Source organism: Notolabrus celidotus, chromosome 2 (genome assembly GCF_009762535.1).
Source record: "Notolabrus celidotus isolate fNotCel1 chromosome 2, fNotCel1.pri, whole genome shotgun sequence".
Taxonomy (NCBI): Eukaryota; Metazoa; Chordata; class Actinopteri; order Labriformes; family Labridae; genus Notolabrus; species Notolabrus celidotus.
Window position 1 is genome coordinate 37332159 of NC_048273.1, and position 72089 is coordinate 37404247.

General features: G+C 40.4%; 2 protein-coding genes across 2 annotated transcripts in view; one reads left to right on the forward strand and one right to left on the reverse strand.

Annotated features, from left to right (window-relative positions):
* Positions 1-563: 563 nt before the first annotated feature.
* On the reverse strand, positions 564-59130 carry tmem131 (transmembrane protein 131). Its single transcript, XM_034702651.1, has 41 exons — positions 58558-59130; positions 50840-50901; positions 50637-50677; positions 45770-45838; positions 42099-42219; positions 37188-37304; positions 36982-37104; positions 33819-33899; positions 33188-33338; positions 33033-33089; positions 32880-32941; positions 32683-32791; positions 32016-32124; positions 31760-31913; positions 31506-31676; positions 29496-29606; positions 29188-29322; positions 25629-25733; positions 25439-25525; positions 25139-25291; positions 24972-25047; positions 24774-24888; positions 21642-21780; positions 21434-21543; positions 21278-21350; positions 21001-21152; positions 20765-20907; positions 17985-18171; positions 14044-14229; positions 13784-13939; positions 11424-11848; positions 11150-11334; positions 10839-10969; positions 9989-10107; positions 9754-9906; positions 6001-6151; positions 5235-5353; positions 5062-5143; positions 4485-4588; positions 4231-4382; positions 564-1487 (listed from the first exon to the last, which is right to left on the reverse strand). The coding sequence occupies exons 1-41, from the start codon at positions 58709-58711 to the stop codon at positions 1221-1223; spliced, it is 5397 nt and encodes a 1798-aa protein (XP_034558542.1). The 5' UTR covers positions 58712-59130; the 3' UTR covers positions 564-1220.
* Positions 59131-70752: 11622 nt separating this feature from the next.
* Positions 70753-72089, forward strand: part of cnga3a (cyclic nucleotide gated channel subunit alpha 3a) — a 9409-nt gene continuing 8072 nt past the window's right edge. Inside the window, exon 1 of the mRNA XM_034701684.1 lies at positions 70753-71095. The gene's annotated coding sequence lies outside the window, so the exon portion shown is untranslated. The remainder of the gene's footprint in view (positions 71096-72089) is intronic.

The following is a 72089-nucleotide window of genomic DNA, read 5'->3' on the forward strand; positions in this document are numbered from 1 at the left end:
ATTGAAATCTCTAAAAACTATACCATGGAATAAAAACAGAAGCTAAGTTACTCCAAGCACAGACACCTTAGTTTGAAATGTTCATCTGGTATGAAACAAACGTTACGTAGCTCAGCACGCTCTCTCAGGTTGGACAGTGAATGTTTGCATGTTTGGGCAGAGTGGGAAACAGGGAGAACATTTCAAACATTTTACTGTCTTAGGGATCAGATTTCAGAAAGAGAAGGAAATTCATGAGCTGACTTCAAAGCTAAAGTAGAGAGTAACTAGAGCACTGATAGAAATGTAGTGGAGTCAAAAGTACAATAATTGTCTTCTGAATGTAGTGGAGTAAAAGTAATAAGTTCCCCCAAAAACAATGCTCAAGTAAAGTACAGAAAAGTACAGTACTCAAGTAAATTTACTCTGTTACTGTCCACCTCTGGTTGTAGCTTCCAAATTCACTCCTGAATGGGTACCTGTTGGTTTTGTGTTCACAACTTGTTTCTGCTGACACCAAGAGGCCAAAATGTGTAGTTGCAGGTAAGAATGTCATAAAATAAGGGGAAAGAAAACATACAATGTAATGCTGAAGTCCTTTATTTAAATTTGCTGACAAATAGAGGCCATGTACAGTACAAACCTCAAACTTAAAGAGTTCTTTGATTACTGACCAATTTATTCTCACAGAAGGCTTCGATAGTTTTGGGCAGAGTCCAGTTTAAAATGGGAAAATGAAAGTTCAACTTTGTGGACCGTTTTGGTTCTGAAGAATCGTAAGGTTTTTAAAAGATCCCTGCTGCATCATAAAAACTTAGTGCAATAATTTAAAAGCAAATGTGTTTCAAACCAACTTTTATAACAAACCAATAAAACTGATCCTGATGACACCTGGCTTAAATTAAGATCCAGCACTAACACTGAACTTCAGAGCCGCTGTGTATCAAAACTTCAAGAAGAAATGCAGCATTTCCAGCCTTTCTATAACAGCTAAATGTCTGCACGGGCGTTAGCATATCATGCTAATTTGGGGGCACCTGTCAAAACAAATCTAACAAAATGTTTCTGCCTCCATAAATAAAAAGCTGCAGAGAACTCATTTGCGGGGCTGGTAACCTGCAGCACTGGGCCTCCATCAAATGTTGCCTCTGTTGGGATTCTCTGGTCATAAAGTTGTTTGATTGAGCGTACAGAACACATCACGTGAGACGTGCTTCTGTTAAGTGCGGTCGTGTGCTGATTTAATTGCCGTTGTCTGAGGAGCTGGGCCAGGGCTCGGAGCTGCGTCTGCTCAGGGTGGGGCGCCACATGCTCCACGGGTTGTAGGTCCGACTCATCTCGGAGGTCGCTGGTGGAGACGGGGCGGGACTGCTGACCAGGTCGGTCAGAGTGGTCGAGTTGGTCGGCGAAGGGAAGGGGTGTAAGGCCGAATCTGCGCTCGTTGACCAAATGGAGCTGCCGAAGGGTGTGGTTGCAGACCATGGATTCCGGGTGTTTCCCAGGAGTGACTACGAGGAAAAAACAGAAGAGAGTTTACCACAAGAAGTCTTTAACACACGCTTCATCCAAGTCCCACTGCAGTGTGTTTGATACGGAAGGGGATTTGGGACGCTTAAAGAAATGAAAAAAAATTGAATTTTCGAGAAAAAAATTGAAATTTGCAAGTTTATAAAATCGTAAATCTATGAGAAATCAAACTGAAAATTTTTGAGTTTGTAAAGTCGTACATTTTCGAGAAGAAACAATTTTTTTTCCGAGATTATAAAGTCGTAGATTTTCAGGAAAAAACTTTAAAATTTCAAGTTTTTAAATAATAATAATAATAATAATAATAATAATAATAATAATAATAATAATAATAATAATAATTCATAGAATTCATGTAGCGCTTTTCTTAATACTCAAAGTTGCTTTACATAAGACAAAACTAAAAATAAAACAGAACAAGGACAGAGGTGGGGCGGGGGAAGAGGTCATGTGTTGTATGCTTTTTTGAACAGGTAGGTCTTGAGGTGGTTTTTGAATGATTGGAGTGAGTCAGAGTTGGGGATGTGTGGAGGGAGAGAGTTGCAGAGAGTCGGGCAGCGATGGCAAAGGCTCTTAAAGCTGGGGTTGGTAATCAGATTTAGATCCACTTTTTGTCATACTGGTTAAAATGATCTTTATGTCCTGATGGTAATCAATACATAATGTGTTCTTAAAAAAGAGCGAAGAAAAGCTGCTATCTACAGCCGGAGTAAACCTGGGAAAACACCAACCAATCAGCCTTTTTTGGGTGCCCAAATTTTAAACCATTCAAATCCCGTCCTGCCGTTCTGCCCTCCTCCTGCGCGTACATTTCCACGACATGCACTCAGAGTATCCATCTCCTGCCTCTGCTTCCCCTGACTCTACTGACTGCCCCTCTCGCTCGACCTCGGGCCTGTCCCCTCTGACCTGATGAGGTGCTTTGCTCAGGACTGTAGTCCGGATCAGAGTCTAAAAAGCTCTCACCACGGGGGCTCTGACAAGCAGAAGAATTAATGACATTTAGTAAGTCCTACAGAAGATTTAGATGTACTGTAGCGTCCGTCCGGACGCTGTAGGGATGACGAGCCGATTCGTGACATCGTTGAGTTTTAATAACCGGTCACTGTCGGCCGTGATCACGCCAACCAACAAAACAACAATCAATGTTTGAATGAATGAAGAACTTCTCCTCTTGTCTCTCCTCTCTCCCACTCGCACACTCTACACCTCTCCTGATGCCTTCACTGACCGTCAACACTGTAGGAATTAAGAGCATCTACACTGAACACGTTTAACAAACAGTAGAGTTGTTACAGTATTATATATGTGTTATAACTTTTCTCCTGATATCGTGTCACCAGTACAACTGGATAATGCTAGCATGACAGTGTTGAGTGCTAACAGCAGCCATGTTTGTTTGTGTTTTTAACTTTCACTATGAGAATGTTTTGGTGAGGACCGTTTTGAATCAGTCACCATCATATGGTCGCAAGTCAGCTGCGCTCGTGCATGTGACCGGGGGGGGCGTCGTTTTGGAGGAGCTCCGAGGGAGGAGGGGAGGGGTTAGACGGAGTACTGAGGAAATGCTACATTCAAATTCATGCTAGTTTTCCGAGACTGCCAACCCCAGCTTTAAGACGTAAATCTGTGAGAAATCAAATTCAAAATTTTGAATTCATAAAGACATACGTTTACAAGAAAACTTTGAATATGTAGATTGTTCACAAGCTGCCCTTTGCCCATTTCACTGCATCTTGGACCCACTTGACAGCCTTATCAAATTGTACTTCTTGCTTGGACTCAGCAATAAGTAGATACACTAGTTTTTTCTTAAAATTTTCAAGTTTGATTTCTCAAAGATTTGTGACTTCATAAACTCGCAAATTGCCAGTTTTTTCTTGAAAATTATTACTTATTTTTTCTCTTGTGGCTCTAATCCTCTTCTGTAGTTTGTACTGTTTAGGATATCTAATATTATTGTCAATCATTGCCTTGACATGATGGGGATAGCCACAGAGTTCACTGACTATCTTTCAACAAATAAAAGACAGAAGTTTGTTCTGTGCTGTCAGAAAAATGAGGATGCATTAATACAGAATATGCTGCAACTAGCACAGGTGTTCTGTTGTAACATGCATTGACAGGACTGTTGTGTGGGATTAGATTAGACTGCATGGGTGGTTATAATCAAATGGTTGATTGCTATATGTTTCCCTGAAAGTTTTAAAAAGTGCACCGTCATGATGTCGTGATTTGTTTCTGTGATTCTGATTCTGTTTTCTCGCTGACTGATAATCTGTTTAGGTTTGCTAGTTCCTGCAGTTAGCTTCTGGACTGGTAGAGTATCTATGAACTGAGAGGAAGGGGAGGTTTTGTGTCCTGTGTTAAAGGGAGCACCAGAGCCAGGTGAGTAAACCACACTCTCTGTACAGAAGAGTCTTACTGCAGCTCAAACCAGAAACTAGAGACGCTGAAGACACCATGGGCAACATGACTTCCCGGTATTGTCAGAAGCTTTATACTTAATACTTTTAGTTGAATTACCAGGTAAGATTTCTATTTAACGGAGATCCAAATGAGAACTTGCATATCAAAGATTTCAGATGTTAGTGTGGACGCTCATTTTCCCCGGTAACAGATAATGTAGGACTAAAAACCCACAATCGCTCTCTGATTCAGAAGAACTGATTAGCAGTCAGAAACACATCCTGCAGTGAGAGTAAAAATAAATGAGGTTATTACTGCAGTGGGTGCCGTGGGTGAGCTGGAGCTGCTGGGCCAGGAGTGCAGAGGGTCGCTGCTCGGTATGTCCCAGATGGACGAGGGCACGGTGGTGAACTCAGGCCAGCTCTGCTGAGGCTCTGTCGTCTTGGGGAGATTCATTCCACTGAAAACTAGAAACCACAAACACACACAGGTGAGTATGAATGCAGCGGGTCAACTTTTAACTGTAACACCAGTTTCTCCACATGCTTCAGTTTTCGTGAACACGTTACCTCCTGTTAGGTTGAAGGAGTTGTTGGGTCCAAATGCAGAAAATGAGTTGGCAGAGGGGTAGTTTGGACTGCTGGCTGTGTCGATGGGACTCCATAATCCAGAGCTGAGAGGGGGAAAAAATACAACATCCAAAAAAATTTAAAACAAGAGCTTTTTTAAAATAAATTTACTGTGGCATCAAAACAGCTAATATGTACAGAAAGCTTTGAAAATGCCTGGTAGGTGTTAACCCTTGGTAAAAAAAACAACAGCACCCAATCAAATGCATCTACACAACCGTTTGTTTTCAAACAGATAGACTCTAATTGTTGTGAAATTTTAACAGCATAATAGAAAGGATCTCTACAAGAATAGACCTTTGTTTTAAGGTAACATGCTTATCAAACAGACATAAAGTCACTCTCTATGAAGCCACCACACTCCATCAACGAAAACGTAAATCTGCAGCGATCTAAAGGAACAATCTGAAATCTTTTTGAACCTTTAAGTCCTGTAATATCAGAAAAACATGTTCTAGATTAAAGAAGCTGGATTATATTCTAAACTGGGATTGTATTGAGTCATGTGTGTATGTACCTGTCAGAGCTGTCACTTTCCACTGATGTCATGTGAGCCAGACTCTTTCCTTGGGTGTCGGTTTTACCTGGACCGGATCCACCTGAGCAGAGAATAACACACTCATGTAAACAAACCACCAAAAAAGCAATACACGCACTTTGGTCCTGTGTTTGTTCTGTTCGCTGTCCTACCTGGACTCTTATCATAACCAGCAGCTACAGCAGCAAACGTGGGGTTCCCATTTTTTCCTGGTAGAGGAGTGGCTGCAGACAGTTTGTTTCCTGGAGCCTTTTTCTGGTTTCCCTCAGTGCTGAAATGTCAGATATGCGTGGGTTAAAGGGGGATTTCACAGGTCAATATTTATGTCCAAAGTTAAAAGCCTGGTAACTTTTATAACATTGTGACGCCACTTTAAAAACTAGAGACTGAGTGTTTTGTGCGTTTGAGGGACCATGCAATGATATCTGATTCATTTTCATTCTGCTGGGCAAGGTTTAAGAAATGTTGGACCTGTTAAATATGTGCAGCAACATTAAGGATTCATTTTTCATGTAATTACACCAAGGATTGACATTCAAAAACAAGATAAAACTGAAGAAATGTTCAATTTAAACCTATTTTCAGGTCTGTGTTATGCTTTAATTGAATCAATGTTGGAAGAAAGCATCAAACTCCAGTTATAAATATGATCCAGACATGAAACTATTCAAACCAGCTGCCTTTTGAGCAAAATAATCAAGCTACTCAATAAACCTCAAGGGACAGAATCAACCATTTCAAATGTTATTTTCATGCTGAATTTCTCTAAAGATCAACCCTCTCTAGCTCTAACAGAAATGTAGCTGTATCACTGAAGCCCAGACTCCAGGTGCTACTTAGATAAGATCCAGCAAACCATAGTAGCCTTTGTCAAATGTTCATACTGTCTGTAATCTGTAATCTCAATATTGTGTATACCTGTTGCTGTTGAGCACGCTGCTGTAGGAGCCTCTGAACAGTAGGCTGGGTGATGTGGGAGGAGGGGAGCAGGTCCTGGCTGTGACGGATCTCTTCAGGAAAGGGTCTGCGTTTATCGTCTGGAGGGAGATCTGCTGCAGACTGTCGGCTTCTGTGTGCCAAGAACAGGAGAGAAATTAAACCTTTGTATTGGCTGATCAACGACTGTTTTTATGTTCGCCTTTTTTTACTTTGTGTACGAATCATGTACAACAAAAAGTATCTACTGACTCCTTTTCTTTACAGTCAGAGGTTTGAGATGTGTGCTTTGAGTCGACTAAACCATTAAATGTCGTCACCCTCACCAGTTAGCTTGAGAGTTACTGATTGGTTAAACAAACTGTTTATGTTTGTATCTATGTAGGCTTGAAATGTCGCTCATACGTTGTGTCTAAGCTGTAGCGCAGCCACCTGCCACTAGCTGGGGCTGTAGCTCCACTTAATGGTTACTACTCCCATAACCCTATAATGCTCTACTACCTGGAAGTACAAGCACAGTTGTCAGTATTTTGATCTAGAAAATGGTCGATTGAAAGTATTTTTCAGCAGACTAATCAATGCATCCTTCAGTGAAACATAAACTTCATCACATATTTGGCATTAAAGCGAAAAAATCTTACCAGAAATTATGAAAAATGAGGGAATCGTTCCAAAAGCAGAGCGACAGTTACAGTGGGGAATTTGACATTAATGCTGCTCTTTAATGTTTATGTTTAAAGCATGGTAGAATATTTGAATCAGTTAAATTAACCCTTTGATTACTTTGTGAACATTTACATAACTATTATGTAAAGGTTAGTTCATCTTCTAAGCCCTATTCTACATAAACTAGTTCCAGTATGAAATGAGATCATTCAGTATAGTCACTCATGACCAGGACATTAATAGAGACGTAATGTTCTTAGTTTGCAGAGAGATGTGATGGTCAGAGACAGTCATGTTTAAATAATTAAGGTTCTACTCAACATGAGCATATCTAATTGTATCATAACGATATGATACGATGCATTACAATAGAATACATAACAATACAACATGAAACGAAACAATACAATACCTAATATGATACGATATGTTACAATACTACACTATATGTAACGATGCAATACAATACATAACAATGTGATACAATACGTAATGAAAATATACAATACGTAACAATATGATACGATACAATACTACACTATATGTAACAATTAGGGATGTAACGGTATAGTAAATATCACGGTATTTCGGTTTCAAAATTCTCACAATAATGCCGTGGCATGTGACGGTATCAAACAGGGACTCGGAGTACTCCCGCTAGTGTAGTTTTTTTCTGGCGCTATTCAGTGGGCCGGTCTGATAAGCAAACATCATTTCCCATGATCCCCTGCGCAGTGCAGGAAGAGATGGGGGAAAGCACAGAGGGGGAGCGGAGCTGAAAACTTAAACTAGTGGAACCTCCTGCGAAGTTTAAATCAGAAGTATGGACACATTTTGGTTTTGCAGTAAACAAAAACGATCGAGAATAAAACATGACGGACATGCAAAATAAACGGTTTGCAGACACTGCCAGACTACGATCGTCTACGAGTCGGGGAATACAAGTAATATGAGAAGCCACTTGATGAATCATCCCCCTGCAGCCGTTTTTACTGGTGGACAATGAGGGATTTAAAAGGTTGGTGAACGCGCTTGAGCCAAGGTACAAAATTCCAGTCAGTTTAAAGACACTCAACTGAAAGTTTGTTTTATTTGATTGTTACTTGAAACACTGGATGTGCCTGCACTGTTCTTTGCACTTGAAAATACCTGTTGGTAGTAATAAATGTGATTAGAACATTTGAGCTTTATGTTTGTGTTCAATTACAGTAAGTGTGTTTATCCTTAACATTCCTGGCACTTCATTTTCCACACTATGACCTTTTTTCAAAGTCATCTTATTTTTGACAATACCGCCATAATACCCTACCATTGCCTTAATACCGTGGCCTTAATACCGTGACAATATCGTACTGTGAGATTTTTATATTGTTGCATCCCTAGTAACAATGTAATACAATACGTAACAATATGATACAAAACATAACGAAAATATACCATTCGTAACGATATGATACGATACAATACTACACTATATGTAACGATGCAATACAATACATAACAATGTGATACAATACGTAACGAAAATATACGATCCGTAACAATATGATACGATACATAGCGATATGATACAATACGTAACAATGCAATACGATGAGATATATAATTTTATATGATACCTTACAATTGGACACTATATGCAACGATATGATACGATACATAAAGATAATATACGATAAGTAACGATATGATACGATACGTAAAGATAATATACGATAAGTAATGATATGATACGATACGTAAAGATAATATACGATAAGTAACGATATGATACGATACGTAAAGATAATATACGATAAGTAACGATATGATACGATACGTAAAGATAATATACGATACGTAAAGATAATATACGATACGTAAAGATAATATACGATAAGTAACGATATGATTCGATACATAAAGATAATATACGATAAGTAATGATATGATACGATACGTAAAGATAATATACGATAAGTAACGATATGATACGATACGTAAAGATAATATACGATAAGTAACGATATGATACGATACGTAAAGATAATATACGATAAGTAACGATATGATACGATACGTAAAGATAATATACGATACGTAAAGATAATATACGATACGTAAAGATAATATACGATAAGTAACGATATGATTCGATACATAAAGATAATATACGATAAGTAATGATATGATACGATACGTAAAGATAATATACGATAAGTAACGATATGATACGATACGTAAAGATAATATACGATAAGTAACGATATGATACGATACGTAAAGATAATATACGATAAGTAACGATATGATACGATACGTAAAGATAATATACGATAAGTAACGATATGATACGATACGTAAAGATAATATACGATAAGTAACGATATGATACGATACGTAAAGATAATATACGATAAGTAACGATATGATACGATACGTAAAGATAATATACGATAAGTAACGATATGATACGATACGTAAAGATAATATACGATAAGTAACGATATGATACGATACGTAAAGATAATATACGATAAGTAACGATATGATACGATACGTAAAGATAATATACGATAAGTAACGATATGATACGATACGTAAAGATAATATACGATAAGTAACGATATGATACGATACGTAAAGATAATATACGATAAGTAACTATATGATACGATACGTAAAGATAATATACGATAAGTAACGATATGATACGATACGTAAAGATAATATACGATAAGTAACGATATGATACGATGCGTAAAGATAATATACGATAAGTAACTATATGATACGATACGTTACGATGCGATACGATGAGATACATAATTTTATATGATACCTTACAATTGGACACTATATGTAACAATATGATACGATACGTAACGATGTGACAGGTAAGATCCAAAACGATTAATTGCAATACCACAGGATATGCTACTCAAAAATACAATATGCAATGAAACAGTACAATGCGTTGCGTTAGGATACATATTAGAAGTTGTGTGACATTAACGCTTTTATTTGATTTTGAGAGGAAGCAGACTCCAGAGAGGTGGTTGTAAGGAGAGGTTTCAGATTTTGACTTACGGACGCTGTTTTTGGAAAGCGGTACATCCCACTCTGGAGATGCAAACTCCTTCTCCCCCTCAGAGCTACTGCTGTGTCCGAGCTCCGGCACCGAGCCGCTGGTGAACAGTTTGGATAACAGAGAGGGACGCCCTTCGTCCAGCTTCCCATCCACTGTGGAGACAAAACATGGTCGAAAAACACAGGCATGGGGGAAGAAGAGTGAAAACTTTAAAGTAAACGCAGAGAAACTCACATCTTTGCTTCTGTACGGGTCTGGTCTTTGGGATGTTGGAGAGCGGGTACAGAGCTTTGGATGTGAAGCTCTTTCGTTGTTTGTTCTCTAGTGGTGTTACATATGGGAGCTCCAGAGAACTGAGAATGATAAAAATGAGTCAAAAAATAGTAAACAACACAAGCAGCCTTTAGTTCAACACCACACAATGTTTCTGGAGCAGGATAAATACAAGATTACAAAGTGGGTGTCCCACTAGGCCCTCAAAAGTCAGGAAATCCAGGGCAAACAAGTAGGCAGAGTGATGATATCGTTTTACTGCTCTCCTCAGCAGTCTGTTTTGTTTTCTATTATTGTTTTTTCTTGCCAAAACGTTCTTAAACATGATGTAGGGGTCTTACTTGTCTCTCTCTCTTCATCTCCCTCTATCCCTCTCTCCAACTCGGTCTCAGCAGATGTGTGTCTAACATGAGTCTGGTCCTGCTGGAGGTTTCTGCCTGTTAAAGGAAGTTTGTCCTTGCCACTGTAACTTGCTAAATGCTGCAAAGTGCTCTGCTCATGGTGGATTAAGATGAGATCAGACTCAGTCCTGTCTGTAAGATGGGACTGGATCTTATCCTGTCTTGATGTTGGGTCTTTGTTTATAATAGAACACAGAGTACGGTCTAGACCTGCTCTGTTTGTAAAGCATCTTGAGATAACGATGTGAGGTGCATGTGTGAAAGTCAAGTTTTTGATAACACCAGGGCCTGAGTGTCCTGGAATGATCTAGTTAATGTCAGGAGTCATGCAGCTCTTAACCACCTCTTCTTATCCTCCAAGACAAGAAACAAAAAACTGAACGTCATCTCCTGTGAATCAATTGACTCACCTGTTTTTTTCTGCCTGGTTTTCTTTCTTTGTGGTTCCCAGTTTCTTGGGTTTGGGTTTGATTAGAAAATGGGAAGGTTCTTCTTTCGCCTTCACTGTTGTTACCGTCCTTCCTTTCTTTTTCACTGGTTCCTGGAAGAAATGACAAGAAAATCTACAATAAGAACGCGGTCATTGATGCTTCATATCCAGTATATTGATCCAAGATTCAAGAATATTGTCTCTTTACTTTATAAACTTTATAAGGGGAGGGCATAAATGACAACAAACAGGACATGAGCTGCACTTTAACGTTGTTTCTTTATCGTTCACCTCTTTGATATTCGTCTCCACGTCTGGGTTGGAGGTCTCTGTGGTGGTGGAGGAGCTGTCATCGTTGTCGGCCAGGTTATCTTTGAGCTCGTCTCCCTGAGTCTTGACTGATGATTTCTTCTCTTTCTCCTCCTTCTTCCTCTGGGCTTTTGTTTTGCCCCGCAGCTTCCCTTTGGATTCCAACCCTGCAGACGACATTAAAACGTAAGTCAAAGACCTGAAAATGATCACGGAGCCTTTTCTTTCTGCTTCGTCTTGATACAAATGTTCTTACCTTTGCTTTGTATGGACTGAGCGCTCTGCTCCTGTGGATTCTCTCCACTGAGTGACTCTGGACGGTCGAGGTCGTTGTCCATGGCTCCGATCAGGTTTGCGTATTCGGCATCGTCAGGACCGGGGACCCTGTGACCTAAACTTTGGCTCTGGAGGTCCAGCTGTTTGGTGCTCCGAGCTTTGCGGTGGGTGAGCTGGCAGGCAGCCGCAGGGCCTTCTTGTCCCGAGGCTGTGCTTCCTTTGCTCAGCTGGGAGGAAGAAGCTTGCATAGATGAGCGGCTGAAGCTGATCCTGGACCTCTTATCCTGGCTGTCGGAGTCGGAGAAGGTGCGGCCGTTGCCCTGTCGGCCTCCACCTCGAGCTGCTCCGTTACTGGACACGTAACCTCCTCTGGAGTTCTGGGCTGAGTCGCCGTAATCATTAAACCTAAATGAGGAAAAGAACGTTAAAGTACACCGCCCATGCTGCATCTGAAGTTTCATTTTCTGTCACCATGACCAAATATCTCTGAGTGTCTCTTTAAAGACTGTTGTGATTCAGTTGGTTTGTAGTTTTCCTGTAAAATTTAAAGAAGTGAAACTCCTGGAGGGCAAAATCTCTTTCAATTTGACTTCCATTTGATTCATTTATGACATCAGTAAAGTTAAACTTTAGTACAAACTGCAGAAATGCCATTCCTTCCTGATGCCTGATCTCCTGCAAATAAGGTTAAGGGGGTACTCCACCGTCTGGGTGAAACCACTTATTCACCAGCCAATCAGAACTCTTACCGACTGAATCAGCTTTAACATGCAACGGTGACCAAACGGACAGAGATAAGGGCCAGCTACAGGTTACAGTACCAGACAATGCAAAAACTATTGGCCACTGGTTAGCCACAGATAGCTCAACACAGCCGACGTATTTAAATACAGCTCGTCTGTCAGAATGACCCAACAATAACTGATGAGTTGTTAAAGACAATCTAACAATAGCTTACACACTAAAGCTGTTTCAAAAGGGAGTCATTTTATGAATCTGTTATTTTATAATCAGTATCAGATCCATCTTACCCTTCATCAGATCAACTATTTCTTTCTGCACTTAAATTTAAAATAGTGGTGGGAAACAAAGGTTAACTATCAATACCAAATGATACAATACAATACCATACGTAACAATATGATGCATAACGATAGGATCCCTTGTAATATGGCATGTAATGATGCGATACATGATATGATACAATAGTTGCAATACAACAATATATGTAACGATACAATACAATACGTAACCAGCTCGAGTGGCTGCTTGTTGCAGCAGCTCTCTCTTCGTTGTTCTTTATTCATATCAGTTTAGTTCTCTTTGTATTTGGAGCCTGTCATGTCTTTTAATGACTCATTTGTTAGCCATGGACACCAAACTGTCTACGTTTGCAGTGGTGTTTTTACTATTTTTGTTCCTGTCTGTGTCCGGAGATCCTGCGTGTAACCATGGTCGCATTGTTTACATACGAGATCAGCTGTTAGCATCCTGTAGCATGTTGATGCTAAACAATGCTAGGCCTGATGTTCCCTGTGAGCTGAGGAGAAGGAGGCAAGGACGATTTGCTGGTACTGAGGTGCAAGCTAAAAAAGACGACATGGACCTGTCCTTCCACCCACCGTTATGGGAAATGTAAGATCTATCTATGATAAGGTGGACGAGCTAACCCAGCACCAGAGGGAATACTGGCAGAGTAGCATCATGCTAACAGAGCTAACACCGGACATGAACGCCATATTGGAAGGATTTCACCTGCTGTGGGCGGACAGGATACAGGAGAGTGAGACTGAACTAAGTGGGGAAGAAGGCCAGCTCAGTCCTGGACCCTGTGGAGGTGGTGGCTGACAGGAGAATTATTGCCAAGCTGTCGTCTTTGATGAACATTTCTTTCCTATATATTCTTGTACTGTACACCTTCTTGTTTGTTACTTTAACTCCAAGAATTTCCCCGTTGTGGGACGAATAAAGGAGTATCTTATTTCTTATCTTATAGCGATATGATACAATACGTAACAATACTGTATGATACGTTGCAATACGACACTTGTACTGATACAACACAATACATAGGGATATGATACTATTCGTAACAATATGGTACAATAGGTAACATTATGATATGTATTGTATCATATATGTATGTCACAGGTGACAGGTGAAAGGAAATCAGATTGGAACACTACACTGATATTTGACGACATAACTCGCAGGATACTGGATTTGTATCACAAGAGTAAGAATGAGGATAAATACTGTGTCGATATTTGATCCCACATCTACAACCTAATTATTGTTAGACCTGTTCCTGAGTTATAGCGTCTTCCTGTTCATACTTACTTTGAATCACTGTGAATTTGAACGATTTCCCTGAGATTGAACGGTCTACCCGTCTCCAAAGTGGAGTTGGATTCCACCGATACTCGTCTCTTGAAAGGCTCCCATATGCTCTGAGCCTCCAGGTAAGCTGTGGCGATCACCAACAGGAACATGGAGCTGAAGACACAGAAACAAAGCAAACATTAACTAATGGTAGTTTAGTTTTACAAAATGTTGAGGCTTTATGTTTACTCATGTTCTGTTTTAGGAATGATGATCACCTCATAATGAGAGACACGATGATGTAGAGCTCGAGCTCCCAGCTCGGTCTGGGCAGCGTCTCTGCACATGCGGCTAACATGTGGTAGGGCAACGATGCGTTCAGGACAAACACAAACTCTGAGCCTCCACATGTCACCAATTTCAGCTCCCGGATCACTCGAGACGAAGTGAAGTCGGGTGTAAACCTGGAAGAAGAAGAAACAAATGCACAAATTCAAAACAAAGCTGTCACAAACAGAAAAACATCTTTATTCTGTTCTGAAAACAACCGGTGGTTTGTTGATGTGGCTGCAAAGCCGGACTGGTACATTTAACTAGAGGCTAAAGGACATGGTGAGAAGCATTTGTGAGACCATGACGGTACAATTGGGCCTTCAGTTAAATGGTCCAACCTGTAATAGAGGATGTTTGGTTAATTTCATAGCTTTCTGTCAAAACAATAACTGCAAATTCTTCACCGACTGAAAAACATTGTGAAACGAAACATTCCTGAGGTGAGACGTGCTCGAAGAATGTTCAAAGCAGCTTCATATGTTCCTCTGATTCTCTCATTTTAAAAACACGCATGAGTCACAAAGTGAAGTCAATAAAGAGAGGGAGCAGCATCCAGCCCGAGCTTTCAACAGGATCAAGTCCCTCATGGATAAACTCAATTATTCTGAGTGCACTCTGGATCTTTCCTCTCCTAACAGTTGCAGAACTTGCACTTCTGCACTTTGGTAACAAAAGTTATCACGCTGATAGTGTTTGTTTACAACAGGGGAGGTAATCATCATCAGAAAAACTTATCAGCGTAGTAGGGTGTGGCTTTATTGATAAATCTGCACGTGTTTATGATAAGACCTCCACAGGTGTTTGTCTTCTGCAGGATGATCTCAGGTTAAAGTTTAGATCCTTGGAATTCAAGTCAACGACATCCAGGTTTCACTCATTCCATGCATTCAAGGAACAGTAATGTTGTTAAACCTGGTGCATGATGGTGATTGATACCAGGACACTTCTAAACGTGGGCTTCTTTGTAACAGTGTGGTAGCTTCATTGACTGACGACACGCCACCAGATGTTAGCGTTGTAAAAACATGAAGCCAAAACACCTCCAATGACAGATTCTGACATGTTGCACTGCAGAAACAGAAGAGATCTGACTGGTGGAGTCGCTGAAATGACACACCACCCTACTGCTGACCAAAACGCACATCTAACTTAAAAGATATAACATTGGGGCACTGGTGGCCTGGCGGTCGGGGCGCCCCACATGCAGAGGCTAAAGCCCTCGTCGCAGAGGTCGCCTGTACGACTCCCGGCCGCAACCTTTTGCTTGCATGTCTTCCCCCACTCTCTGCACCCCACATTTCCTGTCTCTTCAGCTATCCTATCAAATAAAGGCAAAAAAGTCCCCCCCCCCCCAAAAAAATTATATATATATATATTAGGGGTGCAACGATACGTGTATCTTTTACGAACCGTTCGATACAGTGGTCATGGTTCGGTACGCCCTATGAACAGAACGATACGCAATTTTATATTTATTTGATGAACCTCTGACGAGGCGCTCTGTGCTGAAAGTTCAGAGGATCTGCTCTGACTCCTCTGGGCTGCATTGTCGAGCGCAGGTCCACTGAACTGCGAGCTCCTCCCACATTCATTCAGTCCAAGCTGGTCACGTTTGTTTTAACTGTGCTTCATATGGAAATATATATTTCGCCATACGACGGTCTGCTGGGTTCATATGTTCACGTATGTGTGTGTGAGCGCGCCCGCACGAGAGAAAGCACGAGTGATCCGCTTTGGTTGCAGAGCAGAGTTGTTCTGTGGTCCTGTAGTGATGCTAGACTGGGTGATATGTTTTTAAAGTGCGTTTATGCATTACTTGTGGTCTTATACTGCATGCTGTGTAAGACTTCAGCCTGATACCGGACAGTGTTTTCCTGCCGTTACATCGGGGGCGCACCCATCGGGTCCCGCCCCCCCTTGGAAGTCAAAGCAGAAGTGATTTAAGGTTCCCTCTCTCATAGATCAGGTCTATACCTTGTTCTTTTATTTAACAGACTAAATATCCTTATGTTATTTATCTTATTTACATGACGGGATGTCATTTCTGTCTCTACATGGTCGCACGTTCACAATTCTCTGCTCTCTATCGCGCACGGCAGATGCGCGCACGCACACGCACACGCACACGCACACACACACACACACACGCAACCCCCCCATGCACAGCAGAACATGTGTCAGGTGTAGCTGCCCCTGATACATTTAATTTAATTTAAAAACTGCTTTTGAGCTGAAACAAATGTTGGAAATTTCAATAAACTACAAGTAAAAAGAAAAGTCATGGAAATTTCTCTTTTTCTGTATCGAAAACGTATCGAACCATGACAAAAACGTATCGAACCGTGACAAAAACGTATCGAACCGAACCGTGGATTTTGAGTATCGTTGCACCCCTAATATATATATATATATATATATATATATATATATATATATATATATATATAAAAAGAAGATTAAAACGTCAAAGCTCCCTCAGTTCAGTCCACAGCCGAACAGATCTGTGCTGATCTGAAGCAGACACTTGCTGCAAGTGACTCTTGAGTTAGCACTCATTACTTTCTCTCTCGCCTTTCTGACAATCTGTTAAAGAATGCTGCAGGAGCTGCATTCTTCAACAGAATTGTGAATAATGACATGACATCCCCTCCTTTTAACATCGATCAAATAGTTTTAAAAAAGTGACTTCAAAGAAAAATGAACGGCTGCACAGAAATCAGTACGATAAGAACCAAGTATAACAACAGAAACCTCACGTCCCAGAGGAGCCAGGCTTTACGATCTGTACTGCAGCTACTCAGTAGGAGGAGCTCTAAATCTTTTGGCTTCACCTTGTGTGAACGGTCATGTCGTCCATGTTTCCGTACAGTCTATGGAGTAGCATGCACTACGCTAAGGTTGTCCAAATGGAGCGGCTCAATGGATATCCTCCTCAAAAACAGCCAATTACAACTTCATACACCCATAAAGGTTAGTCAGATTATAGTTAGTCTGAATTTATATCTGTAAAAATGAAATGTTTAACCACAGTGGTCGTTTGTTTTTTGAGTAATTAATGTGAATAAAGAAAAGTTTGTGTTCATTTTTAGAGGTTAACTTAAAGTGATGAGAAAAAAAAAGACCTGAGGGAAGCAGAGAGACAGAGAGACAATTCATCCTCTTACCAAAGGCTTACTCAGCTAGAGAGGCTGAAGAGTATTAATAGAGCACACACACTCACTCACTCACACTCACACACTGAAGTCCAATGCAGTGCCTATTTTTCTGTGCTGACCGTTGGCCATATTACAGAATTATAAAACTTGCAGGTTTTTTCACAGTTTGGTAGCAACAAGAATCAAAGTTTGGACCGGATTATGAACAACTCTTAAGTTTGGGTTTAAGTCTTAGCTCAGTGTAAGTAAATTGATAACACATAAATTCTGACTCCCTAAAATCCAAAAATAAAATATTTTGTTAAAATAAGTGCATCTCAGAACCCATTGGCTATCATCTGATGATGATGATGTGTCAAAAATAGCTGCAAACAAAGTTGCTGAAAAATGGAGCCATCTCACATCCTTACTTCCTCTGCAGAGAGCTGCTCGTGTAAAACTGCGACCCAGAAGCGAGGGTAAACAAAACATAGCAGAACGGCGGCTGATGCAACGCCATAACGCCCTAAAATCTCTGTTTATAGAAAAGGCTTGGACACTGGACGTCTCTCTCCACCTCCACAGAGCGTAAAGTAAGATGAGACTCCTGAATTTCTAAGGCTTTACTTCTATAACACAACACTGGAAACTTAGTCACTTCCTGTCTCAAGACTTGAATCAGGAAGTGTTTGTGGTCTGCCGGTCCAAAACAGACGCTGTAAACACACACAAAGAGAAACTCATGCACTCACAGAATTATGAGGTCTTTTGAAGCGTTTGGCTTAAGTGCAAATTCTTGACAGTTGAGAACTTTGAATCCGTATCCTTCACACGCCTGTCCGTTGATTTCTGCCGACTTGATGGTGATGGGGAGCAGGCCCGTGTTCTCCACTCTGAAGGTTCTTTTGAGGGTGAAGTTTGGCTCCTTGGTTTTTGTTTCTGAAACACACAAGGAGATTTCAAACACATTCATTAATGATAAACCTTTCTGTGTCGCTTGCAACATTTACAATGTTTCATGAGCGTAGAACATCAACTGTTTTAAAGGCGAGCTCAAATCTTACCATTAATAACACAGCTTTACTTTATTCAGGTACCTTGATTTACTTATTCATATACTTATATTAAATTCTACTCTCTTATTCAGTCATATTAAAGGTGACATATCATGCAAAATTGACTTTTTAATGGTTCTTTACCTGAAATATGTGTCCCTGGCATGTCTATAAACCCCCCGAGAATGAAAAAAATCCATTCTGCCCCTGTTTTGATTTCTCCACCTTTCTGTAAATGTGTGTGAAACGAGCCGTTTCAGACTTCAGTGTTTTTGTTACGTAACAACAACATCCGGTCTGTCACGGAGTCAGAGCTCGGAGCTTGTTCAGCCCATAGACTGTATAAAATAATACTGAATCCCTCCTCCGTTTTTCATTACCTGCACAAATGTGTGCTAACAAGGAGCTTAGGAGGGAGGCATGCTAGTTGTAGGCTGTCTTAATAAACACAAAGGTCGGTTTTACTCCCCACGTCTGCAGATTTGAAGATCTAGTGGATGATTTTTATTTATCATGGATAAGTGCTAGCGCTAGTTAGCAAAGCTACATAGCTACATGTCGTAGCTGTAGCTGTGTAGCAAGACACGTCTACATACTGACAAATAAAACAACAAGAAACACTAAATCTGTGACCAATCCATCAGAAAAGATCCCGCTGCCTTTCTGGTAGAGGTCGGTTTTACTCCCCACGTCTGCAGATTTGAAGATCTAGTGGATGATTTTTATTTATCATGGATAACTGCTAGCGCTAATTAGCATAGCCACATAGCTACATGTTCATAGCTGTAGCTGTAGCTGTAGCTTTGTACCAAGACACACGTCGACATACTGACAAATAAAACAACAAGTAACACAGAATCTGTGACCAATCCTTCATAAAAGGTCCTGCTGCCTTTCTGGCAGAGGTCGGTTTTACTCCCCACGTCTGCAGATTTGAAGATCTAGTGGATGATTTTTATTTATCATGGATAAGTGCTAGCGCTAGTTAGCATAGCCACATAGCTACATGTTCGTAGCTGTGTACCAAGACACACGTCGACATACTGACAAATAAAACAACAAGAAACACTAAATCTATGACCAATCGTTCAGAAAGGTCCTGCTGCAGGCGCCTCTCTGTCAGGATCAGATTCTGGATCAGATTCAGAGGGTTGAAGTAACCCGATCTCTGAGCAGCCGTGTATATTCAGCCAACATGTAAACATTAGATCAACGTGCTGGAGAGCCGAGGCACATCCACTTCCTGAGGGGGCATGGTCAGAGAGAAAACAGAGTGTTCTGAGGAGGACTGAAGAAGAGGGATTTTCAGGCAGACCAAAATCTGATTTCAAAGTGTTTTTTTGAGCATAAACTTTAAAGACATGTTTTGGGGACCTCTTAGACCAATATATATTGATGAAAAAAGCGTGATATGTCACCTTTAATCTTTGCTATCTTGAGTTTTAACATTTCAATCCTACCGTCAGCGTTTCCTCACTTCATCTGTTCCTGTCTTTATCAAGTCGTCTGTTAATTCTAACATTTTGATTGTTTGTTTGTTGTAAACCTTGCACAACACTTGGGGTTTAAGTGCAAATACAAATAAAGTTTGATTGATTGATGAACCGTCATGAAGGGAATCTGCAAGTGTGTTCTTACAGGTGAAGATTAGATCCATACAGGTGCTTAAATGAACTATTTTAAAATGAAAACTTTAAGTATCAATGTAGCAGTCATTCTCCCTGAAGCTCAAGAAATATGGTCAAAAAAAAGATAAAATGTCAAATTGCGTTCACTTCTTCCTTAGAAACTAGTGCAAATATTGCAAAAACAAAGAGGCTTTCTTGGGGCAAAGCAAAGCGCTGAAAAAAAATCTGGAGCCTAGACCCTACACCTAAACCGAGATGACTGCTAAGATTGGAGTCTTTGCTAAATTATGCAATCTTAACTTACTCTTTGTTATCTATTGTATTTAAAACAATTATTCTATTTTATTATTATTTCTCCCATGTATTTATGATCTTTTTTTTTTTATTTATTTTTAATTTTTTTTAATTAATTTTTTTGTATTTATTTTTAATTTTTTTTGGTAGCTGTTGAATGGCCTTGTAATGGGTTGTGGATGGGAAAAGGAGTTGACATTCTGATGTGACAACTGATGTTTATTCTATATTTTTTATACCTAATGTTGTATATCACACCGTCTGTCTAAAATGTTTAAAATCTTCTATGAATAAAGTTGGAAATTTTTTTAAAAATGTGCTAAATTACGAGGCAGACTCGGCCCCTCGGTCTGCAGAAAACTGTAGCTTAGCTTGAGGTCTGTTTTTCCCAGCAGTTTCTCATTACAGGGGCCGAGCTGATCGCCATCCATTGTGGCTTCTCCAACTACTACTGACATGTAACTCATATAACCTGATTTGTCATCTAACTGTATCGTCAGGGTTTCATCCAGATGAGACACCATGTTGTAAATAGTGACACTGATGTGAACTCACTGTCTGTGCAGTCTTTCAGCAGGGCCTCGGTCATCTTAAACCTCAGCGAGCTTCCTTGTCCAGGAGGCTTCCCTGCGACCTTCAGGCTCTCTGTGGTTCCTCGGCCTTGCAGCAAGATCGTATCGATCACCGTCAGATTGTTCCTGAGAGGATTCATGATAAAGGTCTCACATTCAGAACAAAAGATGAACATGTTGACTGAAGGAGTTGTTGACGTTGAGAGAAACTGACGGTACCTGACGATGAGGAGCGAGGTGACGCTGTGGTTGCTGACAGGAGTGAACCTCACGTTGAATGTTTTGACCTCTCCGGGCAGCAGGAGGAGGTTGTACACAAAGGGTCTGGTTGATCCCTCTACGAAGCCGGTGCTGCTCTTCATTAAGGACGACTGCCAAAGAAACAGAGAGCCTGTTAGAGACAAACAGCTTCCACATGCTGCTGCAGCTATGCAGACGATGCAGTTACATGTTGACCCTCTGATTCTGTGAATTTGAAACTCCAAGGAGCACTCACTTGATTTCTGTGAACCTGAAACTCCAAGGTGTTTGTATCAATGTTGATGTTAGATAAATTCCCCAAAGGAAACCTGCGAAATAAAATAAAACCTCAGTCTGAGTATGATGAGGAGATAAAGAACAAGAAGGTGCTTCAGATGTGGAGATTTCTCACCTGTCGGCTAACTTTCCAGTAAACACTGAGGGGTTGGGTAGAAGGGCGAGGGGGAGAACTTGGACATAGACGAGGACGTCTGCAGGATTCTGCAGAATCACCTCCTCCTCCTGCAGAGATGCACAAAGATTGTCAAACACTGAACTTTAAACCTTGTGGCGTCTGTTTCTACACACGCTGTAACAAGAGGCAGATTGTTTGTACTCACAGAGGAGCTGTTTGTGTTGGTCAGGGGGAACGTAATGCGCTGCGAGGAGTTGACCAGCGAGGGCCAGGACAAGTGCGCTGTTATTTTAGCTTGAACGTTTTTTTGGAGATCCGTGTTGACTTCAAAGACGGCTTCAACCCTTTAACACAGAAAACATCTTGTGATTTTCTCTAAATAGCTCATTGGTGTTGAATCTAATTGAGCAGGAAAATCTGATAACCACAGCTGAGAGGACACTGAATTCTAACTCCTAATAATAGATGCTGAACAGCACAGAGAGCACACTTATCAGGAGGAGAGAGAAAAAGAGGGTTACAGCATACATAAAGAGATACAGGAGCAGAAATGTTTACAGTGATGATAAAAAGCATATAAACCAAGTGTCTCTGCATCAAACGACACAAGGCTGAAAAGTAGGAATGATTGTTAAAATCCCTGACGGTTTTTGCTCTGTGTATGACTGAAGAGTTCAATTGCAAAAACAGATAACTCACTTCTAAAAGATTTTAAAAATGTTTCAAAGAACGTATTTTTTTCTATTACAACAACTTTCACCTCTCTTAAGTAGGGATGGGTACCGAATTCGGTACTTTTTTAGGTACCGACCGAATTCCGTCGGTACTACCGAGTACCGACTTACGTAAAATCAAACGGTACCATGTTTCGGTACCTGAACGCATCCCTGTGACTGTGAGGGAGTGGTAGAGGAGGTGATTTTCCATACTTTCGCCCTGTAATGAAGTTGGAGACTGACCGGGTGGACGTCTCTGTTCTTTGCTCTCTGCATCTGCGCGGGAGCGCGCCAAACGGAGCCTGCAGCTGACAGGCGCGTGCACTCAAAGCAAGGCAGAAGTGCAGGAGGATTAAGTTTATTTTATACAGTCTATGGTTGCGATTGACTCTCTCGGCAGTTCCTGTGTGCGTGAGTGCCCAACAAGTAAGTTGTGTGTCCTGTTCTTATAAAGAGACGGAGAACTGAGTTTTTCCCGTCCGCAGGCGTTCACGTGTGTTCATTGATAAACTCCAGAAAGAGCAATTAGACGCCACGAGCACGTGTCAGCTAATATATCTAATCACCTATATAATCCTGATTCTGTTCATTTCATGTTAAATTAAATAAATATGTTAAATTAAACTAATTTGAGATTTTATTCTTTAAATTAACATTTATTACCACATAAACACACCGAAAGTACCGAAAATTGGTACCGTTGAGTACCGATTCCCAGGTACCGGGTATCGGTACTGTATCGGTTCAAATGTGAAAGGTACCCATCCCTACTCTTAAAACAAAGACTAAGACTTTTTTATTTGCCACTGCCTTCATATCTTAGCTCATTTTAACTCGCTTTAAATGCAAATTTTAATTTTATTTTGAACATATTTCTACTTTTCATTTTCTTTTCTGTTTTCTTATATTTGTCATTTTAATTGTGTTCTTTTGTGCTTGCCTGAATGTTTCCAATACTGTTAATGTTTTAATGTAAAGAACATGGAGTTGCCCTCGTGTATGAGAAAGAAAGAAAGAAACGTACTTTGTTAATCCCCAGGGGGGAAATTCAATTTTTTCACTCGTGTTGTTGTTTTTTGGTCATGCTACACGCACATATTTTTGGTGTATATATACATACAATCATGCACACACATACACATGCAGTGGACATGCACTTTGGGAGAGATGTCAGAGTGAGGATGCTGCCGTCAACCAGCGCACCCCGAGCAGTTGGGGGTTCGGTGCCTTGCTCAAAGGCACCTCGGCAGTGCCCAGGCAAGTGAACCAGCACCTCTCCAGCCACCAGTCCACTTGCCAAACTTCGTCTATACTGGGACTCGAACTGGCGACCATTCGGCTCCCAAGCCAAGTCCCTATGGACTGAGCAACTGCCGTTTGAAATGTGCTAATAAAGTTGCCTTGCCTTGCCTATTACTACTTTTAGGTATTATCACTCTGGCTTTGACTAAGTCAAAATGACATTACTAATTAGAGGTATCTTAAAAATGCAACTTTATTAAAAATCTATATTAAAAATAAATTGTTTTTGGAAAATGTATAAAAACAGAGTCATCTGTTTTTGAATTTGCTTATTCCTGGTGATGAATTAAATCACTACATAATTTGTTGTGATAATGATTGTGAAGGTTAAGGTGTTCATTCTGGTCTCTTACCTCTTGACCTTAATGACAGGGCGCATTAAAAACTAGTGTCAGATATTTATTTGTCACCCAAAAACATGAGACTTTGTGTTATACATTGACACATAAATAATTATAAAGCAACATCGTTTTTTTTTTTTATTTGGAACAGTTCCCATGATAATAAAGTCTAAATTCTGTAAAAGAAAAAATCAGTTTTTTGTAATAACATTTTGACAATTACCACACTACATCTGCCATGAAATTCAAAACACATCTTTAAAATGCAAGAATAGAGAGTTGCATTATATTTTTCAATTTTTTTTTATAAAGTCTCATCATGTCTGGGTAGTTTGTGGAATCCAAAGATGAAGCGGTTAAAGTTTGGTGTCAGAGGAGGACTAAATTTAGCAGGAGAATGGTTCAGTTAGTTTTACAGTCCTTCAGAAGAAAGACTGGATGGACTTCACGTCTCCTGCCAGCTCAAATCTCTGAATATTTTTGCTTTACAAGGCCTCACTTTGGTGCAAGTTCAAATTTATGTTCAAAATTAAGACTGAAATCGGTTGGCACAGCGCCACCATGTGACAGGATGTAAGGAAATGAAGAGGAAGGCAGATCCCTGTTTGGAAGAAGTAGAAGGTGTGGGCCAAATCCCCACACTCACACATTTTGAGGGGCATTCCTGTTAGCTACTACCCGTCTTTCTTAATCATCACCCAGCTGTGGTAAATACTTGATTCTGATTGGTCAAAACCCCTGAGCATAGGTAATTAAAACTGACCACCCAAGTTCTAAAATATCCCCTGCAGAAAAGGCTGGGCATATTAAAAGATCATGATTTCAACTCTTCCTGTTGACCGTGTGGCAAAACCCGTACACTGCAACCCTGACGCTCAGTGAGAAGAAGGAAGAAGAAGGAGGTCTAGACAAAGAAGGAGGAGGAGTAGGAAGGAAGACAAAGGCAAACATGGAAAATATAGAAACAATATTTCGTACTTGTGTCCTGACTGCTCTTTCAGCTCTCTCCATCGTCTGAGGAGTTTCTGGTGGAGGTCCACATCAGCGTCCCAGATATCCTCCTGTAGCACCAGCCCGTGAGGCTTGGACTCAGCTGTGAGAGAAAACAATCACTTGTTAAACTTCCGTCTCTTGTTCGTGAGATTTCAATGTGGCACTTATGAAAAGAAGACTTACATTTGAGCACAAACGGCAGCCCCACATAACAGTGATCACCACATTGCAAACCGGCGTCAAAATAAATATTTGCCACCTGGAGAGATGAAAGTAAGAGAATTAGTTTTATGTTTAAAGGTTCTGAGATGTGTCACTCTTGAGTGCTGCACAGCGGGATGAGGAGCTACCTTAGATTTACGTCTGGGCTCCAGCTCGTCTTTGTTGTTCCGGAGCCGTTTGTAATAAAACCGCAAATCTTCTGTCAGAGAGCGGATCTGCTGGAGCCTCACTTTCTGCGTGAAGGAGCTCTGTATGCTGAAGCTCTGATGAACTACTTTCCCCTACAGACAAAAAACCACACACAGACATGTCAGGAGCAGCAACACCTCGGGCAATCAACAGTCAAAGTACGTTCCTCTGCGTACGTCACAGCTGGTGCAGAGCAGGTGTGAAATCTTCACACACGAGGAGATCTGAATGATACTCACTGGAAATGAAGGCGGGAGGATGATGTGTTTGGGAGCACTGTTTAATGTGCCCACTGCGATGAGAGCTTTCACCGGGATGGTTAATATCTGAGGGAGAAGAGAAAGGAACAGTCATGGCTTTGCTCTAGTGAATCCTGATGGTGCAGTTTTCAAAGAACAGCTCTGACAGATAACCGTCTCTACGACCTACCTCATAATCTGTGGTGATGTGTACGGCTCCATCGTACGTGCCCTCCAGCGCCTTCGCAACGAGTGTCACTTTGAATACTGCGTAATAGCCAGACGCTAAAATCACCTTTGAAGAGACAAAAACATATAGATTCATTTCAGGGTTGTGGAAATAACATCTTTGAATGGCTCTGCTATGAAAATGAAATGATGCATCGTGTCCACTGTAAAGCCTGTGGGATTGACGTTGCAGGAGGTTGTGTTCGCCACAGAATTGATGCATTTTAAAAAGGAGAGAGCTCGACCAAATATGGAGAGAGAGACAAACATGAGAAACAAGATTTAGAATCAAATGCTGCCCGCCATTCTCCTCAATCGCCAGAGCTAGGGATGTAAAGTTTCAAGTTTTTTCCGTGATCCATCTTTGGAAATGTTAACGATCAATTATCAATTAAATGCGTTTTTTTTTTACCCTGAATCAAATTTCCTTCATGATCATATTGAGGTGTTCAAAATGTTAAACACACTGAATATCAACGTGTGGAGCAGGCTCATAATCTCTGTGGACACACAGTCATAAAAGTGAAGGCTCAGACTTCAACAAGGGAACTGAACAGAAACATATTTCAGACTCACAGAGTCCAGTTTTCTGTCTACTCGTTCTTATTGACAAAAATAAGCATGTGAACTTGGCCAGGTGTCAGCCGGGAGCGCAACCGGGTCATAATCAGTCCGGCGGCAGAGGAAAAAAAGCGCTCGTGGAGACCTGTCACTCAGCTGCAGCCCCCAGCTGAGTGTCTACACTGTGAGCAACACCTTCAGTCAGCTGATTAACATGAAACATGCTTTAAAGTTAAAACACCTCCCTGATAGCTGAACCAAATATGAGACCACATGATGTTTGTTCCAGGTGAGAGAAAATCAAAACAAAAAAATGTGTTGGAGTAAGTTCTTAACAATCAATTAATCAATGCTCCATTAATTGTTGACATCCCTAGCCAGAGCTGAAATTGAAATGCAACACTGCCTACATCATTGCCAGAGAATCTAACACATATGTTCAGGTTGTGATGCTGTTAACTTTTTGAAGTTGATGCGCCAACCGTGTATTCAGCCAGTTACAGTCGCTCCCGTTCGTTCGGTTTTTTTGCTGTCTTTTTGATCATACTTGTCAGATTTTTCTCCAGCAATTTGTTTAAGTTGTGACTTCTTCTATCTTAGCATCGGTGGAACTTGTGGACTGTTTTTCACAGTGGAATCGCCAACTTTAACTTTTTAAATCGCATTTCTGTTACCAGAGGGGTATACTACGAAGCCGGATTTGTGGTTATCGGGGTAACTTCAGGGTTAACTCTGGATTTTCAGTACTACGAAGGTGGTTCACTCCTTACCAGGGTAGATCACTATGGTTACTCATGCTGAACTCCTAACCTGGAGCAGGTTATGTTCAGGATCAGAGATCAGTTTGTAGTAAACTCCGCCCACTGACCAATCAGCTCGCTCGATCACAGAGCTCTGTGAGCTGATCGCGAGGGGGAGAACTGCGGTCAAGCCCGCAGTGGAGAAGAGACGGGCAGGACACTTTGTCTACCTGTATGATTTTATATATAAAATACTGATGACAGTTATTGATTATCTATCCTGACATCATATTTAAACAGAGTCTGAAGTCAGATTATTCAGATGAAATTGTTTTACTGCATTAAATGTAAAACTGAGCGTTCTTATCACTTTGAATCATGTTCTCATTTTTATTATAAGTCCTTTAACCACAGCGCTCAGTTTGATACCGTCAGGACTGCAGCTGAAATATTACGTCTAAAACTGTCACACATGACAAGATTAAATCAGAGAGAGAGATCACTGTCAGAGAATAAACAGAGTTTTTATAGTCAGATCTATCTGTACTAAGAGGAGAAATAAGACGTCATCTGCGCATTCAAACAGTTTTTGTCTTATCTCTCAGTTCTTCCTTCATGTTTCAAACTCAGCTGTGTTGAAGTTAATCTGGATTATGTGTTTAACTTCTTCATATCTTTATGATATCAGTGCAGTGTTTGAAATTCATGTCGATGTGCTGACGGCAGACTGTCCGTGTCTGTGATTGGTCACATGTTGCCTTTTCCGCCCCGTTCATGTGAACGCGAATTCTGGATTGACTCAACATGTTGATAACCAGCTTCATGTGACAGTTTAGCGCAATCTCCTTTGTCAGGTTTAGTGAAGCCGGATCAGGAGAAGATATCTGGGATATGCTGAACTCGCTTCGTAGTATAGCCCTCAGGCCACCATGCTTTGTTTACATCATAGGTTGTATCAATAATGGACGTAGTATCCGTGACGTCACCCATCTGTTCCTGAGCGCTGTTTGGAGACCAATCGGCGGCAGCCATATTGGATGTGCTGAACTCAACATAACTGCTGTCGAGAAAGTGTGATGTAAAGAGGCCGGCTTTGAGCCTCCTCACCAACAGCTACAGTGTTCCCGCCTGTCAATCAAGTCAGCTGTGCCTCTCGTAATGGAAAACCCAGAATCTTAATATCTTCAAAATTGCTGCGTTATGAAAAAAATTCACCCTCCGTACAGTATGAGCCAATCGAGAATTGAGGTATCCAGACTACACTCGTTTTTTGTACCAGACTGTAAACATGTTTATTTCTGCTGTAAAGATCGGCTTTTTATTGAATTGGTGTGTATGTGGTTTCCTGTACTTCCTCAAGCGGACGCTCAATGAACTGCAGTTTATAACACTGCAGCATTGGCTTCAATTCTCGGGGCCGGAGCTTGCCGCTTGGTTTACACCCATGCTCAGCTGGTTGCGCTGAAGCCGCCTGGCTCATCGGCCAAACCGTTGGATGTTCCTGCAGAACTCTGGAGATTTAGGACACATAGGGGCTGCAGAGGAGGCATAAAGCAACGAGGGAAGAGAGCTGGTATAAGAAGAAGGAGGCTTATATCTGGCGAATACAATGGACACTAGCCAGGAGTCAGACAGAGTTTCGCGAATGCAGCATGGTGTGCTTTACGGAAACAGGGCTCCATCAGGATATTCCCGACCACAACATTTCCTTTTTTGAGCTTCATTGTGTAGAAGAGCAACTGTGATGACCAGTTTCCCCGGGATGGATAAAGTATTTCTAATCTGATCAATACAATCAAGTTAAAAAGTTCTTTCCAAGCCCTGTCCCATATTTGGCAAATGCAGCCGTGTTGATTAAGGTCAGGATTATGTGTCTAACGAGTGCATCATTTTCTGATATCATAGTTTATCCTGAGTTTGGAGATCCCCATGATCTGCTGACAGCACCCTTGTTCAGGTTTGTGATCGGTCTTTTGTTGCTAACTCCGCCTCGTTCACGTGAAGGTTGCTGAACAGCTTCATGAGCCTGCTTATCGTGATCTCCTCCATCAGATAGAAAACCAAAAGATATTCGAGGTTAGCTGACCTCACTTCGGCCTCAGATTAAAAATAAAGACGGTGTGAAAAATGACAGCTACTTCTAAACTACTGAGTTAGACATGTGAAAGTTCAGGGTCATGATTCTGAAAACATGAAGCAGCTGCTGAGTGGAGGTCTTACTGTTTTGTGTAGGGAGGCTGAGGTGTTCTGCAGCTCTCTCATACGACTCAGAGCCACTGTTGCGTTCCCTCTCTCTGTCTTCAGCAGCTCCATGGACAGACTGTCCCCCGTCACCAGCCAGGACTTGATCTCCAGCTACAGAACAGAAAGTTCAATAAGCTCACAAAGCATGAAATACGCTCTGCAGTCTTTAAACTCTGCACAGGGTAATGAACAGGAATCATGCGCTACGTGAGTTATTTAAAATGCGTGGAAAGGTCACTTTTTATTGCAGTGTTTGCATGCAGCTATGCACGGTGTGATCTCACCTCTATTGGGTTGCTGTTAACCACCACAAATATGATGCTGCTGGTGTCTGTTGCGCTGCGAACACCAAAGTCTAGCAGCTTTTCCTTCAGACTGGGCGGCAGGACCAGAGGCTGTTCACACAGGGGGACAGAAAAAGAAAGCACCACATTAGACTCAGTATGAAGCATGATATGTACTCTGCCCTACGGATGAAAGACAACGTAAATACATATATAGCAATACAGACGCCTGTATTTTAAAACCTGTGGGGCCTTTTGTTCTCATTCTTTGTGGTCCAAGTAGAGACATAGAAACTTTGAACTGCAAACCACAGAGAGGCTGATGTGATGTCTGCAACAGTAGTGAAAGTCTGGGTTGTGTTTCCTCTGCACCTATTTAATGCAACGTTACAACAGCTACACATAGCAGTTCTCCTGAGATAGTCTGTTAGATATTTAGAAGTACTCTCAACACTATTGATTGCAGGACAATGTGAGGCCCCAGGTGATTCCCACCCCTAAAACTCAACCAGGAAATCTTAAAACTGGGTCAGCTGTGACATTAAAGCCTCTGGAAACGTAAATGGAATATTAAAAATTTGCATAGAATATCAAAATGTAATGTTTAATCAAGCTTCAACAAAAATCTGAGTGAAAATAAACATCCACAACTCTCAAAAAATTCGGTTCAAAAACATCTTCTTTTACAGGTCAGAGCATTTCTCAGGACTGTGTGGGCGTGGCCTAACTATTTGATTGACAGGTCAAGAGAGAGTTCACAGCCTGCATGTTTGAGCCGTCTGACTCTGAATCTAAAGACATCAAAACTCCACAATCTGAAAATGATTCATTTACAATGGTCTCTGAGTGCTGAGTCACAGAATACTTCGGAATCAGGACTTCTACCATTTATTAGTTTTATCACTCCGTAGTCTCCGGGGCATCAGGACCATGTGACGCCCGGAGCAGAGGAGGCTGAAGTGTAGTATGTGCAAGCAGAGGAGCTCGGCTCCTGGTGTCAGACGGAGCTGTGTTAAACTCTGAGCTGTTTGGGGAAAGTTAGTGAACCGGTCCTGGGGAAAGTTAGTGAACCGGTCCTGGGGAAAGTTGGTGAACCGGTCCTGGAGAAAGTTAGTGAACCGGTCCTGGGGATAGTTAGTGAACCGATCCTGGGGAAAGTTAGTGAACCGGTCCTGGGGAAAGTTAGTGAACCGGTCCTGGGGAAAGTTAGTGAACCGGTCCTGGGGAAAGTTAGTGAACCGGTCCTGGGGATAGTTAGTGAACCGGTCCTGGGGAAAGTTAGTGAACCGGTCCTGGAGACATGAGCGGAGCACATGCCGGACTGCTTTAGCCACTCGGCACTCGGCCCAATGTTTCCCCAAATCCACCACAGTTAGAAAATAGAAGAATGACAACAAGCTGTCATCTTCACGATGGATGTGCAGACAGGGACACACGAGCACAGCGGTACAAAGAGCAGAGAGACAGCTACACAGACAGATTACAGACAGGACGGGAGCTGGCTGAGACGTCAGGAGACGGTCTGAGCAGGAGCAGAGTAGTTTTGTTGAACATGTGTGCACGTGACTCAGTGTTTCATTTCTGATTGGTTGGATTTTTATTACGTAATAAATATCAGGTTAAACCAGCCCTCTTAAAACCCAGTGTGAAAATGTGTTAAAAAACGTGATTGAACATTTTGAAAAATGGATCAAAGTTTAGTTCTCATATTTTTACATAGTTTTTAGTATTTACATATGGTCTGAAATATCATAGGTAGAAGGTTTTTGTTGATTTGGGTTCCCAGAGGCTTTAAAGGATGAAAGGCTTTTTTATGTGCTCTAAATTTGACCAGTTGTTGTAAAAACGTTATCCTCTCGTATTAGGAGTCCACGCTCTATGCCTTTGTAGGGCAGTACTAAAAACAGACTGCAGACTGTCGGTGCATTGATTCATTGGCTCTTAGTGCAGCACCACCTGTAAGGTAAAGAGAGGTATAAATAAACAAACTAAATGTGCATTGATTTGTACCTCCAGGAAGCCTGTGTAGGCTCTGACCGGCAGGTGAAACTTTGATGCGTTCGTGATGAGCAGGATGTTGCTGTCGATGTGAATGGAGGGTCGGACTGGCCGGAACAGGAGGGAGAAGATGTAACGTGACTCGTGCGGCGGGACAACGATGGCTGCGCTGAAGTTCTGCACCTGAAACAGAAACAGTGACGTCATAAAGAGGATCATTTATCAACATCATGACCCCCCTCCTGAATCACTCCGCTGACACTCACGTTAAACATGGTTTTGGCTTCTTCTGGCAGCGACACATTGTGTATGCAGATAGCAAAGCTGAAGGCGTTTGTGAGGAAGATGGGTCCGTCCACGGGGTCGACCGGGCTGTCCCTGATGTGGAACAGCGTCGCTGTGTGGTCAAAGCCTAGGTAGCTGCAGCAAGACAAGACAAAGCAGAGAGAATATTAATAAAACCTCTTTCCTCCTGTGTAACACAACTCCCCACTCTCCATGAACATCCACAGAGTGACTCACCCTTCTAAAACCTCCGCCTGGTACGGGATTTCAAGCTTGGAGTAAGTCTTTTCTTTCGCTTTAACTGTTATTTTTCCAGAGAACTGAAATGGCCTTCTTGCTTTTGAGGCTGCAATGAAAAAAACAAAAACACTCATCATTGAAACAGGCGATAAGTGCCCTGCGAAAACACGCAGGGCCTCACAAGAGGAAGTTGTGCAACACTTTTCTTTAAGTGTTAAAACCACCAGAGCACAGACATGATGGAAACTCTTAAAGCTACAGAATCAAGATCGTTACCCAGAAACAGTTGATGTTTATCACAAGAACAGGGACAGAACATGAACTTCTTTTTTTCATCTCTCACTCTGATATGTTTATAAAATTAGAACATAGTGCAAAGTGAGCTCTTAAAGGAGGCTGATGCCCATAGCGCTGTATGTATCATGTTTTTCTGTTTGTAAAGACTGAGCAGAGGAAGCTGACGTCACACAAGCTTTGCAGTTTAAATTTTCAAAACAGCCAATCAACCGTCTCCACGTTCAGAGCCTCCTCTTGCAGGAAACGGTGTCTCTAAACAGTTTGACTAGAGGACTGCATGTTTGCATGACAGAGCCTCCAATGTGATGCGATCATCTGATTTACGGCTGCTTTAGGACATGAGTGTGAAAAGTTTCTGCATACTCACCATCAAAGCTAATACTTGCAACTTTGGTATATCTGCTCTCTCCTGCTTTCAGCGTGACTGCTTTGAAATCTACTGTGACGGCTTCGTTTGATGGCGTTGTGCGTACACTCTGTGAAGACACATAGACACAAGATGATGTTACATTAAAGGTTGACTCGGCTGTTTAATGCTTTCAACGGACTGTGACAGATACTTACGGTTATTGGAACATCTTTTGTTCCTGAGTTTAAGAGGTGCAGGTTCAGGACTTTTGGACGATCTGTGACAGAGAAAGAGAGAATGTGAGCAAAGTCACTTAGAAGAAGAAGAAGAAACTGCACAATGAAGCTTCTTTTTGTGAGACTAGTTACCTTGTGACCGTAGTGTCCCGAAGTCAAGCATCTCTATTGAGGAGTAAATACCAGGGGCTGCAGACAAAAAGAATAAATAAGAAAGTGTTCTCTCGACAGGAGAAGAAGAAAAAACGTCATGAAATGAGTGTGAGTTTTAAGGTTTAGTAGCACACCTGATGTGACCTCCACCTCCACAGGGAGGATGATGAACTGCTCCTCGTTAGGAGCGTTGGTTTTGATTCTGATGAAAGCCGTGTGGTTGTCGACGTCTCTCGACGAGAAGCTGGCTCTCATCACCCCCTTTGTCTCGAATGGAGGAATCTCCTGCAGGGAGGAGGGGAGAGTGAGTGAAAGTGTCACAAAACTCTAGCCTCTTTCAAACATGCAATCAACTCCAGAACATGTCAGGATGTTATCCGGTAGGGCTGCACGTGTGGATGCAAACAGCTTTGTTTTTCAGCCTGACTTTATGCAGACTTCTTCCTGTAAGGCTCCAATAAAATGTCTGCACACACAGCAGGTAATAGTCTGAAGTATTCACCACTGCCAGGTGAGCATGGCACGGTGATGATGTTTATTTCAAGGGCGACGCATGCAAGGTGAATAAAAACATCAAGGCTGTAGAAGGAGGATCGTTCATAAGAGAACATGTCTGCACACTGTGACTTCCACAACTTTTAAAGTCCTATGTGAACATGTGTGAAAGGGAAACTCTAGAAAAAGTCAGGTGCAGTCAGTCCTGATCTTTTCTGGAGTATAATGTGTGTGCATGTGTGAAAAGGGCGTCTGAGTGATGAATCGTACCCATAATTTCCCAGTGCCTCCTTGTTGGCCTGTGGGAAGCTCTAGATGTAGATCCCCACCGCTGGAGTACATCTCCACAACCTGAAAGAAGACAACATGACACAGTAAGACAAGGAACAGGAACACAATTACTACTTTAAGTGCTCTACTCTGGACTCTACTCTTCCTTAGAGTCTCAGACTGTCAGAAAAACATAAAGCTCCTTTAATTTAAAACTGATCACAAAAGAAAAGGCATTGCTTCACATTCAAACAACATTTCCACTTCTTCCTTTATTTTAACAGTTTTTGGTAACGTGTCTCAGAGAAAGAGTCAGCTGTTCCATATATAATCTTTCTCTACTTTGTTTGTCTTCACAGATAGTCGCGGCTCGCTGTTGGAAGGAGAGCGTCACAGCCACAGAGCCTGAAACAAACGTGTGTCCCGTGTTTGGGGTGCAATGTCTGAGCTCTGGTTCGGGCTGTTATTAAGGTATTGATTACCTCACATGAATCAGGTCTGCAGTGTTTCTGTCATTCCTTTAAAGCTTCATCCACACGGCTAACATTTGGTTTTAAAATGCAGAACTTTTGCCACATTAAGTCCTTACACCGATGAAACTCTTGGGAATCAAAGCCTCAAAAACTCTGCTGACCCTGTTCTGTAATAAAAAATGCATATATCTTATTTAAATCAATTCTAATCGCATTAACTTCCACTCTTTTCCTTTTTATCATTGTCTTTTTTTCAAGTGTCTCTATTTCCAAACTTATCAACAACTGCTCCTTACTCTGAATTTGATGGTTTATATTCCATAATCTTTCAATAAAGCCTTTGTTCCTTATGTGTTTTCTTTAAAAGTTTTATCATCATTGTTTGTTTTGAATGTCACTTTTTTTTTATTTGCAAATAAAACATTAATTAAAACAAAAGTGTGTATGACAGAAAAACAAACTTTCAGACACGATGACATATCAGTGTTTTCTACACACAGAGTCCCTTGGCAGGTTCACTGCCTGAGTATATTTGCTTCTAACTGTTCTATCACTTTGTTTCGTTTGTAGTAGATCCTCATCTGTGATTAACTAACGGACAAACTCAACTCGCTATCTACGCCTTGCAAGTAGCTTCTTCACGCACGCTCTGCAGCTACTCAGAGACAGAAAGACATCCTCTGATATGTCCAAATCAAAATGCAACATCAAGTCCTAAATAATGGCCTTCTTAAAGGTGACATATCATGCAAAATTGACTTTTTAATGGTTCTCTACCTGAGATATGTTTCCCTGGCATGTCTACAAACCCCCCGAAAATGAAAAAAATCCATTCTGCCCCGTTCTGATTTCTCCACCTTTCTGTAAATGTGTGTGAAACCAGCCGTTTCAGACTTCAGTGTTTTTCATACGTCATAACGACATCCGGTCTGTAACGGAAGTCAGAACTCGGAGCTTGTTCAGCCCATAGACTGTATAAAATACAACTCAACCCCTCCTCTGTTTTTCATTACCTTCACACATGTGTGCTAACAAGGAGCTTAGGAGGGAGCCATGCTAGTTGTAGGCTGTCTTAATAAACACAAAGGTCGGTTTTACTCCCCACGTCTGCAGATTTGAAGATCTAGTGGATGATTATTATTTATCATGGATAAGTGCTAGCGCTAGTTAGCATAGCCACATAGCTACATGTTCGTAGCTGTGTACCAAGACACACCTCTACATACTGATAAATAAAACAACAAGAAACACTAAATCTGTGACCAATCCTTCAGAAAGGTCCTGCTGCAGGCGCCTCTCTGTCTGCTCAGATTCTGGATCAGATTCAGAGGGTTGAAATAACGTGATCTCTGAGCAGCCGTGTATATTCAGCCAACATGTAAACATTAGATCAACATGCTGGAGAGCTGAGGCCACATCCACTTCCTGATGGGGCATGGTCAGAGAGAAAACAGAGTGTTCTGAACAGGGCTGAAGAAGAGGGTTTTTCAGGTATCCCAAAATTTGATTTCAAAGTGTTTTTTTGAGCAATAAACTTTAAAGACATGTTTTGGGGACCTCTTAGACCAATATATATTGATGAAAAAAGCGTGATATGTCACCTTTAAGCCATTTATAATAACGCAGGCAGCTTGTTGGTGCAGAGCATACAGCACATGATGGTTCTGTGAGAATCGTGCTCGTCTTTTCCTACAGCCTCTTCCTGGAAGCAAAACATTGTTGGTCCCTGCAGCCTTAGCATCTGCCAAGTTCTCACAGCCTTATTGAGGTACTGAAAGAGTATCAGAGACTCAATCAGGTAATGTCCAATTTTATTACCCGGCTGTCTTACTGATCTTCCAGTTGTATAAGATGCTTGATTCTGATTGGTTCAAAACCCCTTGATGACGGTTATTAACTCTCACTAACATGAGCAACACCAGAGACAAACTGATCACACGTCATGTTAAATCAATCCACAGAAAAGAGTTCAGACACATTTAGCTTCTGCTTGTTGACACCATAGACCGTAAGGTGAGGTAAAACCGTTAGCTTCTGTTAGCATCATGTTGGTAAACAATGTGGCTAAAACATTAGCTTCTGTTAGCATGTTAAACCAGCAGGATACGGATGTTTTCATATTGAATCCTGTCCATCAATATGATGAAGGAGCGGAGCAGGTGAGAGAAACTTTAGGTTAGTGATCTCTACAAAGAGAGTTAAACCATGAGCGGTGGTGATGATAGCAGCAGGGTTCAAAGTTGTGACATTAGTTTCTTTTTAAAGGTGTGTGAACCACAGAGCTCAGAGAAGAAGGAGAGCTGAATGAGGACAGTTTCATGTTCAATCCACCACAACAGGCAGAGAAGAATCCATCACCATGGAGCGATCACTGACGAGGAATCACTGGGACTATTTTTAAAAACTGGAAACATAAATCATTTAAATCCATAAAGTCATCTTTAATCAATTTTTTTAACAACATGTTTGTATTTTAAGTGAGTAGCCGGTTAATAATTGGATTCACATCGGGGTCTTGTTTCACCCTGTAGGGATTCTTTTTCCCATAACAACCTGCTAACCTTACATTATCCCTTACTTAATTAATTGATAAACAAGTCCAAAGTGGGGCGAGTCAAGTCGAGCAGCACCATGTGATAAAAAATTAAGAGTTTTTATAACTATTAGATATACAGAAGAGCCCAAGTTACCTGCAGTGGTTCACTGTACGGGTTGTGGATGTGTATTAGAGGCGAGAAGCTGCTGTTTACCGGGACTCGAGCCCCGATGAAGGGCCGCAGTCTGTAGGGGTTTGGGATACCGACCCCAAAAACCTTCAGGACGGAGAGGAAAAAGAAACATGAGTCACATTTCACCTCAGACTGATCACTAAACGGATATGAGGTTTATATCTTACCTGGTATGTAAACACTCCATGATGTGATGTGTTAATAAATAAAGTGTTTTCTACATTCCCGACTACTCGAGCGAGGAACACGACGTCAAACGATGTGTTCCCTCCCGGTGGAATTATCTGTTGAGAGAAGACAACAAACTTTATTTTTACGACAACAAGAGCTTCTTCTCAGAGTTATGCACACACACACACACACACTGACCCACAAACAGCTGGGCTAATAGACCTTAAGGACTCAATTCTACAACAGCTGACCCCAAAGGTTGGCCACTATGAAAACATTACAGCTACGCTCAAGCTTTAGCATTTTGGTGGCGACTGCTTTTTGACCCACGATGTCTCGACTTTCTCCGCCTGTAGTGACATGAATGTGCACCTAAGAGCTCAAGAATTCAATTCCTGATACCTTAAAAACTCCTAATTCGTCCACTGCTTGAAAAAACTCTTGAATCTTATAGTCTTCATCACGCCTCCAAACAGGTTTTTTAACCTTCACCTCTCTTCAGGGCTGAGACGCTTTGTGAATAACATCAAACTTTAGTAGAATCGTCCTAACTTCAAGGGGAAGTTTTACGAACCATTAATCAAACTTTTGCGGTGTCTTGTGTTTGAAAACAAAAGTGACGAATGTTCTAAGTTCATGTAGCGGCACAGGCGAGGACAGGGATCTTTCTGTGTCACTTTCTCTCCTGCAGAACGTTCAGAGCGTCCAAACGTGCAGATAAAGAGGAGTCAAAGAGCAGAGAAGAAAACATGTGCCACATGACTGTGAGAAATTCACCGCTTACCAGAAAGAGAAAAAAAGGAGCAAATGATAACGATTGTAGAGAGAGAGATGCACTCTGATCTTTATTAATTATTCATTGAGGCAGGTTGTTTATCTGTGACCGTCTTCAAACAGGAAACAATAAACAAGCTGCGGCTTTTTCAGCCCCATTAGGTTTCAGAAGTGTGTGTATATATATATATCCTGCTACACTTGAAACACTTTCTTCTAATGTTTCACCAGTAGTAGAAAATGAACGATGTTACAACAAGTTCTCAAGCTTTTCTTCTAATCTTTGCGAAAAAATGAGAGATAAAAGAATCAAAACTTTGCTGTGTTTATTCTGAAGTCATGCTAAAACTCTAAATAAGTTAATAAGTTAGAACTAATGTGAAGTTCAAGACAGAAGATCAGTTTGTAGAAAACTTCACCAACGGACCAATCAAATCTCTCGATCACAACGCTATATGAGAAGTGAGGGGGTGGAAAGTTCAGAGGGACACTTTGTCCTTCCTGTGTGATTTTACAGACATATTTTTAAAAGTTGTAAAGCGGGGGGGGGGGGGGGTATGTGTTTTTCAAAAAAAATATATATTTTTTTTCAAGTTTTTAAGCTCTGGTATCATCCTACAACAGAGACCGATCAAAGCACTGAAACCTTAGAGTTTGTGCATTTAAAGGAGGTTAAATTAAGCGTGCTTACTCATTCCTTTCAGTTATATGTTCATATTCATTTTAAAAAATGTCATGCCTCTTCGTTTGATGTTGTCAGAACTGCAGCTGAATTTTTATGACCGAGGCTCCCAAAGTGGGGTTCGCAAAACACTAATAGGGGGTCGCGAGGTGACTTCTGGAATGTTTTTTTTTCTTTTTAAGTAGTCCAAAAGCGCATATTTTACCCATCATTGACAAAAATATTGACAAAAATAGAAGTTTGGTTGAAATAAAACTTTTTTTCATTCGTTTTCTGCCTTTCTTTGTTGCCAGATGACTCCTGAGGTTAGTTAACAGTGAATTAACAAAAGCATGGGAAAACACAGCAATGTGCATACAAGCAAATTTTCTGCAGACCAGCTAAATTAAGTATGCAACATTTAATCCCTTTGGAGGACAGTTAGGGTTGCTGGTCTTTGGAACCTATGTTTCTGGGTCACAGTCTGAAAAGTTTGGGAACCCCTGACTTAGACTATTATACAGGCCAGAAGAATACACACAGTGACTTAATAATAGCAGGAGTTAAATAGCTAAATGAATAAATATAACCCCTACATGGGTACTCACACTTCACCTTCTCAGCTCTTCCTTCATTTTTCGATGCATCTGCTACTTGAAAGTAATTCTAAGTAAACAACTGCAGAGCACTTTGAGATGTTCTTTAAGGCCAGAAGAGGAAAAAAACATGCACTAGATGTCCTGTATCTCAGCTTTAATGTTGCAGGCACGGACTGTTCGAAAAATAGCAACATTGTATTACATTATACTATTTTATTGTGTCTCAGGGCAATACTTTTTCTGAAACTACACAGTGTTCCTGCCTCAGTTAGAAAGTTTACATTTGCAGTAATGTGCCTACAGCGATGAAACTGGTCCGTCCTGTAGAGAGTCTCCTGGCGCAGTACCAAAAAATGATTGATATGAGAAGTTGTCACATGACAAAGTGGTGAAGTATCACATTACAGCTCAGAACACATCTGTAAGACTCTTACTCTTTACAGACACAAGAACCTGCTCACACTCTGTTTTTTTACTTTTAGCTTCTACAAGCAGGAATCTGTTGCACAGGGGGTACGGAGGCAGAGCCTGCACCTTTAAGAATAAAGTTCCTCAGCATAAAAATGAAGAAATTCCATCGTCATCTTCATTAAATAATATGAGGAGAAATGTCTGTACAGAGGGACAGGGCTAAAAATCAAACCATGTTGCGGCCCTCTGGTGGCACTGCATTGAAAACATACATGACTCTGTAGTGGAAGTCACTGCATGAGCTCTCAATCACTTCCAAAAACCATTGGCTGTGAGCACAGTTTGTTGCTGCTACAAATGCAGGTTAAAACTGCGACTTCTCTGAACCCAAGCCTGCTTAAGATGGACTTTGGTGAAGTAAGAAAACCGTCTATGACATTCTTTTTTGGAAACCACGCTGGACGCTGCATCCTCCACTCCAAAGAGGAGAGGCACCACCCAGTAAACAGTTCAAAAGCCAGCTACAGCGAAGCCATGGGGATGCATCAGTGCTTAGAACATGGCATACACATCTTGGAGGGCACCATTAACGCTTAATAGTGTTTTGAAGCAAAATATGCCGCCATCCAGACGGGAGGCCTTACATATTTAAGTAAGACAATGCCAAACCCCAATCTGGACGTATCACAACACTATGGCTCAGTAGTAGAAGAGTCCAGTTGCTAAACTTGCAAAACATACAACAAAAGAGACCCTGGAAGCTGAAATATTATATCAGGAAAGACGGGGACAATTCACTTTCCAAACTCCAGAAACTGGTCTCTTGGGTTCAGATACGTTTACAGAGTGTTGTTAAAAGAAGAGGTGAAATGGATTAATGATATTATTCATCATTTGACATTTGAGAAAAAAACAATACGAGGCAATGCCCAGAAATGTTATGACATCTGGCAACCTTTCTTAACTTTTATAGGAAAAATGGATGCTAAAGATATTATAAATTAGAGCTGATGACCCCACCACATTACAGGTAATCTCTTATTTATTTAATTTCTCTTATTTATTTAATTTCTCTTATTTATTTAATTTCTCTTATCTATTTAATTTCTCTTATTTATTTATTTATTTATTCTTATTATATGTGTACATGCATACATGTGTGTATGTGTATACATTTGTGTGTGTGTATGTATGTATACATAAAGTATCTTATTTATTTTATTTATTTATATTTTTTTGTCTTCTTATGATTTATTTGGATTTCTTCTTTTACTAAGTAGGGTACATTGGGAAAGGGGCTCTGCTGAAGCTATGGGGGGCTGTTTCGCTGTTCAAAAAATGAGACATCATTGATGTTTGTATGTTTGTTTTTGTATAACTATCAAAAAAAAAACAATAAAAAAACCTTGACTGAAAAAAATAAATAAAAAAAATAAAAGAAGAAGTGAAGCAACACAAAGGTAAACATACTCCTGACCCAACTGTTTTGAAACTTGTTGCTGGCTTCAAATTTAAAATTAGCATTTATTTTTCATAAAATATGAAATGTTTGAAAGACATGGAGCGACGCCTGCGAGCTAGTTCAGGCAGACAACTCGAGCTGCAATGCCATACACGTCACATGTCCCACTCTCTTATCCATCATCCAATCCTGCCCTCTGCCTCTCAAATTGGCGGTCTATTTAAACTGGGAAAAAGTCTCCCATCTCTCCCTCTGCCTGTCAACGACTCTGCTGCTTCATGCCATTGCTGATATTTTCTTCTTCCCCGCCGCCTCCCCAGCTTCCACCTGCAGGCTCCGGGGGTGTTTAGTATGTTTTGCTCATCACTCCTCAAAGTCTGCATGTAAACTTATCTGCAGGGAGTGATGAGGCCGGAGCCTGGGCACCAAACATGAATATGTATTTGCTGCTACAATAAACAATTTAAACGTGAGTTGTCTGACTGAAATGTTGTTAATTGCGTCAGGACTTCCCACAATCATCAGCGCCTACATACGGCTGTTTCATAGTTTTATGTTCCAGAGTACAAAAGGTTTAAAGCAAAAACAGAAAGCAAACTCTACCTGGGAGACAGCAGGATGAACTGCATTTATTTTATTAAAGGGAAACCATGTTATTAAATTGTCATGTATCATGATGCCACATGAGGTATGGTATTCCAATAATGTCAAATCAACATCTGCCAATAGAGCTGCACCTCAAATAACAGGGTCATCTGCATTCCCAAAGTTCTTGGAAACAACATTTAAATTGGCTGTAAATTCAAGCTGGTTATAAAACACCCTGATATTAAAACTGGTGTCCCTTTATGACCTACGAAAAGACGACACCATCAGTAACAAAACTAGTCCTACATTTGAATATGTCGCAAACAGCTACTCAAGCTTAAAGTTTCCCTAAAGAGCTTTAAAATCAAAACATTAGTGCAGAGAAAATGATTTTAAAATGATAAGTACTTACCCTATTCTGGAAAAAGGATGCATGAAAATGTGCTGTTGTTGCTGATATCGATATCAAACTAATTTCCTCTGAGCTAGGATTGTGTAAATAAACTTTCTCCATTTTTGGCATCCCGACGGGCCTGTGAAGAAGAAAAGAAGCCATTGTCAGAGCAGGTAAACAATAACTTACTTTAGCATAAGATCCATTTGAAACATATGACCTAAATCTCTTGTGACAAAGAAGTCTCAATGACACTGAAGGAAAAGTTGTGACTAATAAGGGTTCAAGCAGAGAATGAAAAACAAAACTGTCAGGTGTGACAACGTGTCAAGATTTTAGAAGCTGTAACAACAGAAGAGTTATGTCACAAGATTTTAAAGACAAGAGGACAGACAAGAAACCTGAAAAGGGGTCAACAAGTTTGGAGTCATAAAAATTCCTTTCAAGACAAAAAATGGCAAACATAACCTCCCTATGTCAATACTCTACGCTGTGATTAACTGTCCTCTGTACACACCTCTGGGTCACCATCATGGTTTATTGTAAAGACGACATAAGTAATTTTTCATGTTATAACCAATTAATCATTTATATAGTGCTTTATATCACTGCCAACCAACATTCAAAGCATGCCATAAATGGCTTTGATTTTCTTTCTTCCAGGCAGCCTGTGGTTTCGTTTCTTTTGATAAGGGATGAAAGTCAGCTCATATAAACTTGACACTTGGAGAAACTTTATCATCATTTAAAATCATCAAACAACAAAGCAGCTTTGTCTGCAGAGGAAAGGAGGTTGCATGGATTTAATAAGGTGCAGTTAAATGTGTAGAAATTTGTCAAGCACCGCCTGACCTGACCTTCTCTATCCAATGTCCTGTCTCTCTCAAGCAGGGATGTTTCGAAGAGACTCATTTCCAAGTTTAAACAGAAATTCAAATCCTGACTAGCTGATTAGACTGAAGGCAAGAAAGAACTCAACAATAAATACTGAGCACACTTTATTTAACTGCTAGCAGAGTCTGCAGGTAAACAATGTCAAATTGGTTTGCAGAGTGTGGCTACCAATAGCAGAGCTAGCACCACCAGCCTTCAGGATGTGGGCTTGCTTCATGCAACTATTTCATGCTAGCGTTGTAAAGGCTCTGATTTTAAGCTTATTTTTCAAAATATCTTCTTTTGATAAATTTAACAACACTGTTTTCTTGATTTAGTCTGTTGTTCAAAATTAAAACTCACTTCCCAGCCACAGTTAAACTTAATCTTGAATGTGATCATGCTTGTTTCACTAAGTTTGAATGAATTTAGGAGAACTGTTAAATGTAAAATGCATTTAATCAAATCTAAATTAACATTTTTTACATTTTGGAAATTGTGCATACGTTTTATTTCCCAAATCAACATCAGAATCTGATTTAAAGTGCCTCCTACAGCCCTTTAAAGTGCCTCTATGGGTATAAGCGCCACTGTTTGCATGGTTCTTTAAAACACACGTGAGGTAAATGCAAACATGTCCTTCATCACATACAGTGCATGTGGAGTTGAGCCTCTGTCTTCAGGCTGATTTATTGAGGCCTCTAATCCAATCCTGCCTTTGTATCCAGTCTATTAGAGCCGGGGTGAGAATTTCTCAAGGTCTCATTTTCACGCCCTCCAAACTTTCACAGCTGATAAGTGGATTGTTTATTGAGGAAGGCTGAGACAGCTGCACCTCCGGCTGTGAGTTGGTGCAGACGGGGAGCTCCTGAGTCATTTGCACTTTGCACCCTGCTGAGGTGTGCTCTACTTGAAGCTGGGTCATACGACATGGGTGTGCACCCGCTGTCAGGGAGGAATGTGATCTATTTAGTCTGGCCTGGGTGAAGCTGGGCGCTGGCACAGGCCATGAAGAATGTGGTTTTGTTAAGTGCATTGGAAGCTTCCTCAGCAGTTCAGTCATTGTTGACGAGCCGGGCTGTGTCACCTCAGAGAGTCTCAAGTTATAATTTACATATTTAAAGAGCTTTGGGACACATGTACTAACACAGAGCCATTTAATTTACACCAGACAAAACATTGATGACGTATTTCAATTAAATGAGAACAATGGATTAACTGTAAAAGCTGAAGATTTCTGCCTAAATGTGGGTGCAGCTCATAAAGTTCTGAGTTTTCACATGACATCTAAAACTACTAAGACTCAAGAATTTACACCATACGAGTAAAAAAACAATCTGGTCTCGATATAATTCATTGATCTTAATAAAATCTTGATTATATCTTTGTTGAATATTTTAATAGAGACGTTTCCCATAACAATCTGTGCTTTAGGGCCTGTGTCCACTGACGGCGTTTCTTAAGCTGGAGGCCCATATTTTCTATTAAGTGTTTTTGAAACTCCCAAAAACACCCTTGGCGTTGAAGGTGTTTTTCGCTGCATTCTTAGATGGAAATAGTTCAACTATTGAGAAAATCCCCGCACTTGTTAATCACACCTCTCTATCTCTGACCAATCAAAATGAAGAAGGGATGGGGCAGCTGGTAACAACAACAACAATAAAGGTCTGTACAAAGCGGAAACTAACCACACTCACATTGTTGAGGTTACAATTTCCCAGTCTAAAGCTAATGCTAATGCTATCAGTTGTTTGCACCTTTTCTTGGTAAGCTTGTCTTGAATAAAAAGAGATATGACACATATTTTCATATGACAGTCACTACTACGTGTTAAGTTAGGACAAGGAAAAACTGTTGATAATGCTCTGAAACTAGGCGTGGGCACTGCCAGCGCACAAAAACATGCTGTTGGTGGACACAGGCCCTTAATAAGAAAGAGCAGAACTCAGAGAAATAACAATGAAATTAGGATTAAAAACACAAATGTTATCTTTTTATAATCAAAACAGATCATGTAAGGTCAGAATAAAAACTGAAAATAAAATAATTGTATACACTTGAGCATTGATATTTATTTATTCTACCGTTTACATGTCAATATTTCTGACAGTGAATAATTCTGCGTTGTTGTTTTTTTAACACCAGATTACATCCAGTTATCTACATTCAGCTATTTGACCCCTTCACATGACAGGTAGAATCATAGATGGTGCAACCTGTCTCCTACTTGCAGTAAAGGAAAGTATTCAATCGAAACCTCTTATTGTGATTGTAGCAGCAGAGTCTTGCTAACACGAGGTATTTGAATTTTCCACTAGGTTTTGCAAAGGTTGTTTAATAAATCAGAGGATGTGTGAGAATAACAATATTTGTGTCACAGGTATTGTTTGTAATTCTGCCGTCTTATTTTTTAATTGGCTTAAAGTTGATTTGTAAAATGAATTTGATTGCTGCTGCTTTTTGATAAGCAATCAAAAACCTTGAACCGCAGTTTATTCTGGATTTATTTGTCAAAACAAAAAATCATTCAGGCTCCTTTGTCTTTAGGGCACAGTCTGCTGATACACTTTTATTCTCTTTGTGGCCATAAGACAACTTACAACTGCACTACAACTTTATTTTCCAACACATTTAAAGCACTGTCATTGTTTTTATTTTGTTATAAGTGATCATTTTAAAGTTTCTTTTTATGCCATTCTTTGTCTTGAACTCAGAAGAACTAAAGGGAGCATCTCAAACAAAGTCAAGTGTAGTAAAACAACAGATAACACAGAACCAGTTCGTTGAATGAGTGTAGGAACGTATCAAACACTCACTGTTCGTGAAAGTCCAACATTGGAGGTTCGAATCGTATAGGTCTGCAGTTCCCACGGTGCGGGGACGTGCTGTGAGAGACAGGAAAATGTGACAGCAGCAGCAGAAACAGCACGGCAGGAAGAATTGTATCCATGTTTGTGTGCATTTCAAGCAAATTAGAGGATAAACACACAAACACAGATGCCACAGACTCTAAGCTACGGTGCCATCGTTGTGCAGTGCGATACGTCCAGGCGTAATAACTCCATGATCATCCACAGGCCGAGCGAGGACCGACCTTCAGAGTGAGGTGTTCTCTCACATGAAGACAACACCTTCACTAGTCTGGTCTAAGTACACAAGTAAAACCAACCAAACCTGTCAAGCAACAGGTGGATCCCAACAATAGGCAAGGCCGTCCCTGACAGAGAAGCTGCCCTTTTTTTTGGTGTGGCTGATATGCAGCAGAGCTACGTAATGAGAGCCTTTATGTAAATCACCTGCAAAGAGATGTTCATCATTTACACAGGTGTGGTTTGTGACACAGCTTCAAGTTATTCAGTGGAAAAACAAACAACTGAATGTGCAGACTCACACCTGGGGAGAAAGTTTACATAGTATTATTCTCTCTTCTGTGTGTGCACTATAAAAGATAAATCACTCTCATTTTAATCACCCCAATGCCACCCTAGAGTCAGACAATTTAGCAGAGATCAATTTCACCTATTTACTACCAAGCCTCTGCGTACAGAAGCAGACAATAGCAGCAGCAGTGTGCTCCAAAGGCAGAGCTCGCTGGAGATGGATGGATTTCCATCCCCTGAGGGTGGCAGTAATCCACACAGAGCCCCAACCAAGCAGTGTGTTCCTCCTGGATAATCTCTCATCTGCAGCCTGTGGGCACTTCTCTCATTAATATAACAACTACTGACAAAATTCTTGTGGGATTAAAGATTCAAATGGATCCTGGCTGTGAATTCTGTGTGGCGTTTTCACTCGGGCGCTTCAGAGCTAATGTGTTGAATGTCAGCGATGTAATTGGAGTAGCTGGGGAGATCACAGGGAGGGCTGCTTCCTCTAGGAGAAGATCTGCATGTGTCCACTGACAGGCTGCACTGAAGACAAGTGCATTTTAAACAAAAAATATGTAAAAGGCATTTGCTTCCTCTTGGAGTGACAGGCAAAAACTGCACAAGAGCAAACACTGAAAACCCTTTGTTGTAATTATTTCCTCTTCTTTTACTCAAACACTTCAGACTGGCTTTGAGGAAAAGAGGAAGTTCAGCTTTAAAAACAAAAAATGAATCAACACAGCAGAGCCCCCCCTGCCCCAAAGTACAGGGAGTGGTTAGGCTATGCCTGTGCGAGATAACCATTTTAAGGATGAGAACACAGAGTACAAATACTGCGGGCTCGCTGCATGCTGGAGCCAGACAAAACACACATGTGTAAAGTAAGGATGGGGCACTGATGTCATGTGGTCACGACACAAAAACTGACTGACCCTGGTCACAGAAACCACTTTGGACTTAAATGTTTGTACATGATGGACATGATTCAACCTGAACCCTATCTTTACACATTTTGGAGTCTTAGTGGCTGAATGGATAAAAGTTTTAAATTGGTCATGTAAATTAAATCAAGCCAGTGACCAGAAAAATGTGACAAACCACTTCAATTGTTTGTTTTTGCAACTGGCAAGCAGGTTATTCCAAGTCTCTAACACTTTACATGAAATGCACTGCACTAAAGAAAGAGAGACGTTACATTAGACTACATTAGGATGTGTTCTGAACTAGGGATGACCGACCCGCCCCCAAATCAACACTGTGGTCTGTCATCCTCAGGACTGAAACACACACACTCACTTTGATTTTAAATTGCACTATAGCAAAGTTTTTGAACCGTTTAAAACTGTATTTTTTTATTTTTATTAGGTTACTTCTTATCTTTTTCTAGCTTTCCTATGTGTATCTGTTGTTGTTGTTGCTATCGTCTGAGAGAGAAACCCAATATCAAATCCTCAGCATGTCAGGTGCATACTGCAGTTTATTTGACAATGTAGAAGACTTTGACTTTGGACAGTCTTCAATATTACTGGGGAAACACGTTGTTTGCCCACAACAAAGTCCAAGTAAAGTCCTTTCTCTGTGCGACAGTCTCTTTTTTTTCTTTACGCATGTTCCTGCAACCGACCGGCACCTGATTACAAAAGTTGGCTGTGCATGGTCAGTCCAGTTTAGATTAAAACTTTGGATTTCTAGTTTTAAGTATTAGGAATTGCTACAAAGTTATGTTGTGTTTACACAGCTGCATTGGGTGCAGGAGGATGAAGACTGTCCTGCAGCAGTGTTTTCAACCTGAGGACACTCACAGGTACTGCATTTTAGTTCAACCTGATGAACAGTGTTGCTGGTCATGGAGGCGGTGTTTCCCCCTTGTATTAGATTATTTGCATCATAAATTGCTCTTCTCTTCCTCCTTTTCTACTTTGGTAAATGTGGCCAAACTTCAGACCTCTGTGCACATTCAGCCTTCCCTGCAGCCGACTGACCACCAGATTTCCTCTTGGTGTAGTTTATCACCTGTGGGCCAGTGATCCAGTCTCATTCACAAACTTGATTAAACCATTGATGTATGTTTGGATGTTTTGGACCGCTGATTTGATTTAAATGACTTGACTTAAGATGTAACGCCACATTAAAGGACCTACAAACTCGTTTATCATGTATAATAAAAGGACGAAGATTCTGTGAAGTCACCCATCTGTTTCTGTAGCCATTCGTCGGCGGGTGCCATATTGGAAATGCTGAACTCAACATAACTGCTGTTGAGCTAGTGTAAGGTAAAGAGGTGGGCCTTCAGCTTCCTACAGGGTGCCCAACTGTCAATAAAGTCAGTTATGTCCTTATCTGGCCAAAACTCAAAGGTTGATATCTACAGTGTGAGCCGAGAGAGAAAGGAGCTACTCAGACTCCACTCGTCTTTTGTACCAGGCTGTAAACATGTTTCTTTCTGCTGTAAAGATCAGCTTTTGAATGGGTGTGTATGTGGTTTCCTGTGTTTCTGCAGCCAGTTCTCAAGTGGATGCTTGATGAACTGCAGTTTTCAGCACTTCCGCATCGGCTTCATATTTTAAAGCTGGGGTTGGTAGTCAGATTGAGATCTACTATTTGTTATACTGGTTAAAATGATCTTTATCTTGTGTATGCTCTGGATAATGGTGTACTGTTTTAACCCATAACATTTCACTTTCTTAAGTTTTGTATTTATTTCAATTTATTTATTGTATTTCATATTATTTATTTTATCATTATTATTATTTATTCATTTGTTTTTATTTCATTTCATTCCATTGTAAGGTTTTGATATTAAGTTGTATTCCCTCTTAATGTTACCATGGGTGGGGGATTCTATTAATCAGTATATGTCATCACTGTGAATTATTAGTATTGTATTGAAAAATTCATAAATAAACTTTGTAAAGATCTTTCTGTCCTGATGGTAATCAACACATAATGTGTTCTTAAAAAAGAGGTAAAAAAAGCTGCTATCTACAGCCGGAGTAAACCTGGGAAAACACCAACCAATCCCTGCCATCAGGAGCCAAATGATGAAACCAATCAAGACGGAGTCCTGAGGAAATGCTACATTCAAATTCATGCTAGTTTTCTGTGACTACCAACCCGAGCTTTAAGGCCGGAGGTTGCCGCTTGGTTTTAATCCACATCCCTAAACAATAACAGTCTTAATCATTTGACTGCAGCTACAACTCAAATTTCTTGAGCCGATTTGTCACTAAGACCTCCAAAATATGTCCAAAAACCACACATCTGAAATACTAAAACTCTCTTCACATACTGACATATCTGTTCTGTATCGCAGCATTGTGGTGCACTCATTCAACAGCTCTTCAACAATCAGTAAAGTTCTCACAGAGCTGAGATATGAGAGTCTGACGTCTGAGTGATACTAGAAAGCAAACTGCAGCTTTCCTAAGCCCCTCCTGGAGCAGCTATGTGTGTCTCTGGTCTCTCAGTGCTGACTTGGAGGCACAGTGACCTAACCAGGAACACTTGTGTTGCTCTGCTGATTGAAGCAATCATAAAACAACACAACCATCTGCCCACCTATTTGTCTGTCTGCTGTCCTCCCGACTCCTCCTCGTCACTGAGGGTCCAAACTGTCAGACCCACATTAGCTGCCTGCGCTCTCTGAACCTGCTAAACTCTCATGTCAGGGGTGGAGGGGGGTCTGGTTGAACGCCAGGTGACACAAACACACACACTGAGGACTCATGTCCCAAACAGCACATGTTTCAGAGAGCTGAGGGGGTCAGGTGTGATCTCTAGAAGAAAAACAGGAAGCTGCTCTTTTGCAGCTCTTACTACACATTATGTCACGCTGTTCACCGGGCTTGTTGGTTAGTTTGTACCACTTCAAGCGGTTGTTGTCAGCTCTGGCAGCTTCTGATGTTGATGCTCAAGCTTCTTATTTGTGGTTGTCAACTGATACTTTGATGCCAGCCACATGCAATAAAAATCAAGCTTGTTAGCCTTGTTGAAAAAATCTTTGCTGCTTCACATGACAACAGAGCCCGATAGTGCATTCGCCAATTTGTTAAAGTGTAATCGTAGCAGCATATGTGTTGTTTTCCACTTTGTTTGTGCAGGTTGTGTTAAAGTTGGACGTGCTACAAATGGTGCTGCTGTTGTTTTGACTATTTGGTTTAACAGCTCCTCAGGCTGTACCCGTCTTCCTCTTTATGTTGCAGCACTTCAAAGATAGAGCGCCTCCCACTCTACAATTACAGCCTTTAACTACACAGACATGGTTGTTTGGAGTTTGAGGGGCGATTTAAAGAGGAATTTGATGAAGTCAACTTACCTTTGTTGATGATATAAACTAAAATCAATGTCAGACTCCGCCTGCAAAGAGAGAAGAAACATGAGCAAATATTTTAATGTCATTTAAATAAGGATAACTTGATTATACTGCGAGTGAGGCAGCTCATTAGCAAATCAATGAATGGTCTTATTTCAACCCTCTGTGCTTGTGTGTCTGTGGAGAACGAAAGCGAACACACTCACCTGTAAAAGGCCTCCTTCACCAAAATGTAAAACTTCTAGGATTGTGTCCGACTGAATGAAAGCTGCAAAAAGAAACACAAACAAGCACATGTCAGTGTTCATCTTCACCAAAAAAGAGGACCTGAGTGTTTGTAATTTCAGCACGGTGCAGAAAATGTTACACTTTTGCTAGAAGAGGAAACTACAGCAGAGCTCCACGGTTCTAAAAATAGCCCCCTCATAGTAACTCCTCCCAATTCTCCAAAGCCAAAGTCATCCCTCAGCTCTGCACACATTTTCATGAACCGCAGAGTTATATTACCGGTGCAGATAACTCCATGCATGAACTTTAATCTTGTACTTTCAGAGCAGAGAAGGGGCTGAGATCTGAGTTCATATTCTGTTCTGCTTGGTGTCTGAAGAAGCACTTAATCTGCAGCTCTATACTTGGCAAACGTCGAGGGCTGAACTTGAATAATCAGTCAAATCGGATTTGGCAGTTCAATACAAAGCTTTTTTTGTCAGTTTAGTGCCACACCAAAGTCCTCTATAAGTCCAAATGAGCCTCATGTTTAACCTGTAAGACACACCCAAGCTGCTGGCCTACTTTCTCACAACTCAAATCATGTCACCGTTTCCTTTCTTTGATATATCATTTTACTGGAGCGCAGAGAAACACAGGAGGAAGCTGAGCTAATGTGAAACAGAGTCTGGCTTTCAGCTACAAAAGTTCTGTCTACCTGAAACTGCTTTAATCAGTGTTTTCTTCACTTTTAATTACCTGTTCAGTTTGTTTTGAACAACAGGAGACTCATGCTTTAAATTCAGAAAACCTCTTTAATAAAAGAGACCAAAGGACTCCTGAAAGAGGGGCTGTGAGCTGAGCAGCTACAAACAAGCATGTGACAGCTGAGCTCACGGCGTCTCTCTGCATCCTGTGTGATCTCCATTTACAGATTCTAGCATGGATAGTGTTGTTGTTTCCGTTTGAGGCACATTTAAAGTCTGAGTAATTGACCAATCGTGCATTAACAGGGCTCGGTCTATGCAAGAAGTGCAGTCTGTGTGGAGAGCAAAAGCAGAAACACACGCCGACATAATGACATGTCAGCTTCCGTAACAGGTAATCTGATGGCATCTATTCATCTCTATAAACACATATCTGCATCCAAGTGCTAACAAACCGTTCCAGACATTTCAACACTTAACACAGTGTTGAAAAAGCCAATCAGTGTTTAGATGTCTTGACTTCCTTCAGAAACGATCTCTCCATTCAACAGACAAACTTTCCAGAAGTTGTTTTCTTCTTCCCTTGAGGACAGACCTAACAAAGTTTGCATTTTTACCCTTTTAAATATTTGCATCATGGTGTTGTTACAACTGAAAAACTGAATCGCAAAAGAACTGGTTTCTCATTCAGGCTTCAGGCTTCAGGCTCATACCATAACTTTAAACAGATGAGCAGCACCATCGAAACTAAGATTTCATCAGAGGTAGGGACGGGACCATAGACTGTATAATAAAAGGACATAGTATCCGTGACATCACCCATCTGTTTCTGAGGTAGTGTGAGGTAAAGAGGCGGGCTTTGAGCCTCCTAGCACAACAGCTACAGTGTTCCCACCTGTCAATCAAGTCAGCTGTGCCTCTCATTATGGAAAACCCATAATCTTAATATCTTTGAAATTGCTGCTTTATGAAAAAATGTACCCTACGTTAGGGCTGAACGATATATCGTTATCATATTGATATCAGGATATGAACATTCAAGATATTCATTTCGCAAAATCAACGATATCAACAAGAATGTCCCCGCTCGCCCTGCATGTATGCTTGCTCTTACATGTACAGCTAAGGCCAGCCAACCACAAACCTCATTTCATGCTTGCCGTTGATTGACAGCTGAAGCCAGCCAATGACAAACATCAGAGGGAGGGTGCGAGGGAGACAGAGACACACACTCACACAGACGCTACACACAGCTGGGAAACCAAAAGAGAACCTTGAGAAACACTTTTCAGAAAATGGTTCGGACGCTGGACAAATGTTACAAAATACCATCCCCAACATATTTAATCAAGTGGCCATTCCCAAACTCTACAACCAATGTAAAAGGAAAGTTTAATCTGAGCTCCCTGAAATCGATCATTCTGCCACAACCACGGACCTGTAGTCGAGCCAGACAACCCAACCTTACATCAGTTTAACGGTCCATTCTATAACAACAGAGACCCGATTTCTGCAGACGTCCTTCTTCCCTGGGGAGCATACTGGGATAATATAGCACATGAGATGAGAGGTGCATTAGTGGACTGGGGTTTGAAGGAAGACCAACAGGTTTGCGTGACCACCAATAACGCATCCAACATGATAAAGGCTTTGGAGGTGAATGGCTGGAGGCGGCTTCAGTGCTTTGAACACAGGCTGCACCTGGCGATAGGTACGTTTAACTATGAAGGGTGTGTGTGTGTGTGTGTGTGAGAGAGAGAGAGAGAGAGAGAGAGAGAGAGAGAGAGAGAGAGAGAGAGAGAGAGAGAGAGAGAGAGAATTCTGAAAAAAAATGTGCACATTGGCTTCAATTCTCGTAGCTAGAGGTTGCTGCCACCCGAACGGGACAGGTGTGTGTGTGTGTGTGTGTGTGTGTGTGTTTGTGTGTGTGTGTGTGTGTGTGTGTGTGTGCGTGTGTGTGCGTGTGTGTGTGTGTGCGCTTGTGTGTGTGTGTGTGCGCTTGTGTGTGTGTGTGTGTGTGTGTGTGTGTGTGTGAGAGAGAATTCTAAAAAAAAAAAGTGCACATTGGCTTCAATTCTCGCAGCTGGAGGTTGCTGCCACCCGAACGGGACAGGTGTGTGTGTGTGTGTGTGTGTGTGTGTGTGTGTGTGTGTGTGTGTGTGTGTGTGTGTGTGTGTGTGTGTGTTTGTGTAGTATTCGAATAATTGCAGAATAGATGTTAATAATTAGTATTTTGTCTTGAGATGTCCATCCCTAATAAGAAGACAACCATAGACGATGACTGCAGATGAAGGGTTCTAAGATGTCATCCTGTGTCTGCTGTAGGGTGTTTAATAAAACTGATTCTTAATGTTTAAAGCAGGTTTTTGTGGTGGAGTTGTCCTATTTGGATATTTGTCTCCTAATAAAAAACTCCAAACCTTCCAGCCTACCATGCTGTTGCCTTTTCGTTGCTTTGTGTAGAAAGACGAGCTACAGCTCACAGATTTGACAGATAAAAATGCAAATCCACACGGTCTTTTCAAATGATCATTCAAATCCTCAGCTGGGAACAACCCTGCTTCTTCTGTTACACCGAGTTATAAAGTGGCAGATCACTGAGCATTTCTTTGTACTAGACTTAAAAGGCAGTTATCTCTTCCTCTGACTATTTATGATCCTTTATGAGACGGAGTATGAATCTACAAACTCAGAGACCCTAAAGTCAACTGAACGCTCAGCATTTATGATGCTTTTATCATTCAGAGAAGCTTTTCACCGGACACCTGTAAACTCTACAGCTTGAGCCGCGAGATCGTGTTCTCAGCACACTTCAAGCTTGGGACGCTGATATGATGTTTGACATGTGCTGGACGTGTGCCGTTTAGAGCAGGTTTTAGATAGAAATGTGACGATCTTAATGTGGGCTCAGGACAAACTATGATTCAGCAGCCATGAAGACTAACACATACCCATGTGTTTCATGCTGCACATTAACACATTTAGACTCTCACTGCACAAGCCACGCTGCTATAACCTTTAAGGTCTTGGTAGTCTTAAATTATATCACTGAATTTTATGAATCTTATAAGTGAAATACATAAAGTTTTGAGAGAAACCAGCTGACCTTGTGTTAGCTTGCAGCCCCTAAAGTCGCCCAGGGAAGCTGCTTTTTTTAGTGTTTCTACCAGTTGAAATCCCCAGATTCATTAAGTTTGAGAGAGGATGAGACCTCTGTGGATAATTCAGTAAAAATACTAATAAACAAACTGTGAAGGATTCAAAACCTCACGAGAAGCTGAACCAACATTAGCATTGAGTCTGCTGGTCGCACCTTCTGTCATTGTCTTACCAAAGAGAGTCTGAGACAGACTGAGTGCCTTACTCAGAGGTTTGCATGTCTGATAGACAACTTTAAGACTTATAAACGGTCTAAGCAGATGTGTGTCTAACATGAGTCTGGTCCTGCTGGAGGTTTCTGCCTGTTAAAGGAAGTTTGTCCTTGCCACTGTAACTTGCTAAATGCTGCAAAGTGCTCTGCTCATGGTGGATTAAGATGAGATCAGACTGAGTCCTGTCTGTAAGATGGGACTGGATCTGATCCTGTCTTGATGTTGGGTCTTTGTTAATAATAGAACAGAATACGGTCTAGCCCTGCTCTGTTTGTAAAAGCGTCTAGAGATAGTTTTTGTTGTGATCTGGCACAATGCATTTAAAGATTGATTGATTGACCAATTTTAAATCAAAATAAAAAACAACCTTCTGGTTTCTTTGGGCTGACAGCAAAATCAATGTATACATCTTTGTGAATATTGATGATAAACGATATTAAAAATCCTAACAACATGTTTGCACCTCCCCCACGCCTAAAGACACGAGTCAAAGCAGCTTCAGGTGATCTTATTTTTTTGATGCTACAACTCACGGTTTCATTTCCCTTTCAGATTTCACTTCAGAAGTTACACAAACCCACCACACTCAGCTAACATTGGAGCTTTTGTGACATGGGTTCGTATCTATTTCGGGAAAAATTCAAGCCCTGATTTGTACGGAGTAGAGTGGCGAGAAAGTGGAACATAAAAGACTAAATAAAGACAAGCCGCAGGAAAGTTACGCTGAACTGGAGCACAAAACACACGCTTACACAAAGTGAAACTTAACTATTTTCAATGACTTTCATTTTTTCTCTCCGTACTCGGCCCAGGATGTGAAAACAACACTCCAATCCAAACAATTTTAAATACAGAGGATCTATTGGTAACAACTGGCAGCAACTGCCAAACTCTTAAAAGGGGAAGTTAAAACATTTCACTTCTCCTGGCATGGACCTGAAGAAATCTGTACTCATAGTGGAAGAGTAACCCTCACGGTGATCTCCTCTGATAAGCCTGCAGCCGTGACTTTGGTTAAAGCATGACTGAACAATATGAACCTATGCAATGTTCCTCTATCGCTCAAGTTCAATTCTCACGAGATAAATGTCTGAATTGTTTTCACCAGTGTAAACAGTTTATCAGCCCCAGACACGTTTCGAAGTTGGCACAGCTTATCTTGGACGTGGACTGCAGCTGTCCACTCAGGACCAGTAGACTTATCACTGTGACCTGACACGAGCAGTAGATTTGACAGCTGGACACTTTACTCAGCTGGATAAATAACATGCGGCTGTCATTCGGCCCTGTTTGCGGATCAGTGCCAAACTGGAATCGACCCAGGGTCAAAATCAAAACCCTCCGCCACGTTTACAAATAAAAGTCACCTGACTGTTTCAAACATCTCACTCCGTCTGAAAAGGGGAAGTTGAGTTAGTCACCCTGCCAGTGACTGAAAGACGGATACAGTCTCTTTTTTCTGGGGTGACTCAACTGTGGCCTAAAATATGTGCAAACAAACATTTATTTACCCTGCTGAATATCTCCACTAATCCCATCTCCTTTACTTTCATTACAGCATCTCACAGACGTTACATTCCTCTGAAAATTTTGATTTTAAGGTCACACAACAAAACGGAAACACACATTTTCTAAGCTTCACTTTCAAAGGACTCCATTAGAAGATGATTTTAACCTACTTTTAACAATGCAAGCATAGTGTGCATGCTGTCAAACTGTCAAAAACACATTTATTGATAAACACTCAGGACAAAAGAGTTGTTAAATATGTGTTTTTGACATTTAGAGAGCAAATTGTAATTTATCTGTGAAGTTACTGATAAAATGAAGGAGCCTGTGTGCAATTTTTAGGATTGATTCCTCTCCTTTGCACCTAACTTATAATATAAACATGAAAATATTAAGTATGCACGAAATTTGATTTTTTTTTACGATATCCTGCATTTTTACACACTTCTTTTTTTTCTTTGTACAGAACACCAAGTCTCTCCTGGACTAGAATTTGCCTCGTACTCTTATCATGCAATCTATTTGTTTAGTAATTTACATTAAAAAAAGGCAAACAAGATTTGATTCCACCAAAAATGATAAATATATTTTTTTACAAGTATAGACATCTAATAATGTGTCTGCCGTTCATTCCAGACACTTCGAAATACTTGATAATGCGCCACGTTTTGCCCTGCACAATACTCACACCGCTTTAAATATCCTTTTATATATTACTTTTGATTTTCAGCAATTTTGTATTTATTTTTAGAGTTATTTTATTTTGTATTTACTTCTTTTATTATCCTACTTTCTAATAATTCTCTGATATTCTCACAGGACGGAGCGCTACCACAGGTTCTTCAACCCATCTGCAATCAGACTTTTTAACACCAGCACCGCAATGTCCTGTTAATTACCCTTTAATTATCTGTTATTATCATCTTCATTTCACTACAAGGCAGTTACGGTGTGACTTGTCAAAATGTCTCTATTTACCCGGGTCACTGTTTATGATTCACACCCACAAACTATTATCAATCTCACATCTGAATTGCACTGTGTTTCTCATACTGTGTGGGTTTTTTTAATAACCTTGTGCAATTTTATCTGCGCAATAACTTACATCACTATCTAGTCATCAGACAGAAGTGTACATAGTGTATATATATCTGTAATATTTGCCATATTTTATTCTATTTTTATTGTATTCTATTTCACTTTATTTTTCATTTATTATTGCTATTATTATTGTTATTACATTTTTAACTATGTAAGTACATTGTTGTATTCTATCCCGTGTTGTAATCTGCTGTAACAAAAGAATTTCCCCTAACGGGGGATCAAATAAAGGTATATCTTATTATTTCTTTGTCTCACCTTGTCGGTCGTACATATAAATACAGACATTTTCCTATCTGTTGGTGCTAATTATTAACTTTTTATGCTATTAGCTACCCAACTAGTATTATGCTGAAAATATTGTGCACCCCTAACAATAATAATCCACATTTTAAATACAAAACATTCAAATATGCACAGAAAGCTTTGAGCAGCCTGTTGGAACAGTACAAGCAGTTTTGCCTCAGGGCAGCCAACCACAGATCTGGGATTCTTTATAGGCATCTGAATTAGCCAATCAGATTCCAGTACGGGGGAAGCCACCCCTGGCCACCCTTAGGACGACCCCTGGCTGACAGTGACACAATGTTATCATTATTACTGCCAATGTGTCACCTCTGAAGTCAAATACATGACATCAGATCACGAAAGTTCATGCCAGTCATAGCTACATGTTGAAAAGCCTCTCTCTCTGTCTCTACCGTGTGTTATTGTCTCTTTCTGTTCGCGTGTTTTCACCTTATAAGGGAGGGATGACAACATGACAACATGCTACAAACCAAGCTAACGTTAAAGGTATCGGTTACATGTAGCTAACTGAGGGTTCATTCTAAACTGACAAACACATTTAAATGTACACCAGCTTGTCTTTGAATCCAGCCCCAGGTAAAGAAAAGTAGCTTCGTTAAAGAGACAGAAATGAGCATTGAGAGGGCTGTGTTAAAGTTGGCCCTCAGAGGTAACCTCAGCCCCAAACTGGGTACAAATGTCTACGGAAGTTAGCGCTAGCTCGCCAGCTAAGTTACAAACCTTGTTTATTGGCCCGCGTCGTGTGAATAAAAGCAATAAATAAAATCCTCAACAAGCCGATCCATGCTGTTCTGGTTCTGGTGTGAGCTCTCTCTGGACTCGCCATGCTGCAGGTCTTTATGTTACGATAACAACCGAGCGACTGAGCGGACATGCCCGTGGAAACCTCTGCTGACTCTGTCAATCATAGCCGTGAGGAACAAACTCCACAGAGCAGCAGCAGCTAACTACTGATCAGGACGTTGGCCTCTCTTCTTCTTCTTCTGCTTCTTCTTCTGCTTCTTCTTCTTCTTCGGCTCTTCCTCTTCCGCTTCAAGGCGCCGCGTCACGAGCTGACACGTACAGCGGTGTGCTGCTGCCTGCTGCCGCGGAGTGAGAGGCTCCTCTTTCCAATGAAAACAAACACCTTTCAGAGATTTTATGGTTTTGGTGTATGCTTTATAACGTAAATATAATCATGTGATGCCAGGTGTGTCCATTCAAATGTATTCATCCTTGTTTCACCAGCAAGGGCGTGTCTAGAGGGCCAGCCCAGGGTGGCATGACCAAGCAGCAACCACCAGTCTTAAAGCTGGGGTTGGTAGTCAGATTTAGATCCACTTTTTGTTAAACTGGTTAAAATGATCTTTATGTCCCGATGGTAATAAATACATAATGTGTTCTTAAAAAAGAGGTAAAACAAAGCTGCTATCTACAGCCGGAGTAAACCTGGGAAAACACCAACCAATCCCTGCCATCAGGAGCCAAATGATAAAACCAATCAGATCCTGTCCTGCCGTTCTGCCCGCCTCCTGCAAAGCGTACATTTCATGTTTGTTTGTGTTTTTAACTTTCACTATGAGAATGTTTTGGTGTTTTCTTACCGTTGAGTGAGACATGAGTTGACGTAGTGCAAAACACAAACCATGTGCTGAGGACCGGTTTTGAATCAGTCACCATCATATGGTCGGGAATCAGCGGCGCTCGTGCATGTGAGCAGGGGCGTCGTTTTGGAGGGGCTCCGAGGAGAGGGGGGGAGGGGTTAGACCATAGACTGTATAAAATATGGACGTAGTATCCGTGACGTCACCCATCTGTTTCAGAAGAGCTGTTTTGAAGCTAATTGGCAGCGGCAGCCATATTGGTTCTGTTGAGCCAGTGTGACGTAAAGAGGCAGGCTTTGAGCCTCCTAGCTAACAGCTGCAGTGTTCCCACAGGTAGCTGTGCCTCTCATTGGAAGACTAGTAATCTCAATATCTTTGAAATCAGCGTGTTAGAAAAAAATTCACCCCCCTCACAGTGAGAGCACATCAAGAAATGAGCTATCCAGACTAACTATATCTTCTTTGCTAACGCATACAAACTTCTAGCTAACTTTCTTACTGGCTAACGTACAATAATAGCTACTGTCTTGAGCGAATAATGTCACTTTAATTTAACATCCAAACATTATTTCATCCAAAAAATAATTATGACGCTAACAAGCTAAAGCTTACTTAAGAATAGTTAATTGGGGTATACAAGCATTGACATTAGGGAAGTTAATTAAGGGCGTCTGTGTTCAGTTTTGTTAGTTAACGGTTGCTTCTTTGCTAACACAGACAAGTCTAGCTAGCTAATGTACAATAATAGCTAAAGTCTTGAGTGAATGTCATCTTTGAAATTGCTACGTTGGAAAAAAAATCACCCCCGGTACAGTGTGTGCCAATCAAGAAATGAGCTATCCAGACTACACTCGTATTTTGTACCAGGCTGTAAACATGTTTATTTCTTCTGTAAAGATCAGCTTTTTCCCATTCATGTGTATGTGACTTCAGTACTTCCAGAGCCAGCCTCAAGCGGATCCTCGATGAACTGCAGCTTTTAACACTTCCGCATTGACTCATATTTTTAGACAGGAGGTTGCCGCTTGGGTTAGACGGAGTCCTGAGGAAATGCTACATTCAAATTCATGCTAGTTTTCCATGACTACCAACCCTAGCTTTAAAATATGAAGCCCATGCAGAAGTGATAAAAACTGCATTTCATTAAGCATCCACTTGAGGCTGGCTGCAGAAACACCAGAAACCACATACACACCCATTCAAAGAAGATGTTTTTACAGTAATAATAAACATGTTTACAGCCTGGTTCAAAAAACAGTTTAGGTCTAAGTAGCTAATTTCTCTATCGGCACACACTGTACAGGGATTGTTTTTTTTTTATTAATCTGTATTTTCTAAGATATTAAATGTACAAGTTTTGCCCAAATAAGGCCATGGCTGACTTGATTGACAAGCAGGCAACCTGTAGCTGTTTACCTCACACTAGCTCAGACAGAGTTAGGTTGAGTTCAACATTTCCAATATGGCTCCCGCCAACGATTGGCTTCAAAACAGCTCTCAGGAACAGAAGGGTGACACCACGAAGACTACGCCCTTTTTTATACAGTCTATGGGCACGACACCCCCGCCACCCCATAAATATGTATCCTCACACACCGCTGTATCCCATACTGTGTTCTGTTAAGAGTTTACTATGTGCAACATCTTCTTTTTCTCTGCTGTTTTGTCTCTTTTCAAAACTAAATCAAACTGACTGGACTTCTTTCAGAGCATTCATATTAATAGTAATACACAGCCATGTCATACACATTTTTATTTATTGTGTACCTTTATATCCCCTGGAATATTCCCATTTTTATGAAATCTAAAAAACACGTGTGTTCTTTTGTCCTCGCCAAGCAGTGTGAGAGTTTTAAAGTTTTAAATCAACAGGATTAAAAAGGAAAGTCATGTAAACACAGGGACTTTCAGGAGTTTACGACACAGAGGACAACCTCGACTGAGAAAGAGAGGAAACTTCAACAATTCAACAGATCTAAGAAATCAAATACAAAACCATGCCAAATAAAACATGGGGCTGCTGCAGGAAAATGAAAGTAGGGTAATGGTTAATGTTTGACATCAATAATCCAGATAAATGCTGATAGCTGAAATTTATGGATTAAAGAGAGGAGTGACCAAGATAGCACAAGAACAGGGAGCCTATAGAGGACGATAAGCAGTGTTGTTTTTGAGGATATTTGAGGCTGGCCTTTAACACTAGGTGGGTTTGATTGTCTGGAACAGACAATATTAGTACAGTACTAATAATGACGCAATAATACTCAGATTTTTACATCTTTAGACTGTGTCTCTGCTCCAAGAAGATAACCAAAACCAACGTATTACTTGTTTTTATCTAAAGGAGTGGCAAAGGTTGGCTAACACCTCTTCTTATCATCAAAATACAACACAGGTGATTAGCTTCAACTAAAAAAGAGGGGGAGACATCCGTTTTCTTATCATACTTTCTATAAACAAAGATGTAAAACTCAAGACAAAGCAGATGTTGACAACAAAGCTTTAACTGCTCAAGCTCGTGTGAAATACAACTCCAATTACAAAAACATTTGGACACCATGCAAAATGTTGATAAAACAGATTTTGATGATTTGCAAATCATTTTAACCCTGTATTTAATGGAAAACAGTCAAATTCAGCATATCAAATGTTAAAACTGAAAAATGTGACTGTTTGATGAACAAAATATACTCCTTTGTAATTAGGTACCAGAAACACATTTAGAAAATCATGGAAAAAGGACCAAAAAACCACTGAAAAAGTTGTGTATAACAAAAAAAAAACCCAAAACCTAGAGGAACATCTCCTAAAGACAGAGGTTAATTTTAAACAGGTTATTTTCAAAAACTCCAATATCAGCAGACTTATGGGGGCCATTTGTTAGTAATAAGTCAAGACGAGAGGATCTTGTATGTTGTTGAACGTTTGGCCAAGTCGGGTTATTAATTCATTGTGTTAGGTTTAGCGAATCACAGACAATTTTAAGGCTGTCTGATGATGGGGTCAACCAATCACAATTCAGATCCCCAACCAGCAGTAGCTCACTTTAATTTAACCCATCAATATACTTGGAGAGGGAGGCAAGTGCCTCATTGCAGGCTGAGGGTGATCTGTAGCACCCAAAGTAGTAGTAACATGACCAGATATAAAAAGGACACTCTAGAAAAAGGCTCAGTCTCTCTTGAGTCTTTATAGCCTGTGTAAGACTGCATGAGCAATTAGTTCAACAGTTTCAGAATAATGTTCCTCAGGGTAAAATGACAAAGAAGTAGCGGATTTCATCATCTACAGTACATAATATCATTAAAAGATTCAGATAATCTGGAGACAGCTCTGTATAAAAGGGACAAGGCCAAAATCAGTACTCGATGGACCTGATCTTTAGGCCCTCAGGCAGCGCTGCAGACAAAAGACAGACTTAAAGACAGCTGAGTTCATCACTGCGTTAACAAATGCAGGTCAAATCTGTACCACGCAAAGAGGAAACCATATTGAGGTGAAGTGGAGATCTTTCTACAAATCGACATGCGACATTCTTTGGGGAATCATGGATGCTGCATTCTCTGCCCTGAAAGTGATAAGTGCACAGTTCAAAGCCAGCATCCATAATGGTTAGGGGATGAGTAAGAGCCTATGGCAGGGGTGTCAAACTCATTTCAGTTCAGGGGCCACACACAGCTCAAATTGATCTGAAGTGGGCTGGACCAGCACAATCATAACATAATATGTTTGTATGGTCTTTTTTGCCATGATGACTCTCACAGTGGGCTTTTGCTCTTTAAGCACTGAAACCTGCTGCGAACACACCAAACACACAAGTTATCCATTCACCTGACACAGAGTTTAATGTTTACTGTAAAAGAACAGATAGATTATAATAATGAAGAAGGGAAAGTTGACTATTTTGGACTCCTCAGTTCCATCATGAACAGTTTGCTTGCTGGACAGTGTTGTATGCAGCGGTGTAGTGCTAGTGTTAGTAGTTAGTGGATCATCTTATAGTGCCCAAAAAAATCTTCATGAATCTCAATCGGATTATGCAAACAGCAAGTCATTTATTTTATCACTTTGAGAAAAAAAGTCCTGAAAAAAAAAAACGCTTTTCAGCTTCTGGTTCACTCAGTCAGCACCATAGACTGTATAAAATATGCTGCTCGACTGCTGTCGAGCTATTGTGATGTAAAGAGGCTGGCTGACTAGCCAACAACTACAGTGTTCCCGCCTGTCAGTCAAGTCAGCTGTGCCTCTCATTGGAAGAATCATAATCTCAATATCTTCCAAATTGCCGCATTAGAAAAAAACTCAACCCCTACAGTGTGAGCCGATAGAGAAATGATCTATCCAGACTACACTGGTCTTTTGTACCAGGCTGTAAACATGTTTATTTCTACTGTAAAGATCGTCTTGAGCCAGCCTCAAGTGGATCCTCAATGAACTGCAGTTTTTAGCACTTCCACATTGGACTCATATTTTAAAGACCAGAGGTTGCCGCCTGATCTCAACTGGATTTTGCAAATAGCAAGTAATCTACCTTCTCACTTTAAGAAAAAAAGCATTGTTCAGGTTTTGGTTTACTCCTATGATTTGATGTGACCCCCCAGAGGACAAATCTGAAATAGTAGTTACTTTCATTGAAAAATTGAAAAATTGAATGTGTTCTCTGTAATTTCTTCACTTTGCAAAGTCGTTCCGCGGGCCGGATTTGAACCTTTGGCGGGCCGGTTTTGGCCCGCGGGCCGCATGTTTGACACCCCTGGCCTATGGCATGACTAGGTTACACATCTGTGAAGGCTCCATTATTGCTGAACAATGTATACAAGTTTAAGCAACATATGCTGCCATCCAGACAATGCCTTTTTCAGGAAGACCATGCAGTGAGACAATGCCAAACCACATTCTGCATGTATTAAAACAGCATGACTCTGCAATTAAAGAGGCAAGGTGCTAAACTGGTCTGTGTACAATTCTGACTTGTTGTCAACCAGTGTAAACATTTGCGCGCATCTTGGAATGAAAAAATACAACAAAAGAGACCCAGCAGCTGAAATCATCTATCAGGAAGGAATGGGACAACATTTCACTTTCAAACCTCCTCGGATCACGAACGTCTACAGAGTGTTGTTAAAATGAGAGATGATGCAACACAACAGTACACATGACCCTGGCCTGACTGTTTGGACACGTGTTGCTGGCGTCAAAATAAACATGAGCATAAAACAATAAAATAATTTCGGTTTCAACATTTGATGTGTTGTCTTTTCACTATTTTAAATGAACTGAAGGTTTTAAATGATTTAAAATCCAGCAACTTTCCAGCAGAGACATGGGGCCTATAAAAACCAACATGTAACATGATCTTTATAATGCTCAGTGTGCTTAGGACATGTGTGCAATGATCCATCAGTCATTAAAATGTGACTGGTAATTATTTTTATGTGGCTGACATTTTGACTCATTTAATTGGTGGCAGTTATAAAAGTATTGAGTTTACCTGCTCACCGCCCCACCCACAGTAAACTGAACTATTGCCAATGTTATTAATTGCACCTGGGATTTTCCAGTCAACGACAAAGTCACATGTCACTTGTGAGAAAGTGAGATCACTCTTAATAAAACCCCCTTTAACTAGGCCAGTGAGTGGAGTTTCATGAGCTACCAGCAGAGGGCAGAACATGTTGTAGAATGCTTCCCTGGTCACATGAAATCAGCTGTGCAGTTGAGTATTCTGGTTGGACCCTGTAGTGTATTTTGTAAACAATTAGTACAAATCTAAGGGGACATAAGTACAAAAGCAGATTTTCAGAACTTTCATTCCTCTTATAGTTTCCTTTTGATTTATTCATGTGTTCATGCAAACAACACATCTAGTTATATGTTTTTAAAGTTTTCTTTCTATTCCTTACATAAACATTACCTGTACATGCACCTTTCTGGTATAACATTATGACCTAAGATTGTGAAGGCTCTCCTCTCATCTGGACTCAACCTTTGAAGGTGTGCTGTGGTATCTGGCACCAAGACGTTAGAACCAGATCCCTAGAGTACACAAGTTGCACAGTGGGACCTCCTAGGATCAGACTTGGTTGTCCAGCACACTCTGTGATGCTCGATTGGATTGAGATCTGTGGAGTTTAAAGGCCAAGACACACCTTGCTTCGTCCTCCAGATCACCTTCTTTCACTGCTTGGCCCAGCTCTGGAGCTCACCTGCCCATTGTAGGTGCTTTTGGCAGTGAACAGGGGTCAACACGGGCACACTGACCGGTGCAACTATGCAGCCAGACAACAAACTGTGATGTGCTCTGAGTTCAGACACCTTTATATCAGAGCCAGTCTTATAAAGGCAACAATGTCCAAAATAATAACATAACTATGGATGTATGGATATTAAAAGCATTATTTATATTTGCAAACTTGCCCATGCAGGCAGATTAGTCCTCTGTTCTTTCTTTATTGCAACATTTTTATAAGAAGGTTTCTCCAGCCAATCAAACACTCCTGAAATCATGGTTTGTAAATGTGGCTTTAAAATTAAGCAGGTTTAGAAATACTTGAAAGATTGCAAGAGGGAGCAGGAACAAAAGGTTTAAGTGTGTTTAATGACAGCAGAGATAAAATCACCACCCGATTATCGGATTATATCACAAACAAAATCAGTGAAAGCCTCAGACGTGCAGCGACTGCAGGAAGAGAGCTCCTGATTTCTTTCATTTCTGGCACGTTTTGTTGGACGTCTCTGCCCACAGATTCGTCCTTGAGGTTGTTATGGCAGCTCGGTATGAGTGTTTGGCTGAGGATAAATCATCCTCTCTGATTGGAATAAAACAATGAAGAGGAACAAGTAGTCATCTTCAGCGTCTGATGAGCAGGGTACTACTCATCAGCACAAGAGGACTCACAGCGGGGACACGGCCACTTAATCTGACACTGGCTGCCAAGACACAGCTGAGAGTCTGATTATTATGTAGCTGGGCTTTGATTCACATCTCAGGCATGCATGGCACATTTCCCTTTATTACATTTAAGAAAAATCATGTTGCAGATTATATTACAAAATCCACACTGCCCTGACACTCCTCTTCTCCTTTTCTTTGTTAACCTCACGTTCCTCAGTCTTCAACAACACTCATGTTAATTCAAGGTTTTTATGCATGATGAAATGTGCTGTACATGTTGCACTTACTCTCCTGCATATTTCTAAATGTGTAACAGTGTAACAGCCTTTAAAAAAGCAACTAAAAAAACAGATTTTTACAGAATGAGCCTTTTGAAGCTTTCTCCTACCTCTGAGTCGTGGTTTCAGACCACACTGGTGTAGCCTTGAAGCATTTATTTGAATAATACATCTAAAAGTCAAGGTCTTAAAGAACATTTTAATGCATTAATCTCATTCCCACATCAAGACACCAGTAAGAACGTCTTTAGAAATGTTTCAATGGACTCAGAAACTGTATTGAAATGCAAAATAACGTAATCATTAGCATGTTATTGAAACAAATGTAATCATTTTTAATTACTGTAAGTCTGCTATCACAGTTTAAAAATGTAATGATAAAGTTTGACAGCTCCATAAAAAGCTCAACCTAAAGACAACATATTTTTACTCTTTACAAGTAAATCATTTTGACTTTTAAAGCCTTGATATAAAATCTGTTTATGGACTTGAGGGGAATTTTCTTTAGTGACACTATCTTGGCTCAACCAGTCCAGATGGTTGGATAACAATGGGAGTGAAAAGCTTGTCAAAACAATTTGCTATAGCTTGAATATGAGTGAGAAATTAATTTTCTGAAGATTTCTCATGAAGTAACCCTTTTCATGATGCAAATACCTCTATTTGATGACTGTTTCACAATTAAAATATAAACACAGAAGAAGTCATGAGAGTAGAAGCCACATGTTTTGTATTTTCCCCTCATGAGTTTTTGTTTTTTTGGAGCCTAAAACAACTAAACTCCCTTTTATTAAACAAACATCATAATATAGAATAGGAAGAAGCAAAGTAAATTAATAGATGTTGAAAATAAAATATAGGTTTTAAGTACATGGTCATGGTAATTGCAAGTCAGCTTTATTATAACCAGTACTTTGTATAATCAGAGCAGATTCAGACATCACAATGTTTCACATTACAGCTGATCAACCCCTGTGAGGCCCCGCCCCTCCACACCACTCGAAGGCATAAGGTTAAAAGAGAAATCCCTTGGCAATATACCGAGCTCCACTGCTAATCCCAGCTTAGACTTGAGAACCTATTTCAGCCAGCTAATGCCCCCTCAGGGATGTGGTCACTTAAAGATATGTCTCTTTTGTGGTATATTTCCCCTTTTTGTGTCAGTATCATTCTTAATTTATACACAGCTGGACTCTGGCTGATCTGAGTTCATTATAGTTATCATTTAGACATGTCTGGTGCCTATATTCAGGCATACACGCTTTTTAAACAATCATCTATTGAAACTTTTAAATTCATGCAATATGTGCAGCGGAATCTGAAAATGAATTTCATTTGTGCATCTGAGGTGATCTCAAACTGCAGGGAATTAGCGCCGTAAGAGACTTTAGGATTGTCCTCACTGCGAGTGGGTTTAGGGCAATCCATTAATAGAAACAGAGTAATACTGGATACACAGAAAAGGTGCTTACATACAGAGTCTGTGGCCACTGGGGGACATAAATAACACGTCTCTAAGTTGCTTCTGATATAAATACAATTCTGAACTCGCTTTAAGGCTAACCTGTCAAAGCATTAGTAGGATCCAAAGTCCTTGTTTAAACCAACTGTCACAAACAATACACTAAGCAGTCAGCCCTTTAAGCCATGGAGACATGTAAGGCCATAAGCATATTCACTTGAATGCTGCTGTGGTAAAAGACAAACAAAAAGCAGTAGAACAATCACTCTCGCCTTCTCCAAACCTCATTAGGTTTAGGACTGTCTCCAGGTGCATAGAGATCTATTGAAAGCCTCTTTACATCTCTGCCAGAAGGCAGAAGGTAATTACTGCATCCTAAACCCTGGCTTTCCAAGTGCACCATGACACAGTGCAACAATTGTCTCCTGTATGCTGGCTTTCCTGTGCATTTACAAGATAATCAGATAGTGCGGCCCCCTCAGACATTAGATGATGAGCTGAAACAGACCTGATGAACCTCTGTTGATCAATTCTAGTCTCCCACTTGTCTCAGAGGGCTAATCTCCCCAGTGACAGTGATGCTGATATTTCATTGTTTGAATAGCAGATAGTTAAATCCCATCTCTGCAGTGTCGCATGAAACGGATAGTGACATAAGTGAAATATATGCAGGAAAGAAATAAAGTATCTGAATCCACATAACAGATATTTTAAATATATATAGAATGGTGGAACTTGTTTAATAAGATGCTCATTTTAATACACATGAACAGTTAGCCTAGAAATCAAGCTGGTTTACCACCAAAACTTGGGTTAATCATTTAAATAACTACTTAAATTTATAACTTCCCCCAAAATTCCAGATGTGACAGTGGTTCAGAGGTCTGAAACTGAGCTATTAGGACCTAAAACCATGCTATCAGCTTTGTGAGCTATCGCCAAGCTTTAATAAGGCTAAAAGCTAACTGCTAATATGCTGCTAAACCACTAAAGTTCCTAATTTAAAAAGGTGAATGTTATTAGTTTTATAGGTATAAGCATTAACATAAGGGAAACAAATTAAGGCAGTTTGTGTTCAGTTTTGTTAGCTAACTGTATCTTATTTACTAACGCATACAAGCTTCTAGCTAGCTTTCTAACTAGCTAACGTCGAAAAATGTGATGATAAAGTTTGACAGCTCCATAAAAAGCTCAACCTAAAGACAACATATTTTTACTCTTTACAAGTAAATCATTTTGACTTTTAAAGCCTTGATATAAAATCTGTTTATGGACTTGAGGGGAATTTTCTTTAGTGACACTATCTTGGCTCAACCAGTCCAGATGGTTGGATAACAATGGGAGTGAAAAGCTTGTCAAAACAGTTTGCTATAGCTTGAATATGAGTGGGAAATTAATTTTCTGAAGATTTCTCATGAAGTAACCCTTTTCACGATGCAAATACCTCTATTTAATGACTGTTTCACAATTAAAATATAAACACAGAAGTCATGAGAGTTGAAGCCACATGTTTTGTATTTTCCCCTCATGAGTTTTTGTTTTTTTGGAGCCAAAAACAACTAAACTCACTTTTATTAAACAAACATCATAATATACGTAGAATAGGAAGAAGCAAAGTAAATTCCTAGATGTTGAAAATAAAATATAGGTTTTAAGTTAGCCTAGAAATCAAGCTGGTTTACCACCAAGACTTAGTTCAACCATTTAAATGAACTGTCAGTGGAGCTGTCAGTTTTGTTAGCTAACGATATCTTCTTTGCTAACGCATACAAACTTCTAGCTAGCTTTCTTACTGGCTAACGTACAATAATAGCTACTGTCTTGAGGGAATAATGTCACTTTAATTTAACATCCAAACATTATTTCATCCAAAAAATAATCATGACGCTAACAAGCTAAAGTTTACTGAAGAATAGTTAATTGGGGTATACAAGCATTGACATTAGGGAAGTTAATTAATGGGGTCTGTGTTCAGTTTTGTTAGTTAACGGTTGCTTCTTTGCTAACACAGACAAGTCTAGCTAGCTAATGTACAATAATAGCTAAAGTCTTGAGTGAATGTCATCTTTGAAATTGCTACGTTGGAAAAAAATTCACCCCCTGTACAGTGTGTGCCAATCAAGAAATGAGCTATCCAAACTACACTCGTCTTTTGTACCAGGCTGTAAACATGTTTATTTCTGCTGTAAAGATCGTCTCTTTGAATTGGTGTGTATGTGGTTTCTGGTACTTCCAGAGCCAGCCTCAAGTGGATCCTTGATGAACTGCAGTTTTTAACACCTCCGTATTAGACTGATATTTTTAGACGGGAGGTTGCCGCTTCATGTCACCTTAATTTAACATCCAAACATTATTTAATCCCAAAAATAATTATGAAGGTAACAGTAAAAAGTAACAATTGTTTAACTAAAGCTTAAGTTTACTTAAGAATAGTTAATCGGGAATACAAGCATTAACATTGGGGAATCTAGCTAACGTACAATAATGGCTAGTCTTGAGTCTAACATCCAAACATTATTTCATCCAAAACAAATAGTTATGGGACTAATAGTAAAAAGCAAAGATGTTTAATACACTTTCAGATAACTTCAAATACATTTAGTTAGCATATTGTTTGTAGTCTTAAATTATATTTTTAAAAATTGAACAATTTGCATCTCAAAAGTCAATGTTAATGTTCATTCTGCAATAGTTAAAACCAAATGGTGTTTGTAAATATGTCAGTGTGGTCAGCCTGAGTCTGTAGTGAGCTGTGGACAGTGATGGCAGGTACAGGGAGCCACTGTCGGGATGAGCAGGTCTCCTCCCCTCTCTGATCTGATCTGGGACCTGTCAGATCTCCACACCGTCTTCATCCAGCAGAGCCGCAGGGACTAATGATCGATATTTTTTGCGACGCTTCGTTCGGACAAACGGATATTGGAAATATTTCTGTGGATTACAACATTTGTTTTTGAAGATGGGATTACACAAAGGCAATCACAGGAGAATCGTGTGCTCGGTCGGCTTAAAGAAGTCAATGTGAAGAGGCTTTAAACAGGTGAGTTATCTGCTAAATGCAGTTATCCCTGATAATATACCCTGAATCATGTTGTTTAAATATGTTTAACAATATTTTATTAAAGTTATCTCCAGTTTTTCTATTCTGTCTTTACATTTGGACATTCATTCTGTCGCAGCAACATTTTTATTGTCCAACAGTTTAAATGAGCACCTTTAAATACCTTAATGCTGTCCAAAGGCCTGACAGGTGACTGACAAGGCAACATATATAATAAAACAATATTTAGACTAGCTATCTTCAGTAAATAATATGGAATAAAACATAAACATTGCACACAAAAAAGAATAAAACTTAATTGTAAGTCATATATAGGCCTATACTGCATGTTGTGGATTACTGAAGGCCTGCAAATATATAATATGATCACATTCTGAGGCGATTTAATATTAATAATTAAGTCAATTAAAGACCAACACGTGAATTTACACTTAAAAGTCGGTTATATGAGGCTAATGAGTTCTGGAGGAAAAACAAATCAATTAGGGAAGGAGACCTGCTCAGGTACACAACCTCCATTATGCCGGTGAGGAATGACACAGAAACAACAAAATAAATTATCATTTTGACTTCTATAAATACTATAGAGCATCAGACTGTCTTGTATCATCACTACATGATACAGATCTATGTTTATCATGAAATTCCTCTCATATTGATGGTTGTTGGATGTAGGAACAGGCCCTCATGTGGCTTTTTCTTGTATTTGTCATCTCGTTTTTTGATGGCACTGATTTATTCCCCATGTTGCAGAAGCAGGCACACATCTCCACATTTTTCGTCACAATATTCCCATTATTCTGCCATCTGTGGCTTGTGCTTGTCATGTCTGAATGCAAAAAAAAATAAATATTGAAAAATATAAACATAAGTCACATTTAACTCATTGCACTTCATTACAAATTTGCTGAGTGTCCCAAAAAATGATTATGTAAGTCACGTTTGTGCAGACAAACTGTTGATTCTACCATTT

Coding starts and splice junctions, on each gene's coding strand:
- tmem131 (XM_034702651.1), bottom strand. CDS start 58,711: ATGTCCGCTCAGTCGCTCGGTTGTTATCGTAACATAAAGACCTGCAGC. Junction 10,970..11,149: donor TGGAGACGAATATCAAAGAG/GTGAACGATAAA, acceptor CATTTCTTCCAG/GAACCAGTGAAAAAGAAAGG. Junction 9,907..9,988: donor ACCCGTACAGAAGCAAAGAT/GTGAGTTTCTCT, acceptor TTGTCTCCACAG/TGGATGGGAAGCTGGACGAA.